The sequence below is a fragment of the Manis javanica genome, chromosome 11, assembly GCF_040802235.1.
Source record: "Manis javanica isolate MJ-LG chromosome 11, MJ_LKY, whole genome shotgun sequence".
In the NCBI taxonomy this organism is placed as follows: Eukaryota; Metazoa; Chordata; class Mammalia; order Pholidota; family Manidae; genus Manis; species Manis javanica.
The window spans coordinates 24,882,509-24,954,597 of NC_133166.1; the positions used below are offsets into that span (position 1 = coordinate 24,882,509).

The 72,089-nt window shown below is 37.5% G+C and overlaps 3 protein-coding genes and 3 pseudogenes across 3 annotated transcripts; 3 read left to right on the top strand and 3 right to left on the bottom strand.

The window, feature by feature from the left end:
• The first annotated feature begins 11,366 nt into the window (after positions 1 to 11,366).
• Positions 11,367 to 12,036, top strand: LOC108383665 (olfactory receptor 52A1-like; annotated as a pseudogene).
• A 7,433-nt stretch (positions 12,037 to 19,469) lies between these two features.
• Positions 19,470 to 20,419, top strand: LOC108383664 (olfactory receptor 52A1-like; annotated as a pseudogene).
• An 11,975-nt stretch (positions 20,420 to 32,394) lies between these two features.
• On the bottom strand, positions 32,395 to 33,339 carry LOC108389585 (olfactory receptor 52K1-like). Its single transcript, XM_017648037.3, has one exon. The coding sequence runs from the start codon at positions 33,337 to 33,339 to the stop codon at positions 32,395 to 32,397; it is 945 nt and encodes a 314-aa protein (XP_017503526.3).
• A 14,832-nt stretch (positions 33,340 to 48,171) lies between these two features.
• On the bottom strand, positions 48,172 to 49,116 carry LOC108402955 (olfactory receptor 52D1-like). The gene has a single exon (XM_037000969.2). It carries the CDS (start codon positions 49,114 to 49,116, stop codon positions 48,172 to 48,174), a length of 945 nt encoding a protein of 314 aa, XP_036856864.2.
• Positions 49,117 to 58,627: 9,511 nt separating this feature from the next.
• Positions 58,628 to 59,572, bottom strand: LOC108402956 (olfactory receptor 52M1-like). Its single transcript, XM_017669810.3, has one exon. The coding sequence runs from the start codon at positions 59,570 to 59,572 to the stop codon at positions 58,628 to 58,630; it is 945 nt and encodes a 314-aa protein (XP_017525299.2).
• A 10,120-nt stretch (positions 59,573 to 69,692) lies between these two features.
• Positions 69,693 to 70,520, top strand: LOC108402957 (olfactory receptor 52A1-like; annotated as a pseudogene).
• The last annotated feature ends 1,569 nt before the right edge of the window (positions 70,521 to 72,089 follow it).

Below are 72,089 nucleotides of genomic sequence, written 5' to 3' on the forward strand. Positions count from 1 at the left end.
ATCCAGCCCTGGAGATCAGTTCCAGAAGCATGAAACCACATAACATGGTGCTCTGTACATTAGTGGAGTTGGAAAGCAAAGACGGGTGGAATACTTGGAGAGACAGATTCCAGCTACTTATGGAAAGCAGTTACACACAACTGCACCCCAGTGGGCAAAAGAATAGCAGGCAGTTTGAAGAACTTCCCAGCAGTGAGAAGGGCACTAAAGGGGCAAAAATTACACAGAGCTTTCTTTTCAAGAGAAAGGACAGGTGAATAAAACCTTCTCAGTATGCTCAGTCCAGCAGGTTGGGAATTCTCAGGAGCTTCAGACACTCTATCCCTGGGGCTGGCAATGCAGACCTAAAGACCCCCACTGTGGAATACAGCCAGCCACTCCTTCATCCAGGCAGGCACTGATCCAGCTCACCTGTCACCCCTGCCATCATGCCAGTCCAATTGGAGGGTGGCCTTGCTCATGGAGGGTGTGGAGGCAGGCATTAAAGCCAGGAAGGCAGGAAACCCTCCCAGCCTAACTCTTTCCTTGCAGTAGGTGCTGGTTCCAGTCACCTGTGACCCCTACAATTCCTACAGGTACATGGCAGCTCCAGACAGTAGAGTTTCTGGGCACAAGAGGGTGCTGCTTACACAAAATATTATTCAAAAGGGAAAACTAAAAAAATGAAGTGGTGAAGGAATTTGGCCCAAACAAAATTACAAGAAAAAAATGCCAAGAGAAGGCTTAGTGAAACTGAAATCACCAATCTTCTTGATAAGGATTTCAGAATAAAAATCATAAACATGCTGATGGAGCTACCAAAAAATTCAAGATCTCAGGAAGAACTTCAAGAAATACATGGAAAATTTGAAAAATACAGTATCTGAAAAGAAACGTACAATGGATGGATTTAAAAGTAGATTAGGTGAGGAAGAGGAGACAGTAAATGAAATAGAAATCAGAGAACAGGAAAACAAAGAAGGTGAGGCACAGAGGAAAAAGGCTCTCTAGGAATGAAAGAATATTAAGAGAACTGTGCAACCAATCCAAACAGAGCAATGTTCACATTATAGGGGTAACAGATAAGAAGAGAGACAAAGGGATAGAAAGACTCTTTGCAGAAATAATTGTTGAAAACTTCCCCAATCTAAGGAAGGAAATAGTCACTCAGGTCATGGAAGTGCAGAGATCTCCCAACACAAGGGATCCAAGGAAGATAACACCAAGACATATAATAATTAAAACTGCAAAGATCAAGGACAAGGAGATAGTATTAAAAGCAGCCAGAGGGAGAGAAAAGATCACATACATAGGAAAATCCATCAGGGTATCATCAGACTTCTTAGAGGAAAGCTTACAGGCCACAAGGGAGTAGCAGATATATTTAATGCAATGAAACAGAAGGGCTACAAACCAAGAATACTCTAGTTGGCAGGATTATCATTTAAATATGAAGCAGTGACTAAACAATTTCCAGAAAAGCAAAAGCTGAGAGAGTTTACCTCCCACAAACCATCTCTGCAGTCTATTTTGGAGGGACTGCTATAGATGGAAGTGTTCCTAGGGTTGGATAGCTGTCAACAGAGGTAGTAAAACCATGGTAGGGAGAGTGGAGCACCTGATTGTGAGGCAAATGCAAAATTAAATTGACTATCCCCAAAGTCAATCAAGGGATAGACAAAAAGTACAGAATTTGATACCTAATATATAAAGAATGAAGGAGGAAGAAAAAGGAGGAGAAATAGAAAAGAACTTTTAGACTGTGTTTGTAACAGCATACTAAGTGAGTTAAATTAGACTCTTAGATAGTAAGGAGAGTAAGCTGGAACCTTTGGTAACCATGAATCTAAAGCCTGAAATGGCAATAAGTACATACCTATCAATAATCACCCTAAGTTTAAATGGAGTGAATGCACCAATCAAAGGCATAGAGTCACTGAATGGATAAGAAAACAAGACCCATCTATATGCTGCTTACAAGAGACTCACCTCAAACCCAAAGACATGCACAGACTAAAAGTCAGGGAATGGAAAAAGATATTTCATGCAAACAATAGGGAGAAAAAAGCAGGTGTTGCAGTGCTAATATCAGACAAAATAGACTTCAAAACAAAGAAAGTCACAAGAGATAAAGAAGGACATTAGATAATGATAAAGGGCTCAGTCAAAGAAGAGGATATGACCATTATAAATGTATATGCACCAAACACAGGGGTACCAGCATATGTGAAACAAACACTAATAGACCTAAAGGAGGAAATAGAATGTAATGCATTCATTTTAGGAGACTTCAACACACCATTCACTCCAAAGGACAGATCCACCAGACAGAAAATAAGTAAGGACACAGAGGCACTGAACAACACACTAGAACAGATGGACCTAATACACATCTATAGAACTCTACACCCAAAAGCAACAGGATACACATTCTTCTCAAGTACACATGGAACATTCTCCAGAAGAGACCATATACTAGGCCACAAAAAGAGCCTCCGTAAATTCAAAAAGATAGAAATTCTATCAACCAACTTTTCAGACCACAAAAATATGAAACTAGAAATAAATCGTACAAAGAAAGCAAAAAGGCTCACAAACATATGGAGGCTTAACAACACGCTCCTAAATAGTCAATGGATCAATGACCAAATTAAATTGGAGATTCAGCAATATATGGAAATAAATGACAACAACAACACAAAGCCCAACTTCTGTGGGATGCAGCAAAAGCAGTCTTAAGAGGAAAGTATATAGCAATCCAGGCATATTTAAAGAAGGAAGAACAAATCCAAATGAATAGTCTAACGTCACCATTATCAAAATTGGAAGAGAAGAACAAATGAGGCCTAAAGTCAGTAGAAGGAGGGACATAATAAAAGATCAGAGAAGAAATAAACAAAATTGAGAAGAATAAAATAATAGAAAAAATCAATGAAACCAAGAGCTGGTTCTTTGAGAAAATAAACAAAATAGATAAGCCTCTAGCCAGACTTATTAAGAGAAAATGAGAATCAACACACATCGACAGAATCAGAAATGAGAAAATAAATATCATGACAGACCAAACAGAAATACAAAGAATTATTAGAGACTACTATGAAAACCTATATGCTAAGAACCTGGGAAACCTAGAGAAATGGACAACTTCCTAGGAAAATACAACCTTCCAAGACTGACCAAGGAAGAAACACAAAACCTAAACAAACCAATTACCAGCAAAGAAATTAAAGCGGTAATCAAAAAACTACCCAAGAACAAAACCCCTGGGCCAGATGGATTTACCTCGGAATTTCATCAGACATACAGAGAAGATACAATACCCATTCTCCTTAAAGTTTTCCAAAAAATAGAAGAGGAGGGAATACACTTGAACTCATTCTATGAAGCCAACATCACCCTAATACCAAAACAAGGCAAAGACCCCACCATAAAAGAAAACTACAGAACAATATCCCTGATGAACGTAGATGCAAAAATATTCAACAAAATATTAGCAAACCGAATTAAAAAATACACCAAAAGGATCATACACCATGACCAAGTGGGATTCATCCCAGGGATGCAAGGATAGTACAACATTCAAAAATCCATCAACATCATACTCCACATCAACAAAAAGAAGGACAAAAACCACATGATCATCTCCATAGATGCTGAAAAAGCATTTGACAAAATTCAACATAAATTCTTGATAAAAACTCTCAACAAAATGGGTATAGAGGGCAGCTACCTCAACATAATAAAGGCCATATATCATAAACCCACAGCCAACATCATACTGACCAGTGAAAAGCTGAAAGCTTTTCCTCTGAGATTGGGACCAAGACAGGGATGCCCACTCTCCCCACTGTTATTCAACATAGTACTGGAGGTCCTAGCCACGGCCATAAGACAACACAAAGAAATAAAAGGCATCCAGATTGGTAAAGAAAAGGTTAAACTGTCAGTATTTGCAGATGACATGATATTGTACATAAAAAACCCTAAAGACTGCACTCCAAAACTACTAGAACTGATATCGGAATACAGCAAAGTTGCAGGATACAAAATTCACGCACAGATATCTGTGGGTTTCCTATACACTAGCAATAAACTAATAGAAAGAGAAATCAGGAAGACAATTACATTCACAATTGCATCAAAAAGAATAAAATACTTAGGAATAAACCTTACCAAGGAAGTGAAAGACCTATACTCTGAAAACCATAAGACACTCTTAAGAGAAATTAAAGAAGACACTTGGCTGGGAAGAATTAATATTGTTAAAATGGCCATCCTGCCCAAAGCAACATACAGATTTGATGCAATCCCTATCAAATTACCAAAAACAATCTTCAACGAACTGGAACAAATAGTTCAAAAATTCATATGGAAACACCAAAGACCCCGAATAGCCAAAGCAATCCTGAGAAGGAAGAATAAAGTTGGGGGATCTCACTCCCTAACTTCAAGCTCTACTACAAAGCCACAGTAATCAAGACAGTTTGGTACTGGCACAAGAACAGAGCCACAGACCAGTGGAACAGAATAGAGACTCCAAACATTAACCCAAACATATATGGCCAATTAATATATGATAAAGGAGCCATGAATATACAATGGGGAAATGACAGTCTCTTCAACAGATGGTGCTGGCAAAACTGGACAGCTACATGTAAGAGAATGAAACTGGATCACTGTCTAACCCCATACACAAAAATAAATTCGAAATGGATCAAAGACCTGAATATAAGCCATGAAACCATGAAACTCTTAGAAAAAAACAGGCAAAAATCTCTGGGACATAAACATGAGCAACTTCTTCATGAACATATCTCCCCAGGCAAGGGAAACAAAAGCAAAAATGAACAAGTGGGACTATATCAAGCTGAAAAGCTTCTGTACAGCAAAGGACACCATCACTAGAACAAAAAGGTACCCTACAGTATGGGAGAATATATTCATAAATGACAGATCCGTTAAATGGTTGATTTCCAAAATATATAAAGAGCTCATGCACCTCAGCAAACAAAAAACAAATAATTCAATTAAAAAATGGGCAGAGGAACCAGACACTTCTCCAAAGAAGAAATTCAGATGGCCAACAAACACATGAAAAGATGGTCCACATCGCTTGTCATCAGAGAAATGCAAGTTAAAAGCACAATGAGATATTACCTCACACCAGTAAGGACTGGCACCATCCAAAAGACAAACAACAACAAATGTTGGCGAGGTTGTGCAGAAAGGGGAACCCTCCTACACTGCTGGTGGGAATGCAAATTAGTTCAACCATTGTGGAAAGCAGTATGGGGGTTCCTCAAAAAGCTCAAAATAGAAATAACATTTGACCCAGTAATTCCATTTTTAGGAATTTACCCCAAGAATGCAGTACTCCAGTCTGAAAAAGACAAATGCTCCCTTATGTTTATCACAGAACTATTTACAATAGCCAAGAAATGGAAGCAGCCTAAGTGTCCATCAATAGATGAATGGATAAAGAAAGTGTGGTACATATACACAATAGATTATTATTCAGCCATAAGAAGAAAACAGATTGTACCATTTGCAGCAACATGGATGGAGCTGGAGGATATTATGCTCAGTGAAATAAGCCAGGCGGAGAAAGACAAGTACCAAATGATTTCACTCATATGTGGAATATAAGCACAAAGAAAAACTGAAGGAACAAAACAGCAGCAGAATCACAGAACCCAGGAATGGACTAATGGTTACCATAGGGAAAGGGACTGGGCAGGTGAAGTGGGAAGGGAGGGATAAGGGCAGGGAAAACGAAAGGGGGCCTTACGATTACCATGTATAATGTGGGGGGTGCATAGGGAGGGATGTGCAACACAGAGAAGAGAAGTAGTGAGTCCACAGCATCTTACTATGCTAATGGACAGTGACTGTAATGGGGTTTGTTGGGAGGGACTTGGTGAAGGGGGGAGTCTAGTAACCATAATGTTCTTCATGTAATTGTAGATTAATGATAATAAAATGAATAAAAACAAAACTAGATACCTTTTCAGATAGGGAAAGTCTCTTTCTATTCCAAGTCTGCTTTTTTAAAGTGAATGGATATTAAATTGTATCAATACTTTCTCCATAAAAAAAAAAAATGGGCAGAGGATCAGAACAGACACTTCTCCCAAGAAGAAATTCAGATGGCCAATAGGCACATGAAAAGATGCTCCACATTACTAATCATCAGGGAAATGCAAATTAAAACCACAATGAGATATTACTTCACACCAGTTAAGGATGGCCAACATCCAAAAGACTAGGAACAACAAATGTCAAGGATGTGGAGAAAGGGGAACCCTCCTACACTGCTGGTGGGAATGTAAATTACTTCAACCATTCTGGAAAGCAATATGGAGGTTTCTTGGAAAACTAACAACAGAATTAGCTTGTATTTAACCCTGTAATTCCACTCCTAGGAATTTATCCCAAGAAAACAAGATTCCTTATTCAAAAAGACATATGCAGCCCTATGTTTATCGCAGCACTATTTACAATAGACAAGAATGGAAGCAACCTGAGTGTCCATCAATAGATAAATGGAAAAAGGAGATGTGGTACATATACACATAGGATATTATTCAGCCATAAAAAGAACACAAGTCCTGCCATTTGCAACAACATGGATGGAGCAAGAGGGTTTTATTTTCAGTGAAATAAGCCAGGCAGAGAAAGACAGGTACCAAATGATTTCACTCATTTAGAAGTATAACAACAAAGTGAAACTGAAGTAACAAAACAGCAGGGGACTGTCAAGACTCCAAGAGGGGCCTAGCAGTTACAAACGGAAGGGCTGTGGAGGTTGTGTCGGGAGGGAGAAGGAGATTATGGGACACTATAATTCACAATGACCATGTAGGTAGGTCATAGGGAAGGCAGTACAGCACAGAGAATGGAAGTAGTGATTCTATAGCATCTTACTAAGCTGATAGACAGTGACTGCAATGGGGGTGGGGGGGACTTGATAATATGGGTGAATGTTGAAACCATGATGTTGTTCATAGGAAACCATCATAAGACTGTATACCAGTGATACTTAAATAATTTTTAAAAATTATTCTTTCCTTCATCCCTTCCTTCCTATTTTCCATCCAATCTTCCATTTTCATTTTCTTTTTCTTTTCTTTCTAATGCCTTATCACTTCCCTAAAGTTATCTTTTCTTTCTTTGTTTTATCTGAATTTTTGTGTTAAAAATGAATTATTAGAGGATGTGATTATCCTCTAGATATTACTTGGGGTAAGGATAAAACCTTACTAATTGCTCCTTATCTAGGAAAGTTAGGTCATGATTAGTTCTTTCCTCAGCCTTTATTTTCACTTCTCTGACACAGTCTCTCTTGGATATTCTCCTTGTATAAAATAACAGGGAAAAACCTCAAGTTCATTTTGTTGCCTGATGGTCCACTATGTTCTAAATAACAAAGGGATTCACGTTACCCTAAAATGCTTTAGATGGAAACCTGTTCTCTAATTGTTAATGCCTGTGCCCGTCTTGGTTTAAGGTTTACCTGTAAGGGTTTATTGGATGCTTTAGTAAAGAATACTTGTTGGTTTGAGAGGTGACTTTAAATTTGAATTGTGAAAATCAGTATTAAATAAAATGTACTAAAGGCACTTGGCATATAACGCATTGTTATATGTATATGACTGTTGTATGTGTTTATGTCATATGACTGTGTGTATGCATCCATACATTTTTTTTTGCATTAATGAGTCATTATGTTTGTTCTCAACATTCTGAAACTGGTAAGTTCTTATATTTTATATCAATCAAGATACCGTCTTTGCTCATGAAGAAAAAGGACCAAAATACAGAGGATTTGGGTTCAGATCTGCAGATGTTACATTATCTCTTATAACTGGCTATGCTAGTAATCATCACAAATGATCAGGAATTCTCCTTTTGGTTTCTTCAGGATCAGAAAAATGAACAAGAGATAATATCACTACCCTCCCTTGCACTATAGCAAAAACTAATATTCTAAACTATTCTTGTACTTTTTAAAATTTCTTTTCAGAAAAGGACCCTATATTTTCCTATTCCAGCCAAGTCCAGAATGCTCTGTCAAAATAAAATATAACCAAGTTCCATTCATCCACATTTTTCCTTTTAGGCATCCCAGAGCTTGAGACGGCCCATGCCTGGATTTCCATTCCCTTCTGTTGTGTTTACTTCATGGATCTTATTGGCAATGCCACAATTTTGATAGTCATATGGACAGAACAGTGTTCTTCTTCCTGTCCATCCTCCCATCTGTAGATCTGGCCCTTTCCACGTCCTCAGTACCACATATGTTGGGTATCTTTTGGTTTAGTGCTCATGAAATTGGCTTTGGCCTGTGTAGCCCAGATGTTTCTCACATACACCTTCACAAGAATAGAGTCTGCATTGCTCCTAGCAATGGCCTTTGACCGCTATATAGCCATCTGTGCACCACTGGACTGTACAACCATCCTGACAGTCTGGTGCTGTCAGGAATGGGACTGGGCATTGTATAGAGTACAGTTGGGCTCACACTGCCTATGATCTACCTAATCCACCATTTGCCCTTCTATGAGGCCCACATTACTGTCCTCACCTACTGTGAGCTCAAGGGCATTGTCTGCCAAGCTGGCTTCCACCAGCATTCAAATCAATGTCTCTATGGGCTCTCTGTTCCTGTCTTTCTTGTCCTTGTCCTGATACTGGTTGGAATCTCCTGTGGCTATGTACTCCATGCTCTATTCTGCCTCAAATCACAAGATGCCTAACATCAGACATAGAGCACCTGTGGCTCCATGCTGTAGTCATGTTTGTTTTCTGTACACACTCTCTTCTTCTTCACTCACTGGTTTGGCAAAAAAGTACCCGCTTATGTCCACATTCTTGTTGTCAAAATCTATGTGGTTCTTCCACCTGCCCTTAATCCTATTACCTATGCGGTAAGGACCAAGCAAATAAGAGAGGGTGTGATTGGAGAATTTATTGGAAAGTAAGGAACACTACCCTATTGATCTTTAGAAAAAAAGATCTGCATGTAATTATAATATTGACTCCACTTGATAGGTAGTTGCCAGTTTATTTGTCCATGTGAGAAAATGGTAACTGGAGCCTCAAAATAACATGACAGAATCAGATAATCCAAGCCTTAGGAAGTAATTCTCACTTTAAATCTGTTGGTATGTTCTATTTAGTTTTGCAGATGGACTGCAGCCTCTGAACCTCACAATTTATTATACTGAGGGAAAGAGAGATAAAGAGACTTGCAGATGGGTCCCTATCATTAATTTAATGTCTGGGAGTTTCTCTGATTAAACTTGGACTTGGTGTGCATATAACTAATAGAATTCTATGTGAAATTTCTACTAATAGGTCAAACCAGATTCACAGCTAACTGAAGTACATTCACCAATGAAGGCTTAAAGGGCAGCTGCCCATGATCTTCCGTCCCCTCCCACTGGGGCACACCAGGGATGCAGGGCTTGAGTATCAGCTGTGCATGGAGTGAAGATGGCATACAGACCCTGAGGCACCTGCTTCCAGTCTCCTGTCACCTCAGGGCAGAAGCTTTGGGCAGGATATTTTCAGAAGGTTTGTACCCAGCCTCTCCAGGGTAATCACCCTTTCCAGATCAAAGCATAAAAACAGCATTAAGCAGCTCTGAGCCTGTGGCAGGCCCTATTTCCCTCCTCTGAATGTCTTGCCTGCTGGCTCCTAGCATTTGTCCTGGACTCAGATGCCACCTGAGTGTTACCTGTCCCTATAGATGCCTCCTGTCTGGTCCTACATGGCCCTCTGTCTTTCTGGGTACAGCCAGGAAGACAGCTTGCTAGTGGCAAAGGCCCAGGAAGGGCCATAGCAGACAGTGGCTTTGAAACTTGGGGTAGGTGGGCAAAGTGCTCCAAAAAGGGAATCTGTGAAGTCAGAGGCACAAGACTCAAGGCCAGAGCAATTGGCGGAGAGTTATACCTTGACAAAGGCCCAGGCCTGTCATTAGAAACTGTGTAATCTCAGCTGCTGTTGACAAAACCTGCTTTCAGAGGCCGGGACCGCTAAACTGGAGATGGCCTTTAATACTAGCAGACACTGTGGCTGCCGCTCTCGGTCTAAGGAGGCTGATCCCTGAGGACTTCCAGTTCTCAAACCCTCCCTGTCCTCTTTCTCATACAGTCATTCCAGGGTATGTTAACTGGAATTTCATTGTGGTTTTGATTTGTAGTTCCCTAATGACTAACGGTGTTGAGAATCTTTTCATGTGCTTATTAGCCATTTGTATATCTTTGGAGAAATGCCTATTCAAATTCTTGCCAGTCTTAATTGGGATGTTTGTCTTTTTCATCATAAGTGCTCCTTATATTCTAGATACTAGTCCCTTCTCAGATATGTAATTTTCAAATATTTTCTTCCATTCTGTGGGTATTCTTTCAAGAGGTTTCTTGATATTGTCCTTTGATGTATAAAAGTTTTGATTTTGATGAGGCCCAATTTATCTTGAATGTGCTTTTATTGTCATATCTAAGAAACTAATGCCTAATCCAAGGTCAATAAAATTTGCATCTGTGTTTTCTTCCAAGTATTTTGTAGTTTTAACTCCTATATTTAACTTTTAGACAAATTTGGAGTTGGTTCTTGTATATTACAGGAAACAGGCCTCCAACTGCATTCTTTTGCATGTGGATATCCAGTCACCCTACAAAATTTGTTGAAAATTATTTTCCTCATCAAAACTATGTTGCTATCCATAGCAAAAATCAAGTGACCACAGAAGTGAAGTTTATTTATAGGCTCTCAGTTATATGCCATTGATCTATATGTCTATCCTTATGCCATCACTATACCTTTATAATTAAGTTTCAAAATCAGGAAATGTCTCATTTTGTTTTTGTTTTGCTTTTTTAAAGACTTTATACTTTTAGAGCAGTTCTACTTTCACAGTTAAATTAAGAGGCAGACATAGAGCTCTCCCAAAGACTCCTGACCCCACACATCCATAGCCTCTCCTATTATCAACTTTCTCCACCATAGTGATACATTTGTTATAACTATGAGCCTACATTTACACATGATGATCATTTAAAGTCTATAATTTGCATTAGGGTTTATTCTTAGTGGTGCACATTCTATACGTTTGGACAAATTTATAATGACATGTATTCATCATTATGATATCATACAGAGTATTTTCACTACAATAAACTCCTCTGTGCTCTGCCTATTCATTCATCATTGCTACACCAGCCTGGCAACTACTTTTTTTTCCCATAGTTTTGCCATTTGTGACAAAAGGGATGAATTTTAAGGGCATTATGCTAAGTGAAGTAAGCTAGATAGGGAAAGACAAATACTGTAGTATATCACTTATATTTAGAATAAAAGGAAAGAGCTAGTTCAGATCTTGCCCCATGGCCTTTGACACATTCCTAGCTCAGCTGTTGTTTTATCCATACTTTGCAGTGTATGGAGTCTGGCATCCTGTTGGCCATTGCTTCTGACTGCTGCATTGCCATCTGTAATCCACTGAGGCACGCACCCACTCTCCCACCTTCCATCCTGGGTTGCATGATAGTGATGGTGGCCATCCGAGCTACAGTGCTCATCAGCTTGTTACCCATTCTAATCAAAAGATTGCACCTTTCCATTCCATTGTAATTGCCCACTCTTAGTGTAAGCATATGGCTTGGTCAAGCTGGCTGCACAAGACGTCCAGGTCAATAAAACAAGTGGTCTTTTTGTGGGTTTTACAATACTGGGATTTGACATGATTTTTATCCTTATTTCCTATATCCTTGCTTTCTAGGCTGTTTTCCATCTACACCAAAAGGAGGCATGGCTCTAAGCATTTAATATATGTTCACCTCAAAGTTTTGTTTTCCTTGAGTTTCATATTCTTGTTTTCTTCTCTTTCTTCAGCCACTATTTTGGACATGTTGCCCCTTCTACCCACATTGTTCTGTTACCATCTACCTACTTGTTCCACCAGCACTCAACCCTATTGTCTATGGTGTAAAAGATAAGGTAATTCATAAGCATGTGGCTCAGATTTTTCTTCTGAATCACAGATCCCAGCAGTGATCAATTAAATGTTTGTGCCCATGTAGAGATGCAGGGAGTTTGGACTCCATGTGCTCATTGCTGGGGATTCACATCATCATGCTCTGTCTTAAAGGTATTTATCTCACAAATCACAGCTAGGTTGACATAAAAAATACACAGGTTAACAATGATATTAGCTCTCTCTATATAATGCATTGGACTTCTAATCTAATCTGTATAACTTCCTCCCTTTTACTCTTTTGTGTTTAATTTGCAGTTCTTTTTATTTCTTCCTAAGGAGGCATTATTTATTCATTTTCAAACTGTCCCTTTTGGAATATATGTATTTTCAAACATGGATTTATTTTAACCACTGTTTTTGATGCCTACCAAACATTTTGATATTCTGTATTTTCATGCTTTTTCAATTAATAAACAACAACAGTAACTTAAGTCCCAGATCAAAGTGGTAAAGCTAAAACCTAAGTGAGAAACATACTTTTGTTGTTATAAGTTCCTGAGATTTGGAGAATATATTTAACTACAACACTGTTAAGTCTGTGTTGACTCAACAATGATATGGATTATAAATGGTCCCCTGCCTCAACCATTTTCCTCTAAGGCCAGTTATCAAAGGAATAGTCAAACACCTTGCTCAGAATATCAAAGCTCCTTTACCAGTAACCCAAACTAGATTTCTCATTTTATTTAAGGTGAAAACCTAGTTCTTAAATTGTTACAAGGGCATATATTCTCTGCACCTCTGTTATCTCTCCAAATTCATCTTTTATAAGTGACCCCCCACCCTTCCTTATTCCTTTCCAGTTATCCAAGCCTTCTTAGAGTTACTCAAACACACATAGCGTGTTCAGCTGCAGCGTCCTGCCTTTTTCTTTTATTCCACTGCAATATTCCCTCCTGATATCCATGAGGCTCATACCACCTGCTTTAGAATACATTACTGCTACTCGCCTGTTCTCTAAAACCTGTGTATATATATCCTTATGTACATATGTGTATAAGTGCACATACATATATATGTGTGAGTATACAAATATATGTACATTCAGAAACAGAAAGATTGAGGAGAGTTGTTCCTACAATTTTGACCCTCATCACAAGGGGAACCTAATAGATATTTTTAAAATTAATCCATGAAGGAATGGTGAGAGAATTAAAAGATGCAGATTTTGACAATAATGGCATAAAATAGATATAGCAAATAATTTCAACATTAGGTGTTAATCATGTGAAAAATCATGAACATGTTAAATTCCATGGAGACCAAGAAGTACTTGCTCAGATTGCTAATTACAAACATAGGTGAGATCAACAAAGTGGTGAAGAACAGATTTAATAGGTTGAAAGGAAACAATGCAATCCTATGATTGAAAGAAGAGCTACTGGGAAATGAGGCAAAGAGAAAATTAAGGGCAGCCTAGTTCAAAACCTTTGCTTCAGTAAAAAAAGTGAGATAGTTCTCGAGGATTCTTTCAGTTTCAGAAGAGGTTGTTCTTTATATAAAACTTGAACATGCTTATCTGTTTGGAAAAGGAATAAATAAAAAGTAAATACTTAAAGATATAGAAGAGAAGTCAATTGATGGGGAACTGACCATGAAGCAACTGATAAAGAAAAAAATGAAAGAAAATTAAAGAGATCAGAGATATCACAGGGACACAGGAAGTTGAGCCATTTGTAGATCAGGCTTAAAATGGTGGGTAGAAAGGAAGACAAATGTGATAAACTTTAGAGTCAAATTTGTAGAGAAATTGCTTGACCACAGACAGTTCTGGTAGGAAAAACATGAGAAAAAATAAGGGAACAAAAGCTACAGAGACACTCTATCCATCCCTTTTAATTATAGTGAATATTGAATATATAGGATACTTTGTTCTGAGTCACAGATTCCTTACACAATCCCAGAAGTCTGGTCATTGAACAGATAACTGAGATATCACCTGATATCTAGAGTCAGGGAGCTGACTCAGGCCTAGTTAAAAGCTTTTTTTTAAAAAAAGTTTTTACATTTTTTTCCAACTTTTTAGATGTATAATTGACAAATTCAATTGTAAGATATTTAAAGTTCACAATACGATGACTGGATATATGCATACATTGTGAAAGGATTTCCCCCATCAAGTTAATTAATACATCCCCTCACACATTTACCCCCCTACAACTTTTTTTTCAATGAGAACATTTTACTCTCTTAGCAAATTTTATTTATATGACATAATAGTGTTATTCTATCTCTTAGTAAATTCAGTTAAATGATTCAGTTAAATAGTGTTATTGATTAAAGTGTAATAAACACTAGATTATCAAACACCATACTATTAAATGATATACCAAGCTCTGTTTCTGGGTGTAAAGAAGAAGAAAATTAGTTTTCCAACATAATTTTGCTCATAGTAATGACATTCTATGGCAAAGTACGTACGACATTAACTGTTATAAAAACACCAACCTCATATTTGATATATTTGAAATATTCCCTAAGATTTCATTACCTGGAAATCTTGTAGACTACTCTGATATTAGAGTTACACAAGTAGTCACTGAAAAACTTCATAAACCTCACCAATGTAGCGGGTGAAAGTGGTGTCTAAATGAAACAAAGGGGAAAAGATGAACTCTCAAATTGGCCCAGGCAACAGGGAAAGCCTGCAGTATCTTTCTTGATACTAAAGAGGTAAAAAGTTTTAGCAATTCTTGGTTGTTTGTTTGAAAATGAAAAGTGCTATAATGGTTTCAAATAAATTTATCAGTGGTTATAATGGTAGTAATAATAATGTCAGTAGTTCTTGTATGAATGAACTTCAGGTGTAGTGACATATTTATAAACATCTTTTCTGTTTCCTTAAGCTACGCGTCTGACCATAGGCCAGAAAGTGGACTATATTACTGTCCTCCATCTTTTCAGGTCATAAATTTTTCATTCCCAGAGTTTTCTTTCCTCATACTCCTAAATGATCTCAGATTTCTAGGCTCTGAAAATGAACAATAATCTGGTATTTTCAGGTTCTCGTCCCTTGGAAACAGCTTTCATTAGGTAACTGGATGCTTTCTGGTTATGCTCTTGCAGGCAACGGATACCTTCATCTACTAAAACAGGGCTGAGTTTCAGAAGTGTAATGAGCTCTCTAGGGCCAAGTCTGGAAATTGCCCTGGGATCACCTCAGACTCTAAGGACAAGAAAAGCAATGGCTAAAGACAGATGGTGAGAGCCACTTAGCTATTTAATACCCTTCGAAATACAAACCCTGGAGGAGAAGAGCTGTTGCATTCATTGAATCTTACATTCTAGCTATCCGTTTTTCTGCGTGAGTTTCTTCTCCATGAATTGGTACCTGTGTATGAATTGCATTTCTAATTCTAGCAAATGTTAAGAGGAAGTGGAAAACACAGTGAATCAGATGAGATCTTAATCCTCTCAGCAACAAACTTTCCTTTGGTATGTCACCTTTTCTTCTGTGACCCAAGTGTCTTTACAAATAATCTGAAAGACTAGATTAATGTCATTTAGAGGGGAAAGAGATGCAAAGGTATTCTAGTACCATCTTCTTAATTGCAGGTGAAGAAAACGCTGTACTGATAAATCTCAATTAGGGCAGGGCAAGGTTTTTAGGCTCTTCTACCAATGTTTAATTACAGAGTAGTTCTAGCATTGCTTGGTTTATCAAATATAAGAAGAGATAGTCTGGTTTGGAAAGTTGTGTGTGTGTGTTTGTGTGTGTGTGCAGTTTGAGCAGGAGAGTTTGTAAGATGTGGATAGAAGGTCAAGAAGCATTTTATTGCCTTTTAATAGCCTTGATATCTGGTCTTGTTGCCATTGTCACTACGATTCATACCCCATCCCCTGAAATACTGTCTTCTCTTTATCTGGGGCATGAAAATGTTGTATTTTTCTCTCTTGTTCATTACATTTTATCTTGCCTCCATTTAAGATATTTTCTTATTCCTTTTGCCATCTCGTTCACCCAGAAACCATAAATGAACATTTTTTGATCACCTTAGAAAAAAAATTGCATAAAATGCATGCCTTTGCTGTCTTAGAAGTTATTTTTAATCTAAAGTCTTTCAGAAAACTGATTATCATTTTCATGTGTTTTCCTACTAGTAAGACCTTAAAGGAGGATAATAAGGGATATATATAATGATTATTTCTCAGATGAAGTGGCCAAATACACTTAAATAAGTGAAATTTATTGATTCCACCAAAGTTGGCACATCATTGGGAAGTCATTTTTCTCTTGTAATCATGATCATTTCATCTGCTTTCATAAATTTATGAATCAAAATGAAGGTTATTTCACTACAGAAAATTCACCATCTAATGGCTTTTAAATTAGATTTAAAATCTAATGTTAATTCTTTCTCCAGAATTCTTTTCTTCTCAATTCAATTCTAATTCAATTACTTCTCCAAAAAGTTTTTTCACTCCTGTTTTTGTTTTATACTTCCTCAAGACGGCAGTAATGTCTCTGTCTTTACAGAAGTACTCTACAAGCTCTGACAAATACTAATTACCCAACATTGAATGCTTCCTCTCTTCCATACTTTGTACTGACACCTATAATATATAAACTTAGACCTCCCAGTAATTACATGAGTCAAGTGGCAATATTATTATTACCATTTGTAGTTGAGTAAACTTAAGGAATTTAAACAAGATTCTAAGTGAATAGTAGAACCAGCGTTAGATGATATATTTCTAAATTCTTATCCCATGACTTTATAAATTGTTTTTAATTCTTTTATGAAATGATCAGTCAGGTGAAACAATAAGAGGAAACAGAGGAGAGGCTCAGGAAAACACAAGTTACACCAACATATCCTAGTGACAGGAAGCACAGTCTTGCAGGGCCATATGGAAAATCACCAGGATGATCAGAAGGCAGAAGACAAGGAGAAGGTCGATTGGGGGAACTTAGGTGGTTAAACTGTTATGGAAAATACTGGAAAACCTGGACTGGATCGCTGACGGAAGAACCAAGCGGCACTCGGAGTTCTTGGAGTGTTGATGTTTTATTTCACACCGGCGGGCTCAGAGGGGAGTAATCTCCCAGGGTCTGAGCCCTGAGCACAAGCAAGGGGAGCACTTTATATTATTTTGATATGTGTCATTTCAGCGTGCATGCGCAGGGCACGAGAGGAGCCCGGAGGAGGGAGGAGGGAGGAGGGAGCTGGAAGTGCTTTGCCAACTGGAGGAAAAATGCAGTGTGCTGACCTTGACGGCTGTGTTGAATATTTTCCTTATCAAAACCAAGGCTTTTACTGGGGTTTTCACAAGAAAGGGAGGCAGAGAAGGGTGAACAGTTTAGGACTGGCTAATTTGAATACTTCTGGTAGGCTTTGAGCTGTTGGGGTGGTCTCTAGTACCCGGCCATGGATGATTAAGGCAGCAGAATATTGCCTCCTGGAGTCCGTGGGCCAGATAAAGGAGACATGGACTGATTATTTTGCTTATAAAAGGTGTGTTAATAGTTGGGCTCTTTTCCATCCCTGAGAATTGGCTAAATCAGCCAAGAAGCAGCAGTCTCTTCTCAGCCACAAAGGTTTTTAAGATGTCAAAACATAATAATATACAGATAATTATATACATATAACATATAAAAACAATATATATTATATGTATTTGTGTAAAACAAAAATATATAAACATTTTATATTAACACATATTTATCATATACATTTTCTTTAATATATATTTATATGTTATATAATATTTTATATTCTATAATACACATACTATGCTATATAGAAAGAAAAGCAATATGATGAATTCATTATCACCTATAATTGGGGGAATGGAGCTAAATTTTACTTTTATCCTTACATTGTCAGGCAACATAAATAATTATCTAAGATATATTGTCTTTTACAATTCTTTTAGGCTCTGCCTTTGTTTATGTCACTTTAACAAGATATATTCATATTAATCATCATCAGTTTTAGGGAATCCACCACTTCCTTTTCCTAACTTTATATGGGTATCAAAGGGAATTTCCTTTCACAAAATTTGTCTTAATCTGTATCTCTTTATTGCCTTGGTCATAGTTTATTGATATGAGTAGCTACAGAAGCCATACAATAAGATCTCCTGCTCTCCATATACTATTAAAGCATTTTGTATTTTACCATATTGGGGATTTTCTGATTATATTCATATGCATATTCCTACTGACTATGAAAGACTCTTTTTTATTTCCTATTTGATGTATTTGGCTATGACAAAATTATGAGGAAGATAAAATTAAATCTTTGGGTGATTTTAAGCTTGTAGAAAGGTTAATGACACAGAAAAAAAAAAGAGCATATAAAGTTATCTTAAGCTTCAGTGAGTAGATTTCTATAGAAAGAGAACAGGCAAATTATAAAAATACCAGAAGTTTGGGGTGAGTGTAAAGCAGGACAATATAATAAAAAGTTTCAGGCAGTATTTTCACTGCCAACTGATAATAGTAAAATGAAAGAAAACACCTGTGTTACACTGAGCTCATCGAAAACAGTAGAGTGGCCCACAGCCAAACTTGACCTTTTGCATATGAAACATTAATATGATCAAATATTTAAACTGTAGGGGTTATCCAGCAGGCCAGTTTTTGTATGTTATCATCATATCTTAACTGATGGTGGCTTTTTATTCAATTGGCTTCCTATCTATCTTTTCAACTTTCTAACTCCTTTAAGATCTTTGAGTATTTACATCACCTTCCTCCGCATTCTGTTTACACAACCACTTTGAAGGCTAACAGGCCAGAATTATTTCAGTGACTCATATAAGCTCTGCCACTACTGATAAAAGAACACCACCTCCACACTACTTCCAAGAACTTAGATAATGGGTTTGCACATAGACAACCAATATTTACTGAAAGAACAACTCCTCATTTCCCCCATCTGAGAGTCGATTCTTAAGATCTGTTGGGCACCATTTTACTTCCTAAACCAGAGGAAAGACTAGGAAGACTGGGGAAGGCTGCCCACTATGCACAGATTCTGAACTTTGAAAAGAAGCTACAGGAATAGACTATAGGATTGAGGATATATTCTAGGACTTAAAGTGTTAATAGGAATTTCACCTAATCTGAAATGTGTCTGGAGTTTGGAAGTGGATATAGACAAAAATGTCAATGTTGTCATCTGTGGCACTGAGAACATTTAAAAAACTAACAAGATCAATGCTCTCATAATCATATTTTCATTTCTACAATTTCTAGATGATAAATATGAGATTCATCTTTCACATCCACAAACATCTACAATGACTCTGGGAAAATCATCTAAGAATTCTGTTCTGAAACTGATTTAAATTGATTTCCAAAGAATCAAAGTCATCTGGTCATGTTTCCATCCATGTTTTCATGTCCTGAAAGAGATGACAATAATTCCCTTCTTCCTTCTCATCCACAATTTTTCTATGAATAGGCATCAAAACCAGGGGAAAAAGAGGATTAACCAGCCAGATGGGATCTACCAACATGTCATATCTCAACCCAAAGACAGTGACCCTGACTGGGATCCCTGGACTTGAGCATGTGAAGTTTTGGATTGGGTTTCCCTTTCTTGGTGTGTGCCTGGTGGCTCTGCTGGGGAACATCTTCTTGTTAATCATCATCTCTACAGAACGCAGTCTTCACCAACCCATGTACATCTTCCTGGCAGTTTTGGCAGCCACTGACCTAGGTCTCTGTGTAGCCATTGCTCCAAAGATGCTGGCCATCTTCTGGTTTGGCTCTTGTTCCATGTCCCTTGATGCTTGCCTTACTCAGCTCTTCTTCATCCATGCCTTGCAGGGCATGGAATCTGGCATCCTGTTGGCCATGGCCTTTGACCGCTATGTTGCCATCTGTGATCCTTTGAGGTACACATCCATCCTCACACCTCTGTTTGTACTTCGGATGGTACTGATGGTGGTAATCCGGGCAACAGTGCTTGTTGGGATTTTACCAATTCTGTTGAAACGACTGCAACTATTCCAATCTGTGGTTATTGTCCATTCCTACTGCGAGCACATGGCTGTGGTCAAGCTGGCTGCAGAAGATGTCCACATGAGCAGATCATATGGGCTCTTTGTGGCTTTTCAATTTTAGGTTTTGACATGATCTTTGTCTTCGTCTCCTACATTCTGATTTTTCAGGCTGTTTTTCGTCTCCCTCAGAAGGAGGCACGACTCAGAGCATTCAACACTTGTACTGCCCATATTGCTGTCTTCCTGGAGTTTTATATCCTTGCCTTTTTTTCCTTCTTCAGCCACCGTTTTGGACATGTATCACCCTATGCCCATATCCTGTTGTCTACCATCTATCTGCTTGTTCCCCCTGCCCTGAATCCCATTGTCTATGGTGTGAAGACCAAGGAGATCTGCAGGAGAGCTGCACAGGTTTGTATTCTGAAGCCTGCCACCCATCAGTGATCCCAAAATAATATGACATGAAAATATATATTTACCTGTTTAAGATGGAAACTTGGAAACAAGGAGTTTCCAAGTCTATATTAGTAAGATTTTTATATTATAATGATGTCCCCTAAATCATTTATATTCCCAAAATAAGAGCAATCAGAATATGAGAAAAACTTGGGTAAAAAGTATGTATCTATCTCACAAATTCCTATCATCCCTCCATCTCCCCTTTTATTTCTTCCTTTATCTTTTCTTTTTACCTTCCTTTCATCATTCTTTGTTTTCTTCTTCCTTCCTTGTTTACATATCTGTTGTGTCTTTCTGCAGTACTGAGGTAGTTTATCCTTTAGATGTGTAACAGTGACAAAGACATATTCATGATATCAAAGGTTCATAGTATAGTGATTATATAAAAATATTGAGCAAAGGTAACCTAGTATTATTTAGGCCATAGTAAGATATGAACAAAAGACTGCACTTAATTCATGAGAAGCAGGTTCATTTGTGCCTTCATTAGTGATCAAAATGTAGGAATTATTTTGCAGTAGGAAATTATGTATTAATATCTCAATATGATAACTGATTTTATTTAACTGCATGAATATTGTCCTTCTACTGGATAAATGAACATTTCAACTTTTCAGAGTTGCCTTGATAGAACTGCTTATGATAGCTTTGGAAGTAATTCATTCCCTATGTAGTGTTGCAACACACTATGAAGTTTTTTCCCCCCAAAAGGTCACTAGGAGATACTCTGAAGAGTTTCAAGATGTAATCCACTAATTTGAGCAAGTTCTCTGATAAGAGCAATGGAACAGCTTCTTTTCTATTGTCAAATTAATGGCATACTATTTCTTGGTGTAGGAAGGGGAGATTAAAATTTACTCTATGACGGTCTCAATGTATAAGCAAGTGAGTATGACATGAGTGTTCTATTAAGGGTTCTCCCAAAAGCAAACCAAAAGAAGAATGTTAAGGTTGTGGTATATTTGGGAAAATTAAGAGAAAAGTTTGTAGGAGCATGAGCAAGTAAAACAGTGAAGGGAAGAAAGCCCATATAGTGGGTATGACTGAGCAGGTTACTGCTGTGGATTAACAGAGCCATTTCCTGGTAGGGGTACTTGGAAAAAAAGCAAGAAACACACCTTCAGACTGTCCCAGTGAGGGGCTAGAAACATGGCATATTTATCCAGTAATTCTCATCTCTTATTGTTTGATGGTCACTCCTGAAATATCACCTTCCCAGTACTTCTCATATGTTCCATTCTTGGACACAGCATGCTCCACACCAAGGATGGTCTCTGACAAAGAGTCATGGGAATTAATTGGAATGAACAGGGGCAGTCTACAGGCAACTTATGGACCAGGTTGAGGGTATATGAGCAGTCTTTTAAAAAATGCAGCTAAGCGTAAAGAAAATGTTTTATTGGGTAAACATGCTAAAAATAGACAAAGCATATTCTAAGTTTCTTCATGATGTCTCAGAGGCATAGACAGGACACAGGACACTGCAGGGTGCATCATGGACTGTGTTCCAGGGAAAGAATCCCCATATCTGATGAAATCAGCCTTGTAAGAGAATTAACACATTGGCATTGGGTATCAGGCAGTGTGAGATTTATGGCTAGAATTTGAAATTAAAGCACCAGCTGTTTAGAAGAGCATTTGGAAACAGCAGATTTCCAATAATTGGTGACTTTGCAGGTTACCTGATCCAAAGAAAAGTTGAGTTTGGTTATAATCTTTTCTACTAGGAGAGAGAGGATATTATTAGTTTCCCAAGAAGATAAGAGAGTGCTCACAGGATCATTTTTATATGATTTTATATAATTCTGCCTGTCTTCACCAGAAATACTAAGACATATTGAATCACATTTTTAGCCTAGAATAATGTAATTTTGTAGTAAGATTATTCTGCATATCTTATGGGACTGGAATTCTATCTAGAAGCTGTTAAGAGAAAGAAACACAACAGATAGATCAAAGGAATTAGATCTCCAAATGATATAAAGTAGCTGTCTTCAAATAGAAGAGTGGAAAATGCTAGTTAAGGACACTTTCAATCCTCCTGCCACTGTCTGATCTCGATCCAAAGAAGACTGAGATCTGTTCATTTATTTTTCCATTTATTAGTTCATTACTTTTATTTTAACTCAGTATCTATATTGTCCATGTCATCTGAAAGACTCTAAGGTGAAAATAATGTCCAAGCATCCTCAAGGAGAACAATATAGTGAAAAGATTAAAAACATGGATATTGTACACAGACAGATCAGACTTTTGACTTTATTATCTATTTCATTACTATGTATTTTATATTATATTAGCTGTGTGCTATAAAAAAAACTAAAAATATTTAAATGATCTGAACCTAATTTTCTTCATCTTTGTAGTTGGGATAATAGCAGTTACCTAAAATGACTATTGTATGAATGCAATTTAAAATGCATTTTAAGCATAGTACATAATAATAATAATAAGGTGCTTGCAAGATAGTATATATTATTAAAATTGTTAAAAATAAGGATAGGAATAAAATATATAATATAAGATGCAATGAACTAATTGTTATGATAGCTACTTCAGATAAGGAAAAACAGGAGCAGATGTTACTGCTGTTGGAAAAACAGCAGATGGCTGTTTTTGATGTTACTGCTTCCATTATAAAAGTCTGGTGTTTTAAAGAAGAACTTGCAACATTAAAATTTATATTCTTTTTGCACTCTTCTTAATATGCAGCTTGTTGTTCTGAATTGAAATAAGAACACCCATTTTTAAAAGTAATACAAATTTAAAACATCATAAAATAAAATATTCAATACATGGACACTTTACAACTTCTACTTTAAATTAATTTTATGGGAAACCTGAAGTTAAATTCTGTAAAAATCCCAGTGAATGTCCATATCTTTATAATCATAGATATTATGTGTTAATAGATGTTCACATATCAAATTCCCAAGTTAGAGAAAAAATTTGTGTCTCACCTGACTTGAGCACCTAGTTCATAACAAGGCAGGATTAATTTAACTCTACATTGTATTTATTTATTTTCCAGTTTTGTTGGAATATAATTGACCTACAACATTGTGTAAGTTTAAGGTGTACAACATGTTGATTCAGTACACTATATACTGCAAAATGATTACTACCACAGTATTTGCTAACACCTGCACCATGTCACATAATTACTATTTCTTTTTTTGTTGTGAGAACACTTGAGATCTATTCTTTCAAAACTTTCAAGTATATAATACAGTATTGTTAACTATACTGAGTTAGTTATGTGGGTGAATTAGACCCACAGAATTTATTTACCTTATAACTTGAAGTTTGTACTCTTTGACCAATATTTCCGCCTTTCCTCCATCCCCCAGTCCCTGGTAACTACTATTCTACTCTCTGTTTCCATGAGTTTGACTTTTTTAGATTTCACATATAAGTGAGATCATACAGTATATATCTTCCTCTCTCTGATTTATTCCTATTAACATAACACCCTCGGGTAGTCCATTCAGGTTGTCACAAAGGCCAAATGTCCTTCTCTCTCATGGCCAAATAATATTCCATTATATTGTACATATCTTATAGTATCCATTAATCCACTGATGGACACTTAGTTTTTTCCTTATCTTGGCTATTGTGAGTAATGAACATGTGAATGAAGGTACCTCTTCAGTACACTCTTTTCATTTCCTTTGGGTAAATACCCAGAAGTTGGATTGCTGGATCACCTGGTCATTTTACTTTTAATTTTTTGAGGAACCTCCATATTGTTTTCCATTGTGACTGTACAAATTTATATTTCCACTGGCAGTGCATGTTTTCATTTTAAAAAAGAACAGAAGTTATTTGTATGCTTTGTATGCTTGGATTCTTTTTTTTTATTCATTTAATTATCATTAATCTATAATTACATGAAAAACATTATGGTTACTAGACTCCCCCCTTCACCAAGGCCGCCCCACAACAAACCCCATTACAATCACTGTCCATCAGCATATTAAGATGCTGTAGACTCACTACTTTTCTTCTCTGTGTTGCACATCCCTCCCTAAGCACCCCCTATCCCTCCCTTCCCACCGCTCCTGCCCAGTCCCTTTCCCTTTGGTAACTGTTAGTCCATTCTTGGGTACTGTGGTTTTCCCGCTGTTTTTTTCCTTCAGTTTTTCTTTGTTCTTATACTCCACAGATGAGTGAAATCATTTGGTACTTTTATTTCTCTGCCTGGCTTATTTCACTGAGCATAATACCCTCTAGCTCCATCCATGTTGTTGCAAAAGATAGGATCTGTTTTTTTCTTATGGATGAGTAATATTCCATTGTGCATATGTACCACATCTTCTTTATGCATTCATCTACTGATGGACATTTAGGTTGCTTCCATTTCTTGGCTATTGTAAATAGTGCTGCGATAAACATAGGGGTGCACCAGTCTTTTTCAAACTGGAGTGCTGCATTCTTAAGGTATATTCCTAGAAGTGGAATTCCTGGGTCAAATGGTATATCTATTTTGAACTTTTTGAGGAACCTCCATACAGCTTTCCACATTCCCACCAGCAGTGTAGGAGGGTTCCCCTTTCTCCGCAACCTTGACAACATTTGTTGTTGTTTGTCTTTTGGATGGTGGCGATCCTTACTGGCATGAGGTGATAGCTCATGGTGGTTTTAATTTGCATTTTTCGGATGACAAGTGATGTGGAGCATCTTTTCATGTGTCTGTTGGACATCTAAATTTCTTCTTTGGAGAACTGTCTGTTCAGCTCCTCTGCCCATTTTTTAATTAGGATTATTTACTTTTTGTGTGTTGAGGTGTGTGAGCTCTTTATACATTTTGGATGTCAACCCTTTATTGGATCTGTCATTTATAAATATATTCTCCCATACTGTAGGGTACCTCTTTGTTCTATTGATGGTGTCCTTTGCTGTACAGAAGCTTTTCAGCTTGATATAGTCCCACTTGTTCATTTTTGCTTTTGATTCCCTTGCCTGGGGAGATATGTTCATGAAGAAGTCGTTAATGTTTATGTCCAAGAGATTTTTTGCCTATGTTTTTTTCTAAGAGTTTTATGGTTTCATGACTTACATTCAGGTCTTTGATCCATTTTGAATTTCCTTTGGGTATGAAATTAGACAGTGATCCAGTTTCATTCTCTTACATGTAGCTGTCCAGTTTTGCCAGCACCATCTTTTGAAGAGACTGTCATTTCCCCATTGTATGCCTATGGCTCCTTTATCATATTTTAATTGACCATAAATGTTTAGGTTAATATCTTGGGTCTCTATTCTGTTCCACTGGTATGTGGCTCTGTTTTGTGCCAATACCAAACTGTCTTGATTACTATGGCTTTGCAGTAGAGCTTGAAGTTGGGGAGCGAGATCGCCCCCACTTTATTCTTCCTTTCCAGGATTTCTTTGGCTATTTGGGGTCTTTGATGTTTCCATATGAATTTTTGAACTATTTGTTCTAGTTCGTTGAAGAATGTTGCTGGTAATTTGATAGGGATTGCATCAAATCTGTATATTGCTTTGGGAAAGATGGCCATTTTGACAATATTAATTCTTCCCAGCCACGAGCATGGGATGAGTTTCCATTTGTTAGTGTCCTCTGTAATTTCTCTTAAGACTGTCTTACAGTTTTCAGGGTATAGGCCTTTCATTTCCTTGGTAAGGATTATTCCTAAGTATTTTATTCTTTTTGATACAATTGTGAATAGAATTGTTTTCCTGATTTCTCTTTCCATTAGTTCATTGTTAGTATATAGGAAAGCCACAGATTTCTGTGTGTTAATTTTGTATTCTGCAACTTTGCTGTATTCTGATATTCTAGTAGTTTTGGAGTGGAGTCCTTAGGTTTTTTCATGTACAGCTATCATGTCATCTGCAAATAGTGACAGTTTGACGTCTTCTTTACCAATTTGGATTCCTTGTATTTCTTTGTTTTGTCTGATTGCAGTGGCTAGGACCTCCAGTACTATGTTGAATAACAGTGGGGAGAGTGAGCATCCCTGTCTTTTTCCCGATCTCAGAGGAAAAGCTTTCAGCTTCTCGCTGTTCAGTATGATGTTAGCTGTGAGTTTATCATACATGGCCTTTATTATGTTGAGGCACTTGCCCTCTATACCCATTTTGTTGATAGTTTTTATCATGAATGGATGTTGAATTTTGTCGAATGCTTTTTCAGCATCTATGGAGATGATCGTGTGGTTTTTGTCCTTCCTTTTGTTGATGTGGTGGATGATGATGGATTTTCGGACTTTGTACCATCCTTGCATCCCTGGGATGAATCCCACTTGGTCATGGTGTATGATCCTTTTGATGTATTTTTTAATTCGGTTTGCTAATATTTTGTTGAGTATTTTTGCATCTACATTCATCAGGGATATTGGTCTGTAGTTTTCTTTTTTGGTGGGGTCTTTGCCTGGTTTTCATATTAGGGTGATGTTGGCTTCATGGAATGAGTTTGGGAGTATTCCCTCCTCTTCTATCTTTTGGAAAACTTTAAGGAGAATGGGTATTGTGTCTTCTCTGTATGTCTGATAAAATTCCGAGGTAAATCCATCTGGCCTGGGGTTTTTTTCCTCGGGTAGTTTTTTGATTACTGCTTCAATTTCTTTGCTGGTAATTGGTCTGTTTAGATTTTCTGTTTCTTCCTTGGTCAGTCTTGGAAGGTTGTATTTTTCTAGGAAGTTGTCCATTTCTTCTAGGTTTTCCAGCTTCTTAGCATTTAGGTTTTCATAGTTGTCTCTAAGAATTCTTTGTATTTCTGTTGGGTCCATCATGATGTTTCCTTTCTCATTTCTGATTCTGTTGATGTGTGTTGATTCTCATTTTCTTTTAATAAATCTGGCTAGAGGCTTATCTATTTCATTTATTTTCTCAAAGAACCAGCTCTTGGTTTCATTGATTTTTTTCTGTTGTTTTATTCTTCTCAATTTTATTTATTTCTCCTCTGATCTTTATTATGTCCATCCTTCTGCTGACTTCAGGCCTCATTTGTTCTTCTTTTTCCAATTTTTATAATTGTGACATTAGACTATTCATTTGGGTTTGTTCTTCCTTCTTTAAGTATGCCTGGATTGCTATATACTTTTCTCTTAAGACTGCTTTTGCTGTATCCCACAGAAGTTGGGGCTTTGTGTTGTTGTTGTCATTTATTTCCATATATTGCTGGATCTCTATTTTAATTTGGTCATTGATCCATTGACTATTTAGGAGTGTGTTGTTAAGCCTCCATGTATTTGTGAGCTTTTTTGCTTTCTTTGTACAATTTATTTCTAGTTTTATACCTTTGTGCTCTGAAAAGTTGGTTAGTAGGATTTCAATCTTTTGGAATTTACTGAGGCTCTTTTTGTGGCCTAGTATGTGGTCTATTCTGGAGAATGTTCCATGTGCACTTGAGAAGAATTTGTATCTTGTTGCTTTTGAGTGTAGAGTTCTATAGATGTGTATTAGGTCCATCTGTTCTAGTGTGCTGTTCAGTGCTTCTGTGTCCTTACTTATTTTCTGTCTGGTGGATCTGTCCTTCGGAGTGAATGGTGTGTTGAAGTTTCCTAAAATGAATGCATTGCATTCTATTTCCTCCTTTAGATCTGTTAGTATTTGTTTCACATATGCTAGTGCTCCTGTGTTGGGTGCATATACATTTATAATGGTTATATCCTCTTTTTAGACTGAGCCCTTTATCATTATGTAATGTCCTTCTTTATCTCTTGTGACTTTCTTTGTTTTGAAGTCTATTTTGTCTGATACTAGTACTGCAACACCTGCTTTTTTCTCCCTATTGTTTGCATGAAATATCTTTTTCCATCCCTTGACTTTTAGTCTGTGCATGTCTTTGGGTTTAAGGGGAGTCTCTTGTAAGCAGCATATAGACAGATCTTGTTTTTTTATCCATTCAGTGACTTATGTCTTTTGATTGGTGCATTCAGTCCATTTACATTTAGGGTGATTATTGATAGGTATGTACTTACTGCCATTTCAGGCTTTAGATTCGTGGTTACAAAAAGGTTCCAGGTTAATTTCCTTACTATCTAGGAGTCTAACTTAACTCACTTAGTATGCTGTTACAAACACAATCCAAAGGTTCTTTTCTATTTCTCCTCCTTTTTCTTCCTCCTTCATTTTTTATATATTAGGTATCAAATTCTATTTGTCTATTCCTTGATTGACTTTGTGGATAGTGAATTTAATTTTGCGTTTTCCTCGCATTCAGCTGCTCCATCCTCCCTACCATGGTTTTACTACCTCTGGTGACAGCTATCCAACCCTAGGGACACTTCCATCTATAGCAGTAGCTCCAAAATGGACTATAGAGATTGTTTGTGGGAGGTAAACTCTCTCATGTTTTGCTTATCTGGAAATTGTTTAATCCCTCCTTCATTTTTAAATGATATTCTTGCTGGATAAAGTAATCTTGGTTCCAGGCCCTTCTGCTGCATGGCATTAAATACATCATGCCACTCCCTTCTGGCCTGTAAGGTTTCTGCTGAGAAGTCTGATGTTAGCCTGATGGGCTTTCCTTTGTATGTGATCTTATTTCTGTCTCTGGCTTCTTTTAACAGTCTGTCCTTATCCTCGATCTTTCCCATTTCAATCACTATGTGTCTTGGTGTTGTCTTTGTTGGTTCCTTTGTGTTGGGAGGTCTGTGGATATCCATGGCCTGAGAGACTATCTCCTTCCCCAGATTGGGGAAGTTTTCAGCAATTACCTCCTCAAAGACACTTTCTATCCCTTTCTCTCTCTCTTCTTCTTCTGGTATCCCTATAATGTGAATATTGTTCTGCTTGGATTGGTCACACAGTTCTCTCAATATTCTTTCATTTTTAGAGATCCTTTATTCTCTCTGTGCCTCATTTTCTTTGTATTCCTCTTCTCTAGTTTCTACTTCATTTATTGTCTCCACTGTATCCAACCTGCTTTTAGTACCTCCATCATGCTCTTCAATTTTTGGATCTCCAACCTGAATTTGTTCCTGAGTTCTTGGATGTCTTTCTGTACCTCCATTAGAATGTTGATGATTTTTATTTTGAACTCCCTTTCAGGGAGAGTCATGAGGTCCATATCATTTTAATCTTTCTAGGGAGTTCTATTAATAATTTTACTCTGGACAAGGTTTCTTTGGCATTTCATTTTTGTATATGGTGCCCTCTAGTGTCCAGAAGCTGTAGTCTGTGGAGCTGCTCAGCCCCTGAAGCAATGTCGGGGGTCGCAGGGGAGCCATACTGATGATGCCTTTGGGGAGGACAGAGATGTTCCCTGCTTCCCAGCTGCTGTGCCTGTCTCACTGCTTGAGCCAGTGGGCCAGGCACACAGGTATAAGTTTCTGTCCCAGAGCAGCTGGGTATGAATCCCTGCTTTCCACAAGCAGCTGGAATCCCAGTCTCCCCAGGAATTCTACCTGTATTAACTTTCCAATCTGATAGTCATGCAAGTCTTATGAAAGCACCATGAAATTTAGGTCTGTGCTCCCAGAGCAGAACTCCGGAGCTAGGTATTCAGCAGTCCCAAGCCTTTCACTCCCTCCCTGCTCCATTTCTCTTCTTCCAGCTGGTGATCTGGGGTGGGGGTAGGGCTCGGGTCCTGCGGAGCCACAGCTCTTTTACGTTACCCCATTCGCTGAGGTCTGCTCTTTTCTCCAGGTGTGTGCAGTCCAATGCCATCCTCTTTCCTGTTGCTCTCTCAGGATTAGTTGCACCAACTCTATTTTCTAATTGTATCCAGTTTTAGGAGGAAGCCTCTGTCTCTCCTCTCACACTGCCATCTTTCCAGATACTCTTCAATGTATGTTTGTATTCTTATATTATGTATGCTTTGAAAATTTACTTCCCTGTCTAGTTGATTTCAAGCTGCTTGAGATTCAAATTTCATGGCTCCCAGATATTCAAAGATTAATATAGCATTGTGCATGGTTTATGATATTAGTCTGATCAAGGCACTTTATATGCCAGCTGCACTTGATACAAGACACACTACAGCTAAGTAATAATATATGCAGGAAGGACAGTTGGTATAGCCCAAAGATCAAAGGTTTTTAAATACTGCATATCTGAGATATAGTCAGAGCTCTTCCACTTATTAGATGTGGCCTTGAACAAGTTGTTTTAATGCTTATGCTCTAATTTCATTATCTGACTAAAAAAACCCCACAACTCCTATAATTCTGAATGAGAATTAATGGAATAATTTAGTCCTGAATCTAATTCATACTAAAAAAGTACCAATGTCATTTCTTCCCTTTTGGGTGGAAAGCTTTGTGAGTCCACTACAAATTAAACATATTTGTGTTTGTTTCTTTAATTGAAAGCAACTAAGATTAGATTATTAAACAACTTAGAACTATTGCATTATGAAAACAGAATTTGAAGGTTATGGTAACTCTTTAGTTAGAAGAAGGATGTGCTAGATAAAATATATTTCTTTTGTTGCCATCAGATTTTATCTTTTTCTGGAGTGGATGAACAAAGAAGGTAAGCTTTATCTAGCTATTGCTAAGAACTCTAAAACAACACTGCTTTCAAAATAAAAATACATTTTTGTGAAAAAAAGTTCTCTATCAATGGAGATTTTCAGATAGTGTGTGAATGATCCTCTGTAAGAATGGACAGTCTTCATGTGGCAAATTAAGAACATCACAGCAGACCTAAGTACCACTGGCAGGGTTGAATCAGAGTTATAAGGAACAATTGTCAGCAATAAATTTATTTGTATTAACTTGAAGTAACAACACTAACCATTCACTGCATATAGGGTGTTAAGACATCACATTCCAAAGAATGTTATTATTGGCAGATGCCATCTGTGGCTGTAATTATTTTCAATAGGGGATGTGAACTGATAAATGAATGGTTACTGAGATATTTAATTATTGAATATATCTGAGTACTTTCCTTTATATGACTTATCCTTCTATACCTGTAACAAATCTACCTTTTTACTGGAGCAGTATCTGGAATGGATTAAGGGTCTTTTCACAGGGGAGCAGAGACCAAAAGAGAAGCTAACCTCTTCAGTTATGGGAAGAAACTGCTGTTGGACAGAATATGGCATGTTGTTTTAGAAAGGAAGAGATGTGTGCTGTGTTTTCTGACTCCTGTGAATATCTATAAATCTCTGTATATGTTTGCCAAGGTGTTTTGGCTACCTTGTAATCTCTAGAGAAAAACCTAATTCACAAAATTAAGAATAGACTGTATGTTTGAGAGCTGCTATGATATTTTTCTAATCATATCTAGTACATAATGTGGGTAGTACCCCTGGAAAATAATTATTGGTGAGAAATGATAGAGAACTTTGGAGAGGAGGTAGACACTGAAGAATCACTTATGATAGAAGTGAAAGAAAGTTGGCTTTGGCAAATTCTATTTTCCAGGCATGGTTATACTTGTATCTTCCATATCACATACTCTTCTGTCATGTGATCTTGCCACTCTACCATCAAAAATGAACTCTTCTTTATACCTTTCCATAAGTTTAAGACCCTGCAACTACTATGAATAGATCATGGATACTTATAAATGTTTATTTCCATTAGGATTATTTTCCATGATATATAATTTGTATCGATGAAATATATGAAACATAAGTATGAAAGAAAAATTAAATCAACAAAAATCTTTGGGTACCTATTTTTGCACATCATTCTTAAGAATATATGCCTAAATGAATTTTTACTTCATTTGAAAAAAATGCTTCCAATTTATGTTATGTGCTGCGATTAAACAATACAGTTAACAATGAAATGTTCTCCAATTTTATTACTTGCATAAGCTTTGGGGTGGGTTCTGGTCATGAGGGTTTCATAACAACTACATTCTGATGGAAAGAACATGCCCCAATTACATTCCCACACTGCCTGAACCCTTCTGTTGTCTGGTTATTTCTTTCCCCATGAGGCCCCAGATCTGGCAGGAATTACCTGTACCTCCAGCCTAACATGATTTTCAATTCCATATGACAGGTCTCCTGTCAACCTCAAGTATCAACCTCATTCTCCGTGACAGTGGAGGATCCGCAGCACCCACTTCCTCATTTGTTTGGTCCGGGCCCCATAAATCAAGGGGTTGACCATTGGAGGTACAAGGAAGTAGAGATTATCAATGATAATCTGTAGATGGGGAGCCATATGGTAGCCTAAAATCTGGGCCAGGACAGAGAAGACCACAGGAGAATAAAAGAGAGCAATAACGCAAAGATGAGAGCTACATGTGCTGAAAGCTTTGCCCCGTGCTTCCCAAGAGGGTATCCGAAAGACAGCACCAAGGATCAGCCCATAGGACAGAATGATAAAAAACAGATCAAACCCCACGGATGCTACAATGACCATGAGGCCATAGACAATGTGGTCAGAGATGTCTCCACAGGCTATCTGCACTACGGCCATGTAGGCACAGTAAGAGTAAGCAATGATGTGAGTCTGGAAGTTTTCCAGTCTTTTCGCCAGGATGGGTGCTGGGGTGAGCACGGTCACCGCTCTTGCCAGGACAGCCAGTGCCATCTTCACAAGCATGGTGTTGGCAAGGATGGTTGCATATCTCAGAGGATGCCAGATTGCCACAAATCTGTCAAAAGCCATGGCCAGGAGGATCCCAGACTCCATGACATAAAAGGAAGGGATGAAAAACATCTGTGTAAGGCAGGCGTTGAAGCTAATTTCTTTGGCATTCATCCAGAATATACTCAGCATGCGGGGCACAGTGACGCTAACCAGGGACACGTCAACAATTGACAGCAAGGCCAGCAGGAGAAACATGGGCTCATGAAGGCTCTTCTCTACCCAGATGATGTATAAGATGGTGGAATTCCCAATGACTGTAATGACAAATCCCAAAAAAAAAGGCACTGAGAACCAGCCATGGGAAGATTCCAGGCCAGGAATTCCAGCCAGGACAAATACCAAGGGCTGAGGAATGGAATTGTTGCAGGAGGGCATAACCTGGGCTCCTCAAGGTATGATTCTAAAGAGAAAGAAACAAGGGGCGTTTTGAAATCACTGCATCATTTGCACCTCAATTCTAGCTATGATAGTAGTTTAGAGTGATAGTCACACTTACATTATGTAAACTAATGAACAAATGAATACTTCAGTTACTTGGGGTTAGGTGGGAGATAACCCTAGGCTACTTTTCTGTACAAGAGGGAGAGCAGTCTCCAAGGATAAATTCTCAATACAAGCATGTCAACTCCATAGTTTAGATTTTTCTGTGGCTCTGATCCTTTTTCAATGTGAGCTGCCCCGTAAAATTTTTTCCCAGATACAGAAGATGGCAGGAGGCCCAACATTTTGAACATTACAGGCAAAAAACGGGATTAGGACAAGCTAGAAAGCAAGGTTTTCATTCAAGATGAAGGAAGAATTTCATCATCCCAGGCTCTCAGTTTGTGAGATTGGCCTTGGTATGTTGGGTTCTTCTTGGCATTATTTTGACAAGACCTAAGAAATCTGCTGCTCTTACAACTGAAAAGCATGATGTTATTCTCAAGAAATATCTGATATTTTGGTTGACAGATGTGGAATCCAAAATGCCTTAGTAGACAATACTTTAGTGTCAAAGTTTCAGATTTTCAATAAAGTGTGGTTGGGGAATGGGTAAAAGGGAAGTTGAAATAATAGTCTTCTCTATATGTATATGTATATTTATGTGTTTTTGTATGTGGAACACAGTTTAGAGTTAAATAGTAATACATATTTGTATAGAAATAAGACTACTGTATTTGCTAAGTATTCTAACCTATGTAACTATTTTGAATAAAAATGCATATTTACAAATTTACAAATTATTTGATGAAAGCTACAGTGTAAAGAATATCGTCAATAAACAAATTAAAAGTAGAAACCACACAAGTATATAATAAATACAAAAATAAGATATAGGAATAAGACTTTTGTTATTAATATGGTTGAAATTAAATTTCACTTTAAGGTTTAGACTCCACATTTTGTTGGAAACTTTCCAACGATATAATATTTATAAAAGATAACCACAGGAGTTTCAATGAAAACTTAAAGGATGAAAAAATGTAACATAAAGTTGCTTTAAAAATAAAAACATAGTAATATTAATATTGTGTCCTTTTTTTGTTTTACTTATTGATGAACTTGATTATTTGTCTTTTTTGCTAATTAATTTACTCTAAATATTTAAGAATCCAAAACAGAGTGGTATACCTACTAAAATACTCCTGCAGCATTTATACATCATAAATCAAATCATTGATATCTAAGTATTTCATATATCAACTGTGTGTGGTGGAAGTCACACCATAGCTAAATGAAAGGCAGTTATTTTAGGAGATAACTTGTTGAGTAAAATCAACAAGGTCTTTGAGATAACACGTCTCAGATACAGTCTCAACCCTGCCACTTATTTTATGATTTGACCAAGTTATTAACACTTTGAGTGTCATTTCCTCATCTCAAAAATGGGATGAGTCTTATCTTTAAAAGTTTGCTGTGAGGATTAAATTCATTATTAAATGCCAACATTATATAAAACATGCAAAGTTCTCTGACTCATTCTCTGAATGTTTTGGTGTTCTAGAAATTGAAATTTTCTTCTTTTTCTATGAAGTACAAAGTTTAAGTGAGACATGCAAAAAATAATGCTCTTTTTGATTTGTTTGTTTCTTGAAACTAGGGTAATGAAGAGTTTTGAATTGACACCATAAGGAGGACTATCTGGTGATCCTGGTAATTTTGTCCTCAGATATTTTTAGATTCATTATGTACTAGAGGGAAAAAAATATTTAGTGTCAACAGAAATAGAAACCTGGACAAATAAAGAATGTCAAAAAATTTAAAGTATATTTTTAAATAGTTCAATAAGGATAATAAATGTTATCATAAACTCAGACATAAAACATGGTCCTGTGAAACCAGAAGCTCACTGTCAGTGAGAGCTTTCATGTAGAAACTGAATGCTAATCTATCAAGAATGCCATGGATGAAAATTAACAATGTGGTGGTGACATGCGGATATGATTAGATAGTAAGATATTATTAGAGCTTTAAGCAACAGGGTAAAGGTTTGTCTCTCAGGAATAAATGCCAGCAACAACTATATCAACATTAATTAGAAGAAAAGAGAACATCAATTTAGATATTAAATTTAGAAAGATAAACTTATTATTTTCTAAAGAATGTGGCTGGGCATTCTAAAGATTGTAGATCACAGCTGTGGCCTTACAAGGGCTGGTGACTGTGGTATTTGGATTAAAAAATTTGACAATCTCTTTTTCCTACAAGACTTTTCATCCCAGGGGTTTCTATTCTTTTCCTTCCCTTTTTGTTCTCTATTTTCCTAGAGTAGTACCTGTAGATGGGCAGTGGATCCAGTCTCAGTGGGGCTGGAGGAAATGAGAAGATCTGTTGATGTCCAGAATAAGATGGAGTGTCTGTGCTGGAGGAAGATTTATGGTGGCTTCTCCGAGCCCTCATGGGTCCATAGCGGCCTCTTTGTTAAGCAAAGTGCTTTACGTAGCTCAGATATCCTGGGGAACAAATCCTAGAGGCAATTCATTGAGCATGGCATATGTGAAGAGCAGATGTTTAGAAGCACTGTTAACCTAACTGTTGTTGGGTTGCAGGAGGTGGAATGGTATAGCTTAGGGCCTCTAGGGAGAGTAGTTAGGAACAGGGAATCGTTTAGGAATGAAATTAAAGAACACCTGGAGTAATAGAAGGAAGACGTGCTCACAACTATAATTATATACACATTGCTATAGTTTGCTTCAAAATCAATAGTTTAAACTGTTGTAATATCCAATGATGCAGGGGTCTCCATAAGCAAAACTTAAATTGAAATTAGGCATCTTGATTTCCTAGATTTAATTAGGATCCACAAAAAACTGGAAAAAATATATGTACTAAGTAAAATCTTAATTGACTAAATGAAGAGCATTGTTTGATAAATAAGACATATAAAAAGAAACAGAGGGGTAAGACTAAAGTAGGAGCAAGAGAAGAGCCCTAGAAAAGGCTACTGCATAATACTAGGTTTCAGAGAGATTCTTGGCAGAAGTCAGAAACTTAAATTGAAAGGGGGAGAAACTGTTAAAAACGATTTTATTGTTTGTCAAATGTAACATCCTGAATTACTGGGCCTCTGTTTGTACACTATTAGTCCTCCAGTGACTGGAAACCGTAGGTCTTCAAAATTTTTTTTGTTTTAATAAGGAAACTGAATCTCTATTTCTAATCTATTTCATAATTAATATTTTTTTGAGAGGGCATCTCTCATATTTATTGATCAAATGGTTGTTAACAACAATAAAATTCTGTATAGGGGACTCAATGCACAATCATTAATCAACCCCAAGCCTAGTTCTCAACAGTCTCCAATCTTCTGAAGCATAATGAACAAGTTCTTACATGGTGAACAAGTTCTTACATAGTGAATAAGTTCTTACATGGTGAACAGTGCAAGGGCAGTCATATCACAGAAACTTTCGGTTTTGATCATGCATTATGAACTATAAACAATCAGGTCAAATATGAATATTCCTTTGATTTTTACACTTGATTTATATGTGAATCCCACATTTCTCCCTTATTATTATTGTTATTATTATTTTTATTTTTATTAAAATGCTGGAGTGGTAGGTAGATGCAAGATAAAGGTAGAAAACATAGTTTAGTGCTGTAAGAGGGCAAATGTAGATGATCAGGTGTGTGCCTGTAGACTAAGTATTAATCCAAGCTAGACAAGGGCAACAAAACATCCACGGATGCAGAAGATTTCTCTCAAAACAGGGGGGGTGGGGCTTCTAAGCCTCACCTCTGTTGATCCCCAATTTCTCACCTGATGGCCCCCCTGCGACTGTGCTTGTCTTAGGTTGTTCCTCCCTTGAGGAATCTTACCCGTCTCTGGCTAACCAGTCATCTTCTGGGGCCATACAGGGAAATGCAAAGTTGGTAAGTGAGAGAGAAGCAATATTGTTTGAAAAGGTTAGCTTTTTACTTCTTTGTAGATTTATGCCCTGTGGCTTTTATGCCCAGCATTTGTCTTGAGGTATGTTTACCACTTGGAAGAATTACGATACTCGTTAATTTCGTTATGAGGCATGAATTCTACTTAAGGGTTGTAATTAGAAAGAAAGAAGAAAAGCTATAGAAGTAGCAGATGGAAGAAAACATGGGAAGATTGATTATTTCTTTGACATATCTTCTTGTAGAGTAACATAAGCATGTATAGGTTTTAAACTACTAATTAAATTGCATACACACATTAACATAAAAGGAATACAGCTACATAACCAAAGCAGACCTACAATTACGAGCCATCTCCAGTGAAACCAAAAAAACCAGTTAGGCACCCTAGGCATTTGTGAAAACTTATCAATGATATGACGGATATTGTCTAACTGAATTTGAATAGTTTGAGAAAAATCAGACAAATTAAAACAACACATTCCTGGGAACTGTTCACATCCCATATGTTCTTTTAACAGTAGGTAGTCTGTAGTCGCAAGATTTTGGAGCGCTGCAACTTGCACTTCTCCTAATTCTTGGTTGAATTCCGACAGTATAGATCCAGTCAAATTTGTTGTTTTACCGTATGCACAGGCCAGTTTAGATATCTCCGTCTTCATTCCAATGGCAAGTCCAGGAACCAGTGGGATAAATGCAGCTACAACTGCAACAGCACCAGGATCTTTGTTGAAGTTTTTTGATGTTCATCTTCTGGAATGACTCTTCCAGAGAATGTTGATGTTGGAAGTTCTTCTTCATATCGTATCTTAATTCATTTTCTGGGTAGCCAAATTAGGCTTTGATCCTCTGTATAAATACAAACAAACCCTTTGCCCTAACTTTGATATGCCACTTATATGACTGTGAAGAACTTATTGGACATCACCACACAGGAACTGCTGTTTTATTTTTATTTTTTAAGAGAGAGGATTATTATCAGAAAAATTTACTTCCATAGCTGATCATCTGACACCCTTTAAATGATCAAAATTAAGGATATTTAAAGCATGCTTTAATCATTGATTAACAGTTAGTATTATCCTATCAAGGAGTAATCCCCCTTTTCTTTCCTTTTTTTTTTTGTTATCATTAATCTACAATTACATGAAGAATATTATGTTTACTAGGCTCTCCCCTACACCAGGTCCCCCCCACAAACCCCTTTACCGTCACTGCCCATCAGCATAGCAAAATGTTGTAGAATCACTACTTGTCTTCTCTGTGTTGTACAGCCCTCCCCTTTCTCCCACACCCCCCATTATGCATGCTAATGATAATACCCTCTTTCTTCTTCCCCCCCCTTATTCCTCCTTACCCATCCATCCTCCCCAGTCCCTTTCCCTTTAGTACCTGTTAGTCCATTCTTGGGTTCTGTGATTCTGCTGCTGTTTTGTTCCTTCAATTTTTCCTTTGTTCTTATACTCCACAGATGACTGAAATCATTTGGTATTTCTCTTTCTCCGCTTTGCTTATTTCACTGAGCATAATACCCTCTAGCTCCATTCATGTTGTTGCAAATGGTAGGATTTGTTTTCTTCTTATGACTGAGTAATATTCCATTCTGTATATGTACCACATCTTCTTTATCCATTCATCTACTGATGGACACTTAGGTTGCTTCCAATTCTTGGCTATTGTAAATAGTGCTGCAATAAACATAGGGGTGCATCTGTCTTTTTCAAACTTGAGTGCTGCGTTCTTAGGGTAAATTCCTAGGAGTGGTATTCTTGGGCCAAATGGTAAGTCTATTTTGAGCATTTTGAGGAACCTCCATGCTGCTTTACACAATGGTTGAACTAATATACATTCCCACCAGCAGTGTAGGAGTGTTCCCCTTTCTCCACAACCTCGCCAACTATTGTTGTTTGTTTGTCTTTTGGATGGTACCCATTCTTACTGGTGTGAGGTGATACCTCATTGTGGTTTTAATTTGCATTTCTCTGATAATTAGCAATGTGGAGCATCTTTTCATGTGTCTGTTGGCCATCTGTGTTTCTTTTTTGGAGAACTGTCTCTTCAGTTCCTCTGCCATTTGTTAATTGAATTATTTGTTTTTTGTTTGTTGAGGTGGGTGAGCTCTTTATATATTTTGGACGTCAAGCCTTTATCGGATCTGTCATTTACAAATATATTCTCCCATACTGTAGGGTAACTTTTTGTTCTATTGATGGTCTCTTTTGCTGTACAGAAGCTTTTCAGCTTAATATGGTCCCACTTGTTCATTTTTGCTGTTGTTTTCCTTGCCCGGGGAGATATGTTCAAGAAGAGGTCATTCATGTTTATGTCTAAGAGGTTTTTGCCTATGTTTTTTTCTAAGAGTTTTATCGTTTCATGACTTACATTCAGGTCTTTGATCCATTTGGAGTTTACTATTGTGTATGGGGTTAGACAGTGATCCAGTTTCATTCTCTTACATGTAGCTGTTCAGTTTTGCCAGCACTATCTACTGAAGAGACTGTCATTTCCCCAATGTATGTCCATGGCTCCTTTATCAAATATTAATTGGCTATATATGTTAGGGTTAATGTCTGGAGTCTCTATTCTGTTCCACTGGTCTGTGGCTCTGTTCTTGTGCCAGTACCAAATTGTCTTGATTACTGTGGCTTTGTAGTAGAGCTTGAAGTTGGTGAGTGAGATACCCCCCACTTTGTTCTTCCATCTCAGGATTGCGTTGGCTCTTCAGAGTCTTTGACAGTTCCATGTGAATTTTTGAACTATTTATTCCAGTTCATTGAAGAATGCTGTTGGTAATTTGGTAGGGATTGCATTTAATCTGTATATTGCTTTGGGCAGGATGGCCATTTTGACAATATTAATTCTTCCTAGCCAGGAGCATGGGATGAGTTTCCATTTGTTGGTGACCTCTTTAATTCCTCTTAAGAGTGTCTTGTAGTTTTCAGGGTATAGGTCTTTCACTTCCTTGGTTAGGTTTATTCCTAGGTATTTTATTCTTTCTGATGCAATTGTGAATGGAATTGTTTTCCTGGTTTCTCTTTCTGTTGGTTCATTGTTAGTGTATAGGTAAGCCACAGATTTCTGTGTGTTAATTTTGTATCCTGAAACTTTGCTGTATTCCGATATCAGTTCTAGTAGTTTTGGAGTGGAGCCTTTAGGGATTTTTATGTACAATATCATGTCATCTGCAAATAGTGACAGTTTGATGTCTTCTTTACCAATCTAGATTCCTTGTATTTCTTTGTTTTGTCTGATTGCTGTGAATCAAACAGCCAGTACTATGTGAAATAACAGTGGGGAGAGTGGGCATCCCTGTCTGGTTCCCGATCTCAGAGGAAAAGCTTTCAGCTTCTTGCTGTTCAGTATAATGCTGGCTGTGGGTTTATCATATATGGTCTTTATTATGTTGAGGTACTTGCCCTCTATTCCCATTTTGCTGAGAGTTTTTATCATGAATGGATGTTGAATTTTGTCAAATGCTTTTTCAGCATCTATGGAGATGGTCATGTGGTTTTTGTCTCTCTTTTTGTTGGTGTGGTGGATGATGTTGATGGATTTTCGAATGTTGTACCATCCTTGCATCCCTGGGATGAATCCCACTTGGTCATGGTGTACGATTCTTTTGATATATTTTTGAATTAGGTTTGCTAATATTTTATGGAGTATTTTTGCATCTACATTCATCAGGGATATTGGTCTGTAACTTTCTTTTTTGGTGGGGTCTTTGCCTGGTTTTGATATTAAGGTGATGTTGGCTTCATAGAATGAGTTTGGAAGCTTTCCCCCCTCTTCTATTTTTTGGAAAACTTTAAGGAGAATAGGTATTATGTCTTCTCTGTGTGTCTGATAAAATTCTGAGATAAATACATCCGGCCCAGGGATTTTGTTCTTGGGTAGTTTTTTAATTACCATTTCAATTTCTTTGCTCGTAATTGGTTTGTTTAACTTTTGTGTTTCTTCCTTGGTCAGTCTTGTTAGGTTGTATTTTTCTAGGAAGTTGTCCATTTCTTCTAGGTTTTCCAGCTTGTTGGCATATAGGTTTTCATAGTGGTCTTTAATAATTCTTTGTATTTCTGTGGAGTCTGTCATGATTTTTCTGTTCTCATTTCTGATTCTGTTGATTTGTATTGATTATCTTTTTCTCTTAATAAGTTTGGCTAGAGGCTTATCTATTTTGTTTATTTTCTCAAAGAAACAGCTCTTGGTTTCGTTGACTTTTGCTATTGTTTTATTCTTCTCAATTTTGTTTATTTCTTCTCTGATCTTTATTATGTCCCTCATTCTGCTGACTTTAGGCCTCATTTGTTCTTCTTTTTCCAATTTTGATAATGGTGATGTTAGACTATTCATTTGGGATTGTTCTTCCTTCTTCAAGTGTGCCTGGATTGCTATATACTTTCCTCTTAGGACTGTTTTCGCTGCATCCCACAGAAGCTGGGGCTTTGTGTTATTGTTGTCATTTTTTCTATATATTCCTTGATCTCTATTTTGATCTGTTCATTGATCCATTGATTATTTAGGAGCATGTTGTTAAGCCTCCATGTGTTTGTGAGCCTTATTGCTTTCTTTGTAGAATTTATTTCTACTTTTATACCTTTGTGGTCTGAAAAATTGGTTGGTAGAATTTCAATATTCTGGAATTTACTGAAGCTCTTTTTGTGGGCTAGCATGTTGTCTATTCTGGAGAATGTTCCATGTGCACTTGAGAAGAATGTATATCCTGTTGCTTTTGGATGTAGACTTCTATAGATGTGTATTAGGTCCATCTGTTCTAGTGTGTTGCTCAGTGCCTCTGTGTCCTTACTTATTTTCAGCCCAGTGGATCTATTCTTTGGGGTGAGTGGTGTGTTGAAGTCTCCTAAAATAAATGCATTGCAGTCTATTTCCCCCTTTAGTTCTGTTAGTATTTGTTTCACATATGCTGGTGCTCCTGTGTTGGGTGCATATATACTTAGAATGGTTATGTCCTCTTGTTGGACTGAGCCCTTTATCATTATGTAGTGTCCTTCTTTATCTCTTGTTACTTTCTTTGTTTTGAAATCTATTTTGTCCGATATTAGTACTTCAACCCCTGCTTTCTTCTCACTGTTGTTTGCCTGAAATATGTTTTTCCATCCCTTGACTTTTAGTCTGTATGCGTCTTTGGGTTTGCGGTGAGTTTCTTGTAAACAGTGTATAGATGCGTCTTGCTTTTTTATCCATTCTATTACTCTGTGTCTTTTGATTGGTGCATTCAGTCCATTTACATTTAGGGTGACTATTGAAAGATATGTACTTATTGCCATTGCAGGCTTTAAATTCATGGTTACCAAAGGTTCAAGGTTAGCCTCTTTAGTATCTTACTGCCTAACTTAGCTCGCTTATTAAGCTGTTGTATACACTGTCTGGAGATTCTTTTCTTTTCTCCCTTCTTATTCCTCCTCCTCCATTCTTCATATGTTGTGTTTTGTTCTGTGCTCTTTTTAGGAGTGCTCCCATCTGAAGCAGTCCCTGTAAGATGCCCTGTAGAGGTGTTTTGTGGGACCCAAATTCCCTCAGCTTTTGCTTGTCTGGGAATTGTTTAATCCCACCATCATATTTAAATGATAGTCGTGCTGGATACAGTATCCTTGGTTCAAGGCTCTCTGTTTCATTGCATTAAATATATCATGCCATTCTCTTCTGGCCTGTAAGATTTCTGTTGAGAAGTCTGATGATAGCCTGATGGGTTTTCCTTTATAGGTGACCTTTTTCCCTTTAGCTGCCTTTAAAACTCTTTCCATGTCCTTGATCTTTGCCATTTTAATTATTATGTTTCTTGGTGCTTTCCTTCTTGGGTCCTTTCTGTTGGGAGTTCTGTGTATTTCCATGGTCTGTTTGATTATTTCCACCCCCAGTTTGGGGAAGTTTTCAGCAATTATTTCTTCAAAGACACTTTCTATCCCTTTTTCTCTCTCTTCTTCTTCTGTACCCCTATAATATAGATATTGTCCCTTTTGAATTGGTCACACAGTTCTCTTCATATTGTTTCATTCCTGGAGATCCTTTTATCTCTCTCTATGTCAGCTTCTATGTGTTCCTGTTCTCTGCTTTCTAGTCCATCAATGGCCTCTTGAATCTTATCCATTCTGCTTTTAAATCCTTCCAGAGTTTGTTTCACTTCTGTAATCTCCTTCCTGGCATCTGTGATCTCCATCCAGACCTCATCCCATTGCTCTTGCATATTTCTCTGCATCTCCGTCAGCATGTTTATGATTTTTATTTTGAATTATTTTTCAGGAGGACTGGTTAGGTCTGTCTCCTTCTCTGGTGTTGTCTCTGTGATCTTGGTTTGCCTGCAATTTTGCCTTTTCATGGTGATAGAAATAGTTTGCAGAGCTGGGACGATTGACGGCTGGAAGAACTTCCCTTCTTGTTGGTTTGTGGCCTCCCTCTCCTGGGAGAACAATGACCTCTAGTGGCTTGTGCTGGGCAGCTGTGTGCAGACAGGGCTTCTGATTCCTGCCCAGCTGCTAAGGAGTTTATCTCCACTGTTGCTGTGGGCATGACCTGACTTGGCCTCCTGCTCCAAAATGTTGGAGCCAAGTTGGAGGGGGAGCGGCCAGGAAGCTATTTATCTCTGTGAGGGGCCTCCATGCTCCCTGCTGCCCAGGGGGATGGAGTGCCCAGAGATCCCCAGATTCCCTGCCTCTGGACTAAGTGTCCTGCCCTGTCCCTTTAAGACTTCCAAAAAGCACTCGCCAAAACAAAACAACAACAACAACAAAGAAAAAGCCATTTGCTTTTCTTTGTTCTATGGCGCTGGCCTCAGGGACCCACTCACGGGTCTTCCTCCCCCTTTTCCCTAGTATCCAGGACCCCACGCATGCACTGTGTCTGCGCTCTGGTCCAGTAGGCTGGGGCTGGGTTTTCAGCAGTCCTGGGCTCCCTCTCCCTCCCTGCTGACTCTTCTCCTCCCGCTGGGAGCTGGAGGGAGTGGCGCTCAGGTCCCGCTGGGCCAGGGCTTGTATCTTACCCCCTTCACCAGGTGCTGAGTTCTCGCAGGTGTGGATGTGTTCTGGATGTTGTCCTGTGTCCTCTGGTCTCTATTCTAGGAAGAGTTGTCTTTGTTATATTTTCATAAATATATGTGGTTTGGGGAGGAGATTTCCGCTGCTCTACTCACGCTGCCATCTTGGCTCCACTGGTCTTCAAATATTTTTATATGAATAAATGCACCAATCACACACAGGCTTTCCATCAATCATATACTCTAGACTCTGGGCCTAGAATGTAATTGCAAAGTCAACCTGTGAGCTTGTGAAAGTCTTTATTTAGTCATGTCTTACAGCTTAAAGTATATTCAGGCTTCTCTAATCAATGTAATTATTTCCATCATGATTGTTACCAACCTGGATCAAGTTATTTTATCATTTGTCTTGTAGAAGAACCTCCTAAAAGGTTTTCTGCATTCATTTCTTCCATTTTTTGTTTCAACCCATTTTCTCCATTGCAGTCACAATGATATTTTGAGAACATTAAACCTGACCATGTCACATCTGTGCATAAAATCTTCATTGTCTTTCTCATTTTTAGGATAAAACTGAAAGTCCTTAGCATCCCCTACCCACCCCTGCATGCTACCATCCCAACCTTAATCAGCCACTCTTCACTTCATTCTATATTCCAGCCCACCAAAGGGATGTCCTTCAATTCTTCAAATGTATGACACCACATCCTATCTTAAGATCCACACACCATCACACATCCTGTTCTCTCTCCCTGTAATATCACCCCTCCTCATTTCATGACCCCTCTTTCTTTCCAGCAAGTTAATTCTCATTCAGTGTTGGAATAAATGCCATTTAAAGGATGCTTTCCTTGATTCTCCTAAACCAGATCAAAACCCTTGTTATGTGCCCTTATAGAAACTATGTGTTTGAGCATCACTTGATTATTTTCACCTCCACCAGAATGTAAACTCCCTGAGACAAGGACTTCTCCTTTGCTCACTTCTCTGAATCTAGCATAATCTGGCACATTTTAGCCACTTCATAAATAAATTTTTTGTTGTATGAACATATGAATAAGCTGATATCCTCTCTCCCTTGACTGGAATTCAGTGCACCATTATTGAAGATTTAATTTTGTGGTTGTTATTGTTAAACATTCCCAATCTGAGACTCATTTAGATATCTTTTAAGTGTTAACTTGTTAGCTCATATTTCCAGACTTAACATATGAACAACCCTGATACTTGTCAGGGAATACATTATAATTAAATTCCATGATTCATGGGATTCTAAATAATATATATATATATAAACATATATATATATATATATATAGTGAGAAGGTTCAGACTTAACAAGTTATCTGTAGGGAAAATTCACCATAATGGCAACAGTCCCAAAGTTTAGATTTCTCTAGTTGTCTTTTTTTTAGACTGGGAGAGAGCCATCCCAACTGCCATTGTCATTCTTCTCCATTATCTTACAAAAAGATCATTGAAACTTATGGTTTTAATTCATGTAACTTAATTATAACTATCACAATGTCAGGAGTTCTAAAGAACATGACACATGATTTCAAACATCTTATGGCTTCACTTATTCCTTGAGAAACATTCATTGAACACACATGTTTGGAGGACACTAGGAGATGTTAGGGATAAAAAGGAAATTGAGGATTGTCTTTAAACATGGAATTAAGTTCTTTCACGTTTATTTAAATAGAGACTGCACCACTTAACCAATATGTGACACTGACCAAATTATTTAATCTCTCTGAGTCTAAATTCCCCAACTGTAAAGTCAGTCCAACAATCTGGTCATATAATTATGTAATTTAAGTTACATATGTGTATACATTTACATGTATATAAACATGTCATACAAAGTCTGGCATATAATAAATACACAAAACTATACTTGTTATGATGATCCACAATGTGAATTAACATTTTTATTAAAGGCTTACTGTGTGGCAAGAGCATAAGGGCCTTATAAACTTTCACCCATTTAATCCTTAAAACTCTATGGGGAGGGAAATCCTACAATCCCCATCCTATTTTGTTATAAGGCCCAGAAGTTTCATCAGCTTGCCTGGGTGCACAAAACTGGTAAGTGACAGAGATGAATGATGAGCCCAGAACTCTGACTTGTGCCAGTGCACTTAACCTCTATGTGTGGTAAGAGTTTAATTGGCAGAAAGCATATTAAGAGTTAATTACAACATATCATGACATTTCTAACAACAGTGATAGGGATAATTTTTAGTTAGTTTGACTTGAGGAAATAAAAACCGTTTTGGTAAGTTGGGGGAGTTTAAACAAGAGCTCTATCTTAAAGCATAATCTTTCCAGGTAGCGAAAAAAAAAGATGGGGCAGAGAGGAACATTCTAAGAAAAATCAGGAGGATATGAAGTGACCTATTATTTTAATGAGGGTGGTTGTCCTCAAGGATAGGACAATGAGTGCAAGGGATATACAATGATAATCATAAAGCTTTGCTTTGCCATCCTAGAGTTTGCATGGGTCTGACTCAATCAAGGTTTTTTTGGGTTTTGATTTTTGTTTTCAATTTCTAGCAGGGTAATTATTATCTCAATGTGGAGGATGCATTGAACATAGTAATTACAAGCTAATGCTTTTGAAAATATCAGTGAAAACTATTGAAATGGCCCTACTGGGAAATGATAAAAGCTTGAACAATGGTTTGTAATAGTCTATGGAAGAGGAATGGAAAGAAACAGCCCAGATATTTACCTCTAAGACGGTAACAGACTACACAGAAGGAAATTAGTAAGAAAAAAAAAGAAGGTACAAATAGAACTTTACAGATAGTAAATCACAAAAAAGAGAAGATTAGTTCAATGAAATTCAGCATGTATTTGTTGAGTGCCTCTGGAGTAATTTGCATTTTGTACAAGCCAAGAAGTGAAGGAAAGAGACATATATTTTAAAGAGGAAATATTCTAGATTTCTTCCAATAAAATATTCATATTCCTTTTAATAATTTCATTATCAGTGTCACTAATAGCATAATCACTAAAAATGTTGAGGTATGTGTAATAATAGACTTTCTCCTTTAATAAGGGCATGTGATTTCTGAAGACCAGTGTATCTGAATCTAGGTCAGTGGGTTTGCCTTAGCTCTGAGCAAACTCCTAAGGATGTAGCATCAAGCAAAAAGTTATTTTTGTTTTCAGGATATTCTGTGATGAAGGTTCAAAGAGATCCCAAGGTAGTTCAGGTAACAAAACAAGAGCAGGTACAAGTTATTCTTTGTGGAGAGAGAATATTCTATGAGCAATGCAATGTTTAAAACTCTGTGGACTTGTTTATTACGTTGTTAAACTTCTCCTCATTTCTGTTTGAGAACTTCTTCTGTGTGTCAATTCTTGTGAATACAGCATATATTTACTGCATTCAGTGGACATCAACCCTGCTTTATTGCTTCTTCTGTGGAATATTAACAGTCAACATTAATATTTCTGTTGCAAATATTTCATTTAGATTTTTTTGAGGTTAGCATGGGTTTCTTTCCTTTTTCAATCATTTACTACTTGAAAATAAGCTATTAATTCCAGTACCACCACAGAAGATCAGTAGCCACAAGGAACAGAAGGGGATCCATTTCTAATCCATCAAGTTCTAAAGAAACTCCTTAAAATCCAAGTGCACACAAAATATATTATGCCTTATAGTTTAATTAGAATTGGGGAATTTTTGCTATGTATGATTTCTCTTCTCATTAAAGTCTGATAAAATGTCTGATTTCAGTATGAGAACATTTCATGTCAGTTATGAGAAAGGGATCAGTTATTTGCACACCTCTCTTCCTATTCTGATACCATCTCTGTAAACAATTTCAGCATAGTCAAGCAGCCTTTACCTTTAGAGAACTAAGGACATAGTCTCGAATTTTCTTGGTCCTAATACCATAAACAATGGGGTTAAGAAAAGGTGGTACCAGAAGGTACATATTAGCAATGAATATGTGAATTTGGGGCACCACATTGTGACCAAAGCGATGAGTCAGGAAGGTAAAGACAGCTGTGGAGTAGAAAACAAGGATGACACAGATGTGAGAGCCACATGTGCCCAGAGCTTTAAAACTTGCTTCCCGTGATGGAAGATGAAAGACTGCACGGAGTATTAGGACATAAGAAATAACAATGAAAAAGCCATCACAGGAACCGATGACAGAGGCCACACTGAGACTGTAACGCTTGGTGGCTCCTGTGTCCACACACGCAAGCTTCACCACAGCCATGAACTCACAGTAGGTGTGCGCAATGATTCGAGTCCTGCAGTAGGGCAGCTGCCTGAGGAGAATGGGATGTGGGGAAAAGAAGGCCACTCCCCGAAGTACCACAGAAGCTCCCATTTTGGCAATGCGAGCATGAGTGAGAATGGTGGTATGGCGCAGTGGATGACAAATGGCCACATAACGGTCAATGGCCATGGCCAAAAAGAAGCCTGATTCCATAGCAGTAAAGCTATGGATGAAGAACATCTGGGCCAAGCAGGCATCAAAAGCAATGTCACGGGCTCCAAGCCAGAAGAGACAGAGCATGCGGGGCAGTGTAGATGTGGAGAGGACCAGGTCTGTGACTGAGAGCATGCACAGGAAGAGGAACATAGGCTCATGGAGGCTGCGTTCTGTCCTCACCACCGCCAGGATGGTCACGTTCCCCACCACAGCCACCAGGTACATGGAGCAGAAGGGAATCCCGATCCAGACGTGCAGGTGCTCTAGTCCTGGGATGCCCAACAGCGAGAAGTTATTTGAAGATATTTGAGATTTGTTAGCTGGTCCCATTGTGCTACTGTGGTCTGTGTTTTGTGGATGGAATTGTCCTTTGTAGAGCAAAAATATTCTGCCAAGATCATCACAACCAAATCTGGCAACAAAGTAAAAACAAATCTGGAAGATCCCAAGACATCACATTAGAAGGTTGTGAGTCAGAGTGAAAAAAACCTTAGTAATACTAGGTGAAAACTACACAACCAGGCATGGGGTATTTATAGCAAATCAACTCATGAGTCTCACGAATTTGTTAAAAACAAAGCAATATAAAACAACCCCCGACTTTGTCAACATCTATGTATGATAAAACTCAATACCACTTTTTGAATTCACAATTTGACTTAATCATAAGGCTAAATCAGATTTTGATAGAAATGTCGAATAATGTAAGAGGAATGGATCTTAGAATTCATCTATACTAATTTCCTTCTTAATGTCATCCTGAAATGTAATTTTTTAGCTGATGTCTGAGTACCATCAAGTATGGTTTACTAATTTCTTAGACAGCCTATTGCATAACTTTCCAGTGGTGTCACAGAAGCAATCTGCAGGAGTTTTAAGACAACACTGGCCTATCCTATGTAACTTTACAGACTCAACTGTGTTCTGCATAGAAGTCATCACAAAATCTGTGGTTAACAGTCATGCCTCCACTACATTCTCTCTGTTGCAGAGAAATATTTCCAATTTATATGTCCACTTATTATAAGCCTCGTTTTCAAAAATCCTAATTTTCTACCTCAACTCTTCTGTACATTCTGTGCTCTGTTCTTGACCTTTATTGCTTGTACCTGAACATACTAGTCACTACAGTGATCCCATGCACTGGAGATCTCTTTTGACTTTTACACTACTAGTGTCATTTCAGTTCATATCATTTTTTATATGAAGTTAGGAAGGAAAGTCATACTTAGTTGATCTTTACATGAAAAAGACATTTCTCTGGAATCTTTGTACATGTTAATTTTTACCTAGAAAAGCAATGCAAACTAAATATTGCTTTTCTAATTTTACCAGCTAGGAAATAGAAGCCTGGAGTGTTACAGATAATGTAGTGAGAGCACAGAAAGAGTTGCCAGGGTACCAGAATTCTAACACAGCTTTGTAACTGTGAAATCCCCACTATTTTCATTATGCTATACTCATTATTGGTTGTCCCAGATGTTAAATTCATAGTCAGTTATAACCTACTAATGTGTTACATAATTTTAAAGTCTGATTTTTCAAGACAGTTTTAAACAAATGCTTAAAAATTTAGCCTTTTCATTGAAACTTGAAAATCTGCATTGTATTATTATAGAAAAATCTTAAAAATAATCATTATCACTTGAAAAAAATGATTACTAAGCATTTATCAATGTTTACACCCTGAATATAATCAGTATTGTCTGTGGATTTTAAAGGTATATATTCTACACCTGGTCCAAGCAATTGAAACATAATTTTGAAGTAAGTATAAGCCAATAATAAGATTATTTTTATCATCCTATAAAATTGTGCTTATCCATCTAACATACTCTGCATATTTTTTCATCAGTTATAAATGGGATCCGTTAACTATGATAATAAGATTACCCATTGTAACTTATAGAGTCTAGTCAAGTATGTCATTTAACTAGAATATAACTTATACAGTATTTGGGGAAGAATTTTCAACACATTAAACTGACTGCATATTTGATTAAAAATATTCCCAGTGTTACTTGGAAATCTTCTCAGTCTGACCTGGGCTTTATAAAATAACTTATATAATGCTTTTGATTATTATAATATTTAGCTCAGAAGAAAAGTTCAGTAACCTTGAAATATATGTCAAGTATTAATAATAGTGCTTTTGCCTCTGTTTTTTCTCCCATCTGATTATTTTCATTTTCATAGACTCCTCTTATGTCCTTTTATTAATGTATATTTATCCCCTTAGTTGTCTTATATATACTGGTTATATCTTTTTCCCCAGTTTCCTCATCTGTAAAGTGGATTAAACAAGAGGTTGTTGGAAGGATTAAGTTAATTAATACATGTCAACAATTTAAAATACTCTCATACAGACCAAGAATTTAGAAAATAAAGCCCTGGGATTTGGTCATTATGCCATAAGTAATGTGGCTACAGCACAGCACCAAAGCATGACATAATCAAATTTGCAGTTTAGATGACAAAATCAGTCATTTTTCCAAACTTTTCAACCAGGTACTCTTTGTTTATGCTCTGTGGGGTAACACCAAACTTCTATTTCCCAGATATACCTGCTTCTTTGTAAGACTATGCCTTTTTCACATATACTTCTCCACATACTTTGATGATGCCTTTTTCACATACAATTTTCCTCTCCCTCATTCATTCATTTCTCTTTGTAAACTACGGCTCTTCTTGTAATGTAATGTCTGTGTCAAATGTAATCTACTCTATGATTTTTGCTGGATTACCTCAGACAGAAATTTGCAGGTTACTCTTTTGTGCACTCATTGCATCTCTACATATTTTTACATTTACTTTTATAGACTCTGTATCAAATTGTGGAGTATTGCATTCATAAACAGATTATGGTGACTCCTATCTCACAAGATGAAATTCTCCTCAGTAGAGCACAGCTGAATATTGCTATGACCCAGTCCAAAGACTGGCATTAGATGGTGCTTACTAACAGAATACTGCAAATGGCTGCTCAGCTGCTCAATCTGAGAGACTACAAAGCCATATTCTTTACTATGCTGCTTCCCAACGCTTTCATAATTGCAATGCCATTTCTGATATTTACTGAAACTTATTCAAGATGCCTAGATATCAGACTTAAGAGAACTGCCCCTGCCACCTCTGCCCACAGTGAAAAAAAAAAGGGTTTCTGCCCTTAGGTAGATCTTTATTACTTCTTTGCTTTTTCATTATTGTAAGACAGTTCATCAGGTGTAAGGAGGCAGAGCAAGTAATTGAAAATGGACTTCAGGTCAATCAGTGCTTTACCTGAGAGCGAAGATCTTGAGTGCCTAGATCTCCATTTACAGAGAAATAGTTATTTACATTTTTCTGTTGGCCCAAAACACTTTTACAAAAAATCAGAGAAGATCTACATATCTGTACTCAAGTATACCTCAAGAGGCAATCATGTTTTTTGTGTATCTGTGTTGTTTTCTCATGTGTTGTCATAAATAATTATATAATATATCCAGAGATCCAAGCATACAGAGACTCTTCAGTTTCTCCACTATATATAAAGGCTTCTTTAAGTACACAGTAATGTTCAAACAAGCACATTCAAATATGCACTGATGTATTTAAATAAGCTTTTATTTAAAAGTGGAGGCAAAACACTGTTATATCTTTTAACATATAGCCTGAATTTTTCTCAGAATTATTAGCGTTTCTATACTTCAGGTCAAAAATTAAGGTCTGAGTGTGGAAGTGGTAGACAGCGAGATGTCAATGCTCTTCTTCAAGAAAATCTATTCAGGAGAAATGTTTATTTTTCATAGGGTTTTAGTATGGAAATCTTTCTATACCTTCTATACTCTTCTCTGTAGATTACCTAGTGTGAAAATTAACTACATCAAAAATAACAAGTTAATGTGACTATGAGAATTTGGTAGTCTGGAGTGTTTTGAAAATTAACGAAATAGAAAAGGTCAGCTATGGCTTGACCTTGCCCAGTTGATCACTGAATAACAGACACATTTTTTCACCTTACTCTTAAATATTCTTCCTTCAACAAGAGTTGCCATGATTGATCAAGGTCTAGTGCTGAGTGGGAGGAAACTGGCTATTCTTTGCTTGCAGCTGTCTTTGACCCAAGAACCTGTACTAGTCAAGCAGCTTCAGTGCTATTTTATTCTAATTTGGAATGTTTATGACTTATGCTTCCTATACTTTATATAGGAACAGGTAGTTATATTTACATCACTTATGGGAGAAAGGGTCTCTTTCACTTTCTAAGTATATTATTTGTCAGTAATCTCTTAATTTTACTAAGGGTCTTCAAAGAAGGGGACATTACCTTTTGAATACCTCATAATTCTATAAGTGCAGATGTTTGAATGTAGCCCTCTCCTCTCTTTTCCTATTCTGTGTTTCTATGTTAACTCACCTAAATTAATAGCTGAGAGTCATCCAGTGAGCCAACTTTGATAAGGTGCAGATGCTAAGAAGTGTGCTCAGCAAACATGAACTGGAATTACTTCCAACTCCAAATCTCACTGGATTAAAGTGTATTAGGTGGCAGGGAAATCAGTGGTCCTCTGGGTATGGGGCCTTTTCCCAAACTATAGGCCCTAAATTACTTTCCATTAGAGTAATTATTGTTCTCTATCTCTTAAGTTAATAAGTAAGGACATTATTATTTCCCAAAGGTCAGCTGAGTGCTTTAATATGGAATATATATAATGAAAAATATTATAAAACCAAGGAAAAGAATTATGTTTATGTATTGAGATGCCATCATTTTCTAGGTTCTAGGGTTAGTGCTTAAAATCCTTTCTCTCACTGACCTTCAAAACAGCCTTTGTAAATAGAAAATTTCCCCTAAACAGGTGAGAAAATAGAGACTGAAAGACTAAATGATATATGTAAACTTTTACAACTAACGCAGGGTGACATCAGGATCTGAATCCAGATATCTCTTGCTCCACATTTCATTTACTTAACTATTATATCACCGAGATTAAAAAACGAAGATGCCTTAATTAAAGTCTATAGTCTTTCTAATACAAAAGTTGTCAATTCTATGGATTATGACCGACAATATCCAAAAATGACCAGCAATTGCCTTTATAATCTGGTCCCTGCTAGCCCTTTGACACTACTTTCTGCTACACAGCTCATCTTAGTTTCCTTGGATCTCAGTCAATCTAGTTTTTTGTTTGTTGTTTTTTTACTGTCTCCTTTAAGATTCTGTCTCATGTTTTTACTTCCACTTCTAATGCTCTCTCCATCTTTCTCACCCATGCCTTATTTCCTACAGTTTAAGGTTACAGCTGGAATATCACTGCAAAAGGACTTACTTTTTTTTGTCAATAAATTATGTTTACATATTACATTTCCACTGCACCTTGCCTTCTTTCACTCTCTCACTTTTATTGGTAAATAATTATTAAGTGACCACGATGCCAGTCTAGCTGTTCAGTATGCAGTCACACAGGTAATCTGTATAACCCCAGGGACATCAATCCCACAGACTGTGATATGAATGGTGGTCTTTGTAATAATGGAATGGAAACTATGTCTGTCATGTGCTATCTATATCTAATACCATGCCTCATGCTAGTGGCCACTTATCAAAATGCAGAATGAATGAATGAAAGAATAAAAGGAAAGGATGAGTCATTTAAAATGTCCTAGGAGAACTCTATTTTAATACTTCTTCAGGAAAATAGTTGCCACATCATTTGTGTGATTGTAACCATCATCATTACAACAGATATTCATCAAGTGCTTATTACACACAAAGAATTTTACTAAATTCTTTGCAAGTATGGTCTCTATATTCACACACACACTTTTAAAGAAGTTTTCATTATTTTCATCATTTTACACCTGATAATCTGTCTCCCTTATCTGAATTATTAAACATTCCACTTCCTTGTGAGTTTTAGTTTCTGGTTCATTTTATCCTCTCTGAAGTTTTTCTAATCTCAGTTCTTCATGATGTCAATAATCTGGTGTTTCAATGTCTTGATATCCTCTTCTTGTTCTCAAGATCTAAAGATGTTGTCCTCTACTGTGCTATCGGTAGTACCTCCCATTCCATGCCCTAGATTTTACTACTAATATACTTGAATCTTTACGTAACTTCAAATTCAAGTCACCCACTCTTCACCTACAATCTCATAACTTTCCAACTTGTTCTCTCCAGTCCTGTATCTTCATCAATCCATTGATATTGTTCATCTTCAAGCATCACTTCCTGATTTACCTGGCATAATTTCCAAGGTCAGACTCTTACATATTGCCTAAACTCCCTCTTCTCTCTTGTAATCTTACCTTATTGGGTATGATCATCTCGATTAATTTTATTCTGAATGTGCATATGAGGCGTTCCGAAGAAGAGACATCTTTGAGATTAGATTTCCTGTCAAATACCCTCATAGTAAATACTAATTGTATCAAATCCACTCCCCAACCCCGCTTTACCTAGTATTTAGTCTAGGGAGATGCGGTGAGAGCCCTGCAGTTGTCCCACACTAACAAATGTTTTGTTCATAGGCAAGAGACGTGGGGAAGAAATTATTTTCTCTGCTTACTTACAAAGGAAAAGGATGCAGCCATACACCCCTCTTTGCACTACCAAAATGGTATCCTTCTCATTCCAGCCCTTTGGTATGTAAACACAACCTCTCCAGGATCCAAATTGCCCAGTTTCTTGAAGTTATTTAAGGCCCAGAGAAATCTCCAGATTCATTGGCCATTTTCCTCTGTCCTAATAAAAACCAACATCTCTGCTTGTATATCCTACCCTCTTTTGCACTCAGGTATTTTGCTTTGGCGATTCTGCATTCTTTCTTATGGGTACTCATTGTTGTCTTCCTATGGTATCTCTACAATCATATGAACAAGCTATCATTGAAATCTTAAAACAAAGATATAATCAAATATTTTTATAAAAAAATTTTATGAACCCCTATCTGTTAGCTATTGCTCTATTAATCTCACTCATTTTACAGCAAAACCCTTTAGATAGCTGTCTATACTCACCATTCCTCCATATTTCCTAAAATATATTTTATTCCTCCCATACTTCGAAAAATATATTTCAGTTAATCTTGGAGTTCTGCCATTTATTTCTCAAGTACTATTGTACCAGAATGGTAATTTTGATTAAAAAACACATTGATTATTAGAAATATTTCCTGAATAGGAAAATTAATCATTGTGTTATTTGGATAGCAAGTGATTGACACACATATTATAAATTTAAAAACTGTGATACTAAGATTAAAAATATCTTCTAAGTTTAGAATGTGATTATGTGATATGTGAAATTCTGATCAACTTAAGGGAAGTGAATGTAGAACAGGTGTAACGAGTCCAACCAATTTGCTGCTATTTTATGAAGCCCCATCTAAGCATCACAATAGCGCTCTTACTGAAAGTTCCTCTGTAAATTGATACATTCCTCAGACCAACCTCCAGGGCAGTGTCCTGCGCCAACTATCCTCAGAATTTTTCCCTACTAAAACAATCTTACCTACCTTTCTGTTGGAACCACTGAGTTACTATTTCACCTGAGTAAAACAGGGCTTGGAACTTGTATACTACCCATCACCTGGTTATTTTCTCTTCCTGGAATACACTCAGCCCTGACAGAGCTAGAAGAGTAGCTACCTGCCCACTTGTTTTCCTGTGGGCAGAAGGGCCCTAAGGTGGCAGCTAAACAGAGAATAGCTCATGAGAATAGATGGCAACTGACACAGGACTTGTGGTGACAGGTCCTCTCCAGGAGCTTCTGATCCTCTTGTTTGGTGTCCTGGCCACGGAGGTATCTGACACAATGAAGATCTAGGCATGAGAGTCACATGGGAAGAATCTCTGAGCATCAGGGTTATGAAAATAGTTGTTTGAGGCACATGTAGAGCAGGCATATACAGATGTATGTATAGGCACCATCATGGATAATAATCGCTGGATAAATCTACTCAGAATCTCCACTCCAAGACTTCGTAAACTATACACATTACAAAACAGTCTAAACTGTTAAAATTATAACTGGAGTCACTGATGTCCTACCGACAGAAGTAAAATAACTACTCCAGTTTCATAAACTACACATTTATCCAACAGTACACTCTCAAGAGAGAAAGGGATGGGAGTTTTCTGGGGGTCATGAAAATGTCTTATATGGTGATTTTGTGGTGGGTTATATGAGCTATACATTTGTTCAAAATTGTATAACTGTCCACTTAAAGTCTGCCAATTGCATAATAAATTGTTAAAAATGTAATGCCTTTTGTGTCTTAATGACAGAGGCAACACACTCATATTACCTGAGAAGAAAAAGGAAAGATTGAGAAAGAACACACTTGATAATCAACCTAGGACAGTAGGTATAAACCAAGAATGCCTCAGGCAAAGGTAGACGGATAGGATGGAAGCAAAAATTTCAGCATTTTTCAGATTGTCTTTATTATTATTTTGTCATGCAATTGGTGACTGAGTAAATTTACCCATAACAGATCCCACTATCCCCACCACTTATATGTGAGGATACATGAATATTTACCTTAGCTGAGACCTTCTCCTTTAGGTCATATACAATTCAATGTTCTATATGAATCTCAAACATACCAAATTAAATGCATTAACGTAGTCCTCAAACTGTTACTGATCCTGAATTCCTTATGTTAAGAGAATAATGCCCAATGAATTGTTTTCCAAAACAGAAAAATTTACACTATACCTACAGTTACGTTATGGGGACTGAGTAATTGGTGAATGCAAAGATGTTAGTCTTTGATTAGCTATGGATGTGAATTCTTAGGATAAATAAGGATGGATGAAGTGCAGAAAAGTTTTAGAGCACAAATAACAAAGACTCCCTTTTTCATATGGCTTCCAGAAAGAAAAAAATCCCATGGTGTTTAGATATTTCTAAAAGACAAGAACATAGTGGGGGTACTAGTGAAAGCTAAGGAAAATGAACAAATGCAGAAGCTAGTCTTAGATATCAGGGCAATAATAAGGGGAAGTATTTTGACTTTGTTGATAAGAGAGTTCATGATTTGTGTTTTGATATATTGATATAGTGTTACAAGTCAACTATATGTGAGAAAGACTCAATTCATGGTAGCCTGGTAGCTTGGTAATTTTAATAACTAAATACCAAAGTTGAAATATATGAACTACATTTTAGCACTAAGTAGAATACAGATTATTGCTTTGTTTTATGAAATAACTCTTGCCTCTATCAAAATGTTCTAGAAACCACAGAAACTTTGACACCACTGTTGGCACTTTGGCACAAATTCATGTTTATGAATTTATTTTTTTGTTTTTATTTTCCTTGAAAAATTGTTCACTTCTTAATTACATGTTTTTGTTTTTGTGTGTTATCAGTCTTATTCATTTACATGGAGCTTTTAATTTGATTCAATTAGCCTAAAGATACATTTATTTCCTGTTTTAATATCTAAAATCATCACCATATGCAGTTCAAGATTCTTTTGAACTGTCTAGTCCATAAAATTCAGTGTATAGATCTCAGAAGACTCTTCCTTTTTTCTTTTTTTAAGAATCTACTTAAAAAAAAAGAATATACTTGGGTTTTTCCTCCTTCCTCTTGCTCATTCCCTATTTAACTACTTCTGAAAGATACATGTTTAAAGTGAAATTAACAAATTCATCACCAATATTAGGTAAGTGAAAAAACTAGTTTATTGAGTTAAAATTCTCAGATATTCTAGGCATCTGGTAAATAACAACTTTCAGGTGGTAAATGTAATTCAGCTTGTGGGAGTGAAAGTATTTAACTATTTTCCCTACATCATCACTTATGTTTTTATTCTCTCTCCAACCATCTCTTTTATTGATCCAACTGAAATCAATCAACTTTGACCCCTAGTACCCTAAAAACATGCTCCCGTATTTTCTTGGTCCTCACTCCATACACAATAGGGTTGAGAAAAGGCGGCACCAAAAGGTACATATTTGAAACAAAAATATGGATATATGCAGGCACATTTTTCCCAAAACGGTGAGTGAAAATGGAAAAACCAACTGTAGAGTAGAAGACAAGAATAACACAGACATGGGATCCACAGGTGCCCAGAGCCTTAAAGCTAGCTTCTCGGGATGGCAGCCGGAATACAGAGCGAAGGATGAAGGCATAGGACACTGCAATGAGAATGGCATCACCTGAGCCAATGACAGAAGCCACACTGAGGCTATACCGTGTGGTGGCTCCTGTGTCCACACATGCCAGCTTCACCACAGCCATGAACTCACAGTAGGTGTGGGCAATGATTCCAGTCCTGCAATAGGGCAGCTGTCTGAGGAGGATGGGGTGTGGAGAAAAGAAGACTACTCCTCGAATCACCACAATAATACCCATAAAAGTGATGCGAACATGGGTGAGAATGGTGGTATGGTGCAAGGGGTCACAAATGGCCACATAACGGTCAATGGCCATGGCAAGGAAAAAACCAGATTCCATGGTAGTAAAGCTGTGAATGAAGAACATCTGAGTCAGGCAAGCGTCGAAAGCAATGTCACGGGCTCCAAGCCAGAAGAGACAGAGCATGCGGGGCAGTGTAGATGTGGAGAGGACCAGGTCTGTGACTGAGAGCATGCACAGGAAGAGGAACATAGGCTCATGGAGGCTGCGTTCTGTCCTCACCACCGCCAGGATGGTCACGTTCCCCACCACAGCCACCAGGTACATGGAGCAGAAGGGAATCCCGATCCAGACGTGCAGGTGCTCTAGTCCTGGGATGCCCAACAGCGAGAAGGTGACAGGAGAGGGTTGAGAAGTGTTGAGAGGAGGCATGATGGTTTTTCCTTTGCTTTTTATCAATACTTCTGGAGATAAAGTTGCTATGCAAAAATGGCCATAATCATTTGCTGAAAACATGGAGATTCAGTTCAGGAAGATTCTTAACAATCTGTTGTTAAGAACAGTTCAAATTTATAATCAAGTATTTTCCAATTCACCAAAAGCAGAGTAATAAAGTTTGTCACATCAAAACAAGTACTGCATTTGAAAATAAAGACAATTCATGTATTAAGTCATATTATCAAAGGGGCATATAAGTCACCTTATCCCTTCATTTCCAGTAAAAAGACTCCCTGTCTATTCATAATTGTACTTAATTCAACAACATTTATTAAGTAGTTACTATATAACAAGCCATGTTCTAGGCACTGGAAATTAAGTAATGCACAGATCAGGGATTCTTCTCCTGGAGGTTACACTGCATAAGAAAAACATCATAAGATGATGAATAGTGACTCGTATGTGTGGGTGATGAGAATGTCATATTTAAGTTGATATCTGAATGATGGAACCAGAACTGTTCAGAGTCTGAGATGTGACACATTCTGGGAATGAAAACAGCAAGGAGAATTTCTGTGAAGCAGTAACAAACAGAAACAAACAAGAATGCCAGTGTTCTAGGAACTTATAAATCAAAATTGCCAAATGAGAGCAATTTTTCCACATTAATAGCTTCTTTCTGCCTTCACTTTTTCCTCTCCTCATCACAGAGAAACATCAATTGCATTAATAACTGTCTTGGGAATATTCTAAAATTATCTGCTTCATTTTGTTCTATCAGGACTTTCTGAAAAACATCTAATTTTGCATTGTTTTATGGGTGTCAAATCTGTTGCACATAACCTGTCTGGTGTATTTTCATCGATTGCCCATTATAAATCCTCCATGTCATTTATTGCATAGTATGTTTTTCCTTTCCTCTTCTTCCTGTTAGGTACCTGTCTGAAATTATACCTCTAACATATTCTCTCTTTTAAAAGTGTCAGATGCAGTATCAACTATGGAAAGTACACAGTTAATATTGAAACTGAATTTATGACTACTGACATATTGCAGTCTAAGGAAAGTATGCTTCAGATTTCCCAAGATAAAAAATGAAGTATATTACTTCTTGGAATGCATAAGTGCTTTCCAAAGCCATCTTGGGTTTTAATTTCTATGGGTTGCTTTCACATTAGTGATCATCAGAAACTATGTTGGATAGAGCAGGACCTTGAAAATTTCCTCTTTAATCTCAGTCAATATTTCTCTCAAATGAGTAGACTTTCCATGACTCTAAGTGAGCAAGTAGAGACTGTCAAACAGAGATATTGTGAAACTTTCAGAGAGTTATTGAAAGGACACTTGTTTTAGGTATTAGTATGCCCAACCCACACCTAAATGATTTAGGGAACAGAAATAAATTATCTCTATCTCCTGATTTAAGAAGAAGAAAGTTCAAATCCAGGTAATCAAGCTTTCCAAGTTATATATCAAAATGGGCAACTAAAACTTTACATGAATGATATGGTGAGAGTGTATCAGTTGGATGTTTCTAAATGACAGGATATTGTCATTGTGAGATTGTTTCTTCAATGAGAATAATGTATTCCATGCCTTCTGGATCTTATTTGCCAAACAGCATATGTGACTAATATAAAGCATAGCATATTATTATATCATTTTTTTCCTTTTTTTCTTTCATATACCCTTTAATGGAGAAAATATTGTATGTTCTTTTGAAATATGGATCATGACATAATTAATTAAAATCTTATGGACCCAGAGTACAGAAGAGATGAGATTCTATGGGTATAAAAAGTACATATCCACATATATTGTATATTTTACAGGTAATTTTATAACCCGATGCCCAGACCAGTAGCTTTGACTTATTAGGCACTCAATAAATACATGTTGGATTCATAAATATAATATGGAACACTACAAAATAAGAAACATGCACACACTCATGGATACACACATTAGTTTTTCAAAGCACTTTTTCTAGAAGCATACATGATACTATCACTGTGATGACATCCTCCTTAAAATACCAACCTGCACATGAGCTGAATGTCACAAGGTATCCATATCTTTGTTATCTATAGTTTATTCCTTTCAGTGAGTAATGCAATATACAATATTTTCAAAAGGAGAGATAATCCTTACTTCTATGATATCCTCAAAAAAAATCTTTGCCTCCTAAAATCTGGTTCTTTCAACATTTCATCCATTGAGAATAAGAAATGTTTATTTCATCTGCTCAAAGATTTATTTTTCCTCCACTAAATATAGGACATTCAGAAAGTAAAAAGGTAGTGTTTGGAGGAATCTAATGTCCTATAAAATTCTACTGAGATCACTCAGGATAGCCCCTTTTCTCCACCCTTCTTGACCTTCACAGCAACTCTAGCTCATACAAGAAACTGATTCAAAGCCAACAAGCAACCCAAACATATAGCTTCTGTAAGTAGCAGCTTCAACATGACATCCTCAGAGGATAATCAAGAAAAACGCTTGCCACAAACAGTTCCCCATGGAATCACTGCCAGAATGGACAATGTTTTGTATACTTGGTAATGACTGATAATCTACCTAATTTAAGAGTTAGTAATTTACCTGTTCATTTCCTGAGGTTTTAGCTCCATACGTAGCCATCCTTCAATAATATGATGCAACTTAATTTGTATTGAATTAAGACCTGAAATCCTGAAGGGGCCTGAAAAGAGCAATAACATAATCTTACTCCTTTGGTTAGCTCAATTTTTTTTAACTTGAAACAAGAAAGGGTGATTTCATTTCCTTTGAATATATACTTAAAAGTAGGATTGCTGGATCATATGGTAGTTCAGTTTTTGTTTGTTTTGTTTTTTGTTTTTATTTTTTGAGGAACCTCCATACCATTTTCCATGCTGACTGCACTAATTTACATTCCCACCAACAGTGTACAGGGTTCCCTTTACTTCATAGCCTCTTCAACACTGGCTATCCCTTGTCTTTTTGATACTAGTGGTCCTAACACTCGTGAGGTGATATCTCATTGTGGTTTTGATTTGCATTTCCCTGATGATTAATCAGCTTGAACACCTTTTCATGTGCCTGTTGGTCATTCCTATGTCTTCTTTTGAGAAATGTCTCTTCAGGTCTTTTGCTTATTTTGTAATGGGGTTATTTGTGTTTTGTTTTTGACTTGTATAAAATCCTCAAACATTTAAGATCTTCACCCCTAATTATTTTTCTCTGTTTCTACAAGAATGCTCATAGGATTTTGGTGGGGATTACAATGAACCTGTAGATCACTTTGGATAGTATGGGAATTTTCACAATATTAGTTCTTTCAATCAATGAACAGGATGTCTTTCCAATTATCTATTTTCTTTAATTTCCTTCATCACTGTTTTGTAATCTTCAATGTGTAAGTATTTCATCTCTTCTCCGGGGATACTGAAAATTTTCTGTATCTTATTTTAGGTGATGGTTATGTACAATTAGCTATAAAATATAATGAGAAAAGTCTTTAAAATATTTCTGGGCCATAGAGGATTCTACTCTTTCAATGAGAATTTCACACTGATACATGCATACTGGAGAAAGGAGAGAGGGGCAAGTTAAGTACTCCAGAAAGAATAAAAAATTGATGGAGACTCGACTCTGATAAAAATGTGCATGAGAGACATAAGGGAGGAAGAGAGACAGAAGGAAATAATTGGAAGGCAAGAGAGATGACAGAGGAATAAAATGGAAAACAATGAGAAAGTAGAGAAAAGAAGGTGAAATGAGATGAGAAGAAGAGAGATGTCAGCCCTTCAAATAAATTCCTGAAGAAACCTGGAGGGAAAAAAGAATGGGAAAAATAAATGAAGATGACAACTGGCAGTGCATGAAAGGATTTTCTTCTCTTCACAGTACAAATTGATTTTGTATGTATACTGAAGCTGGACAAATGATTCTGAGGCTGGACAAGTACTGGCAACTTAATACCAACTAGAAAATACATAAATAACTAAGTAAACAACCTGGCAATGGTATTATGTGAAGACAGAGAGTGAATGTCAGGCAGCTGAGCTGCACTCAGAGGAAAAATATCTAGGTGGATACTGACAATAACCTACAAAACTTATCTTCTGGGGATTTTGAATAGATCACTGTGACAGTAAAAATGCTATCATTGAAGCTAGTGCCAAGCACTATCAAGAAATACAAGAGATAATGATGAACTATTAAGTATTTCAGTGACCAGGGGAAGCTTGGAGAATGGTGTTCTTAGGAAAAAAAGCATTTAAAGTTCATTTGAAGCTGAAAATTCCTAAAAAATACTAGGCAACAAGGGTACCATTCTTTGTAGAAGTATGAAGAGGAGGAGGAGGAGGAAAAGTAGTGTAGTAGTGAAAGTAGTAGTAGGAAAGGAGGAAGAAATGGAGCACAATCACTATTATATTTGTCAGCACAATAGTGTTACTATGCTATTTCATCTACAGGTCATGCCAGGTAACAGTGCGGGGTAAACGGCAGACTATACAGACTCTCCTGCCTGGAACTCAGTCTATTTACATATCAACAGATGTTCACTGCTGCAGCCTCCAGTGGATGTGGGGCAAGGGCTGGAGAGAAAGTGGCCATTTTCTCCTCCCCTCCATTCCTGGTATCTAACTGGTCTGGTGCCATTTAGTCACCACAGACCCATTCACAAAGTTCCTGCCAGAAGGGGTGGGCAGGGGAAGGAGAGTGTCAACTGCAGCCAGAGGAACTGGAGGGAGCTAGGCCTGTCTAACAACTGTAAGAAATAAAAGACTTCTGTCCAACCCACCCTTTCCCTTGACTTACTTCAGTTTCAGCAGTTTCATAGGGGATCTTCCCAGGCTGGGAACGCCCTTCCCCCCGGAGCTGCATCTGGTGTGAAATCAGCAGGATCCAGTGAACCCAAAGCCTGTCTTCATGGGTGTGATGTTTGGGCGAGCTGCTTCAACAGACGGTGGGGAAATACCCTGACACCCCTAGGGGTGGTAGGGATTCACACAGGGATCACCTGGGTGGTAGGGATTTATCCGGAGATTTCCCCAGTGGGAATATGGTCTGGGGTAAGGGCCTCCTAGAGGAGTGGGTCCCTTCCCAGAACCAGGAAGGATAGGGACACTAGGCAGTGGAGTTGGCCCTCAGCAAAACAGCGACTCATTAGGGAAACTGAGTAGCCTTAAGGAAACAGGAAAAGTGGAGTGGTTGTTTCTCATGGTATTAGAAGGGTTACTAATGAGAGAAATGCCCTTCAGTGGCAAGTGTCATAAAAGGAAGATGAGTTGTAGGGTGCTCTGAAAAGGGAACAAAAGCTATTGAAAACCAAGGTCATGGTGCTGAGAGAGATGCTAGTGATGTGAGTGGACAGCAGAAAAATGTGAGCTGCAAGAGGCCGTGGGGAAGGTGGAGGAAGGGGTGGTGCCTTCCACCTTGAAGATGGAAGAGGAGAACATCAGGGAGGGAAAAGCCGGGGTGGGGGGGTGGATGATGAGGGGCTGGGGCCAAGAACGCAGCTATTGCTGAGGCTGCAGCCTGAGGCACCAGCCCCTCCCGTATTGAAAGCCAGCCCAGTTGTAGTTACTACAATGAAGACACAACAACCACACATTCCTCAGGGAGAGGAGCAGCCCCGTCCCCATACCCAGACTCAGCTGGTGTATTTGGGCATCTGGTTTCAGCAGAAGCTTCTGCCTACATGGTTTTTGCGTCTTTGGGATTTAGGAATAGAAAGCGTTGTTCTGTCTGGGTCAGAAATGGGTAAACTGGCTTCCCTGATGACTAACCACTCCCTCCTGCAGAGGTTACAAAATGCCCATCAGACGAATCTTATGCTTTTGGATTGGCTAACAGCAGCCCTCAGCGAAATTTGGCCTAATAAGGGTGATTTACCATACTTTCTACTAACTGGCAAATGTATGCAGAGCTCCAGCAGGTGTTACGGGAGTTGGGCATGAGAAACATCATCTATGATACAGACCCTCAGGGCCTCCATGAAGAGTTGTTGACCGTGGGGATGAGCAATCTGGTGCTATATTCAGCTCCCCCATTCCTCTGAGTCCCTAGCGACTATTCTTGCCCACCATATAGAGCAACATAAAGTGAGGTCATTCATACAACAGCAGACTTGGGGGAAGTTGAAATAATAAGAGCACAGACAGAAACACAGTCTACAACTGAAAGAAGAGGTTCAAAGGGCCCTGTGATGGTCTTGAGGACCCAGCTGTGAGTTGATTTGATAAAGACCGGGGGAGTGAAAGAAAAACTTGATGGACATCCCAATAGAATCTTACTAGAGCTATAGTATCAATTAAAGCTGGAGCAACATTTCCAGCTACTGAGGTCCAAGACATGGAAGCCGGAAGCAAAGCCCCATTTTTGGACCCACGTGACCGTAGGACTTCCTGGAGGAGAGTACCCAGAAACCACCTGGGTCCTCACCCCAACAGGAGGACAATTGGGCATTGCAGATTTGACTGAGGGTGGGGGGTCAAGGCCCCAGCATTGGGGGATGTGGTTGGGATCGGAGGCCACATGTCAAATTAGCAATTCATTGGTCCCCATGAATGTATAATGTGTCCTGGCCCTGGTGGACACAGGAACTGAATGTTCTCTTATTTATGGTAGCCCTGAGCAGTTTTCTGAGACCCCCTCTGTGATAGATGGCTATGGGGGTAAGGCAATTAGAGGGAAGAAAGCCCAAATCCCATTAGGAATAGGGTGTTTACGCCTTAAAGTAGTAGACTGTGTACATTTTTCCTTCCCTGAATATATTTTAGGGGTGGATATCCTGCGGCATCTGTGGTTACAGACCACTGCAAGTGAGTTCAGACTGAGGGTATGTGTGGTAAAAGCAGTTCTGGGCGAACATGCTAAGCACCTGCCTATCTAGGGGGATATGCTAAGCACCCACCTATAGCTCTGCCTATACCTTAGCAGGTGCTGAATATAAATTGCCTGGGGGGCACAAAAAATTGGAGGAACTCTACAGGAGCTGGAGAAGGTGGATATCATAAAGCCCACTCATAGTCCTTTTAATTCTCCAGTGTGGCCAATGAAAAAACCAGATGGCTCCTGGTATATGATTACAGGGAGTTGAATAAAGCCACAACCCCTCTACATGCTGCTTTCCCCTCTAGAGCAGCCCTTATGGACACACGCAGTCATGAACTAGGGACATAACATTATGTTGTAGACCTTGCTAATGTCTTCTTCTTTATTGACATAGCACAGGTCAGGAACAGTTTGCCTTCATGTGGGAAGGCTGGCAGTGGACATTCACTGTCCTTCCACAGGGATACGTCCACAATACCATCATTTGTCATGGACTTGTAGGCCAGGACTTGGCAGCATAGGAGAAACTATTTTTATTGCTCACAGCTTGCTCAAATTCACTGGCCGGGCATAGCTCCATCTATTCCTCACGACTGTAGCACAAATGCTCCCCAAGTCCTTTCTCCCCAGGCCCCACTAGCAAAGCCCATTCTGTGCTCTGTTTTCCTGTATCCAAGGTGCACTCTCTACTTCCCACCCACCCCTTCTGGGAGGAACTCCATGGGTCTGTCCTTGGTGACTGGCAGATGCCAAACCAATTACTTACCAGAAACAGAGGGGAGGAGAGAATGGCCATTTTCTCTCCACCCCTTGCCAGGGATCCACCAGAGGTTGCAACAGTAAACATCTACTGATATGACGGACTAAGGCCAGGCAAGAAATTCTGGAAATTCTGCCATTTACTCCACACAGAGGATGGAAAAGATACTTACTCTTTATTTCCACATCTTTAAAAATCTCCATTTTTTGTATTTTCTTGACATTACTCATGAGTTTGCACTCAAATTTCTCTGAATGTAACTCAAGATCAGCTATTTCCTGATCTCATTCCAGACAGATTCCTTCCTTCTATAATTCAGAGAAATCTCTGATCCTATGTTCTAGGACTAAGACCCACTACTTCCTGGGAAGGAAGCCTGGGGGATCAGAAGGGTAATGATACTCTAAGGGAATCAGTAAGGTAATGATGTTTACAGCAACTCCTCCATTAATATCAACCTCTGCTAGAAATTTTGGTTGAAACAAAGAGGAACTAGCCCATTCAACATGCCAAATCAACCCTCAGCTCTGTCCAGGTAAGTACCTATCCCTACAGTTTGAGAAACGAGTATGATTAAGAGGATGCAATGGTTATTTTAGGAGGAAACAGACCTTCTTAAATCCTGCTTTAGACATCAAATTTTTGTTCACTGCCATGTCATTTACATTCGCTGTGTTTAGAATTTTTCATAAACAAAGGGAGACTTGGGGATTAAATTAATGTAATGAATATATGAAAGAATTTTACAAATAATTGGTTCCATATTCTATTATTTATGGACTTCTAGTAATTATGATATATGTGAAGACATTGCCATGATCCCAAATTCTAGTTACCCAGATGCCTATTAACTCTAATGTTCTCTAGTTTACTGAAAATAAAAGGGATATTTATGAAGACAAGAAATCATCTGTGTCCATAGAGATGTGGTTTCTGAGTGATATGGAAAGCAGGAGAAATATAAGAAATTTGCAAGTCATGAGAAGCTTTAGTATCTGATCAATTTACACAGCATTTTAATCCTGTTTGTGATGGGGCAAAGGATACCCCAACCTCCTTCCTGGCCTCTTGCCTCTGTTGAAGGTCACCTATTTGCACCTTTTCTTTCTCTTCAAAGCAATTAAAAAAATTAGACAATCCCTTTTATAATAGTATTTAAATTATTTTAAAAGTTTAGGGTCATCATGAAACCCTTATTCTTTCTCATAGTAATTGTATTTAATGTAATTCAGATGCATTGGACCCACTCCATTTTATTTCTAGTGATTCACAAAGCCTGAAAAGTAGTAATTATTAAAAACACATTTGTATAAATATTGTTACTTTTTTAACTGCATGAAAATTGACAAACTAATTGGTATATCGCCTACTTATTTTGACTGTGATCAATATATACAGGAAGATGGAGAAAGCTCTTTAGTTTTGGAATTTTTTTTGGAATATTCTTCATTTCTGTTATCTAGCAGTTTCACTTCTGTGTGTTTTTGTTTTGCCTCTTCAACATTCTATAATCTGTTTGTCTTAACAATATAACCTTTAACTTAAGGAGGGAAAACAAAATGATGCTCATCCACCTGTACAATGTCTCTAAAATGGTTAAGTTCTGCTTTTGACTATATCCTATCCTATTTTTCCATTATTCTTCTTGGAATGTTTCTCTGTATTCTCTTTTATTTTTTTTAAGAATAAGCCTCTCTGTACAAAACAGCCTCCATATTCCACATTTTCTATTCCACTCAACAAATCCACTTTAAACATAAGTGAACATAAGTGAACCTTAATTCACATAGAGAACTAACCATCCTTGGCTGCCTTTGAAAACTGATTACCCTCTTCAAATCTCCTCTAAAGGCTACACTTAATATCCTGCCAAACAACGATGTGTTCAATATTTTCATGCTGTTCTGAGTGAATATAAAACAGCTAAACTCTCTTCTATCAATCCCCATTTGAGAACCAATAACATAGACTCAGGGATAAATAACCTCCTTCCTCAGACCAGCAGTAGTGTTACTTGAGGGTGAGGGCTCTCAGAGGACTATGTACTAATGCATGCGGGGGTTCTTCAAGGTCCCCAAGATGCCCAGAGGTAATTTGTGTTTGCAATAAAAGTGGGCTGGCATCTATAGGAAAATAAAGAAGGAAAGCCTAAAGATGTTTTAAATCACTCAGCCTAGAGATCATGGGAAATGCAAAAGTTCAGTGTTCTCAAAGTCTTGGTTTCCATTTCCACAGAGGGTAACTCAGAAATTCTGGAAATTGCCCCATTCATATATGGCTCTAGTAAAAGTTTTGTATATTGTTTGCTCCTGCTGTATTGGCATATAGCATAAAACCTCTGGATAATCTGGCCAAACAATCAGTGAACTTATTTCTTCAATGTTCAGTATGTCTAAATGACAGCGAGGTCTGTGTCTTTTTCACTTCCCATTCTTATTCTCCTTCTCGTAGGTATTAGAGTCAGTGGTGAAAAGGGAGATCATTAACTTCCATGGCACCAGTTAATACGTCATATCAGAGCACTGACAAATGCAAACTGGCATCCCGGGACTAGAGCATGTGCAGCTTGGATTGGGTTTTCTTTCTTTGCCGTGTGCCTGGTGACTCTTGTGGGAAATGTCGTTTTACTGACCATTATCCCTGCACAAGGCAGCCTGCATCAGCCCATGGACATCTTCCTGGCATTGCTGGCAGTCACTGATGTAGGGCTCTGTGTAGACATTGCTCCCAGGATGTTGGCATCTTCTGGTTTGGCTTTTGTTCTGTGTCCTCTCATGCTTTGCAGGGCACAGCATCTGGCGTTCTCTTGGCCATGGCCTTTGACCACTATGTTGCCATCTGTGATCCTTTGAGACACACATTCATCCTCATACCTTTCATCCCAGTAAGTATGGTGCTTGTTGTGGCAATCCGGGCAATCCAGTGCTTGTTGCATTTTACCAATTTTATTCAAACACCTTTTCCATTCCACTGTAATTTCCCACTCCTACTGTAAGCACATGGCTGTGGTCAAGCTGGCTGCATAAGACATCCAAGTCAATAAAACATGTAGTCTTTTTGTGAGTTTTACAATACTGGGATTTGACATGATTTTTATCTTCATTTCTTATATTCTTATTTTCCAGGCTGTTTTTCATCCACACCAAAAGGAGGCATGGCTCAAAGCATTTAAGATGTCTACAGTTCATGTTTTTGTTTTCCGTTGAGTTTTATATCCTTGCTTTCTTCTCTTTCTTCAGTCACTGTTTTGGAAATGTTGACCCCTCTACCCACATTCTTCAGTCTACCAACTACCCCCTTGTGCCACCTGCACTTAAACCCATGGTCTATGGTGTAAAAAAACAAGGCAAGTCATAAGCATGTAGCACAGTTTTTTTTTTTCTGAGTTGTTAATACAAGTGGTAACCTATTAATTACATTTATGCTCGTGAACAGAATACTTTTACTTCCTAAATATGGAGACAGGCTGAACTCTGTGTATTCATCGCTGGGGGCTTCACTTCAACATGCTTAAACTCATTAAAGGCATTTATTTCACAAATTACAGCTAGGATGAAATAAAATCTGTTCAGGTTAAGACTGACATTAATTTCATTTATTCATTGTGTTTCTAATTTTACCTTTACCAATCCTTCCTTTTAATTTGTTCATGCTTAATTTACAATTCTCTTACTTCTTGATAAGAAAGCTTATTGATATTCAAACTTTCATCTTTTAGATAAGTTGCATTTTAAGCTTTGGATTTCTCTTAAACCACTGTTTTTGTTGCATCCCACAGTTCTTGTCTTTTGTCTTTAAGCAGTTTTATTCCAGTAAAAAAACAAAAACTTTCACATCTTCCTCTCTTGAACTTTAAAAAAACTAAGTCAGGGTTCTTCAAAGAAATATAGGTCCATGAATTATCTGACAAATAATTCAAAACAGTTGTTTTAAGAAAGTTCAATGAGCTACAAGAGAACATAAAGAAATCCTATAAGAACAAAGTGAGAAGTTCAACAAGGAAACAGAAATCATAAAAAAGAACAAAAAAGAAATAGTGGGATTAAAGAATACACTGAATACAATGTAAAATGCAATAGAAAGAAAGCATCAACATCAGACTCAATGAAGCAAAAGAAACAATCTGTGAACTCAAGGACAAGTCATTTGAAATTACCCCCAGAAATGCTGAGGAAGTTCATCACACTAGACCTGCCTCATTAGAAATGCTAATGAGTTCTTCAACTTGAAATGAAAAGAGACTAAACAGTAACAAGAAAACAAAACGGTATAAAATTCACTGGGTAATGGTGGTACATAAATCATGTTTAACTAGAAGATGAAAATGTTAAAAATAAATGCAATAATTTTTACAAGTCTACTTAATATAAGAAGATATAAATTGTGAAATCAAAAAGAAAATATCAGGGGGAGAATTAAAAGTATAGAGTTTTAGTATGTAATAAAAGTTGTTAACTTAAAATAGATTGCTATAAGATTTTTATATAAACCTCGTGGTAACTATGAAGGAAAAACCTCTATTGGACACACACAGGGAAGGAGAAAGGGAACAAAGCATGACACTGAAAAATCATCAAATCACAACAGAAGACAACAGAAAACAAAGAAACAAGGAACTGCTAGTCAGTGAACAATACAAAGAAGGGCAAGAATAAGTTCTTACCTACTAACAATTATTTTAAAAGGAAATGGATTAAGATTGGGCATTCAACAGGGAATAAAAATGACAAAACCATGCTGAGTTGGTGAATGAAAGTTGATGTTGCTGAGCCCAGGCATAACCTCCATCCCTGCCGCCATGGCCATTTGTTCATGATCCTATTGGTCAAGGAGTGACTAGGGAAAGGGGTTGATTGCTCTCCATCCGATTATTAAAATCTTCCTCTGCAAAGGTCAAGCTTTGGTGAATAATTACACAGTGAACAA

Excerpts from the sequence above, each read along its gene's own strand:
- LOC108402956 (XM_017669810.3), bottom strand. The coding sequence starts at position 59,572 with ATGCCTCCTCTCAACACTTCTCAACCCTCTCCTGTCACCTTCTCGCTG.
- LOC108389585 (XM_017648037.3), bottom strand. The coding sequence starts at position 33,339 with ATGCCCTCCTGCAACAATTCCATTCCTCAGCCCTTGGTATTTGTCCTG.
- LOC108402955 (XM_037000969.2), bottom strand. The coding sequence starts at position 49,116 with ATGGGACCAGCTAACAAATCTCAAATATCTTCAAATAACTTCTCGCTG.